Source organism: Callospermophilus lateralis, chromosome 9 (assembly GCF_048772815.1).
Source record: "Callospermophilus lateralis isolate mCalLat2 chromosome 9, mCalLat2.hap1, whole genome shotgun sequence".
Classification (NCBI taxonomy): Eukaryota; Metazoa; Chordata; class Mammalia; order Rodentia; family Sciuridae; genus Callospermophilus; species Callospermophilus lateralis.
Window position 1 is genome coordinate 133,394,091 of NC_135313.1, and position 72,089 is coordinate 133,466,179.

Here is a 72,089-nt window from a genome sequence, read left to right on the forward strand (position 1 = left end):
TTAGGAAACAAATAGGTATTTCAGGTGGATAAATATTTCTGATTATAATCTTGTGAAAAGTTGATTATAAATCCACATATATGAATATTATAGAATTTAGAGTGTGTATAATAAAACACATATATTTCATATTTTGAAAAATCTGAATAGTATCTCTCTCTCTCTCTCTCTCTCTCTCTCTCTCTCTATATATATATATATATATATATATATATATATACAAAAAACACAAAGACATTAAAAATTAGCAATATATATGCCAATTGAAATTCATAGTGAAATATATATCATCCAGGGATACAAAAATAATTATTTTACTGAACATGGATTTAGGTATAATTTTGTTCAACTAGGAAAATTAATCCAATGTGTATGCATAATTGTGATACACAAAAATCTTCCCGGTCTCATCCTATAAAATGCCTTGACATTACCCTCACCTTAAGTAATACACAATAATATGAGAAGAGTTAACAAATCTGTGAATACATATCTGGAATGGAATATGCTCAGGAGTTCACAACTTTGGATGTGGTAGAGGAGTTTCCAAAAGTAAGGGACAGGGTAAACACTTCACAAACATGGAGATCTGCTGAACTAAAGACTTCTTAGGAAACTGCCTCTGAGGTTGGGCACTTGAATCATATGTTTTTGTAAGGAGCTTTACCTTCCATTGTACTGAGACCATCAAAGCTGAGTCTGCATCAATATGACCTGGAGGACATGTTTTTTTATTTTCCAATGAACATGAGGCAGCAGTGCTGAATTCTCTCCTTGTAGGTAAACTGTGACCACTGCGGGCTAAGTGTCTCCCCATTTGGATTGTGAAGCCATTTGGTCATCCCTCATTTTCCATGGTGTTTTTTGCTAGTGCACTGGGAATTTGGTATATGCTTCACGAAAAAAAAAAAAAAGGAGTTCAACTGGAGCACACTCCTGGAAGAAGTTTTGTGACTTGTGGTGGGTCAGAGTCTGCTGGAGAATGCACCAACCTGGCTTCTATCCCACATAGCTTGCCCCCTTGCCCATATCAACCTGATTCTGAACATTGCCCTGAAACCTCTCCATATAACAAGATGCCTTTACATAGAAGGGTCTGTTGGCTGCACCATGTCAGTCGCAAGCCATTTGGAAGCAAATGGAAGATCCATATGGCCCCAACACAGATATTTTATAACACACCTGCATACCATTGCTCTAGGCCCACTACTCCGCAGGCTCCAAATTACTGGCATCTCTGTTCTACACCATTTGCATGAAACCCAGTAAATCAAGGCAGTGTCTGGAATACTCATGATAAGCAACAGGACACCCTAAAGTTTTCCAGTGCCACCTGGTAATGGGAATTTTAGAAATTTCATGGTATTTATCTCACCACTTCTCAAGGATGAAGTTGCAGGCACTGGGGGTTTCAATTTATTCAGGAACAAGTAAATAGTGAGGAAGCTTAATTCAATGAAACATCTGGAGAACTCTCACAGGCAAGCCTTTCCAAAGAGTGGCCAAAAGGTCACATGAAATCAGGCCCATTGAGGTCTACAATGTGAGGTCCATGTGTGTTTTGACTCTCAACTATGGCTGCCAAGTCTTTCAGAATACAATCATGTGATATCCTAGCTGAGATTCCTAGTGCACTGTGGAAAGCTACCCTGGGAGTAGATCTCAGTTTCTAAGGGTGACTCTCATGCATGGAATCTTAAAATCCCAACACAATTCATGGCAATACTTCTTTGAGGTCAGTTCCAGATCTCAGTCTCTAAAGGAATCACACAAGGGTTCAAGCCCAGTTTGACCCAGTCATCTCTTCAAACCGCCAAAAAAATGACCACAATTAAAACCAAATCACTCCCACATGGCCCTCATTTTCTTCCACATAAACACTCATCATAACTTCTGGCTGGAGGTGTTCATGAGGGTTGCAGCCAAAGAGAGTGTCCAAAATAAGCTCCCTTTCCACTCATTTGCATAAAGTCAGGGTGGCCTGGACACCCTTCCTGTGAAGCAGCACTGATCAAAGAGGCCTGCGGTTAACACTGCTCTGCTTCTCTAATTTTAGGCTTACTGACGGTGGGGTTTAGATTCTTTATGTGAACTGGAGTCATGAGAAAACCCAAGCACCTATGGGTTAGACTCTGTAGGGCTTTGAAGAACTCATTTTACTCAAAGGATCCCTATTCTTACTTGATGGAGGTCAGGAACCTTACAGAGGAAGGCGACAGACTTCATCCACAATGACTGCTCTTTTGGCAATTAGCTTTTGGATGCACACATGGGATCTTTCTTTAGATCCATCAGGTGCTGAGATCTAAGCCACAGCCTCACTCAGGGCGAAGAGGATGATTCAGAGACATCCCTTTCCAAAGCAAGTAAGCAAAAAGACACAGGTGATACCAATTCATTTCCATTTGAAAACTGTTTTCTTCAGGCTTCACAAAGGTTTCACCTGAAGCAGAGACCTTCCTGACATTCATGGCAACAGAACAATAGGTAAGCAAAAGGCCCAAAGCAGGCTTTCTCCACTGAGACTTTCCTGGTCACACTGATATCTGAGTTTTCTGAGATGATCCCATTCCCTTCAGCTATCCAGTACATGGCCATGTTACAGAGCTTGGAGGTGGTACATATCATGGACACAAAACCATGAGCCTTTTCTGGAGAGTGGCCAGACTTCAGGAAGAAAACAGGAAGTTAAAAAGATTGTAGGTGTTGCTCTTCAATAAGGCAAGCCACATTCCATTCATCAATTGGGCAGGATGGATGCTGGGAAGCTTTCTACAAGACAGGACACATCGATTGATGCTTTCTCTTTTCTAATGTCTACAACCACAGACACACTGGGATACACAGACATAGAAACACTTGCCTTGTCAAATGACTTACTAGAGAGAGTTCACTCCAAACCAAACAAACCGCCTTTCCTACCTTTTCTCAGAACATGAGACAAAACCACAAACACACAACTACAGCAACAAAGGCATCTCCTTCCCCCAAGTAGGTCTGTGACTATCCGGAGTGTACTCTCACTGGTGAGCCTTACTATGTTCCTCCAAAATGTCTTGTCCTGTCTCAGATCTGGTCTCCTTGGCCAACTCTGTGAAGTTGTCAGAAGCCCGTGGTGAGCCACTACTTGATTTCTCTGGAAAGGCCAGTCTTCAAAGCTTTCCTGGCATTTGGCCATCCTCACATCAGTAGATACCAAGAAAGACTGACTCTGTCTTTGGAATATCCAAACAAGTGAGCCCACTGGGACTGGGACTGGGACTGGCTCTGGGTGCCTGGCTTCCTGGATCGCAAGTTCAGAGAGTTCCATCACCAACAAATTGAGATGAGGTCACTACCTTCAGGAACTAAATGAGGTCACTGCCTATGCAACCACTTTACCCTAACAGTTGCTTCCGAGGGTCCCATGAGATGGATGCTGCTCCTATTTCTTGTGACACTTTCACAAGTTAGAATGGCATATCACCCATAGCCACTCGGGAACAGCTCTCCACACAGGCCTTGTTTGTTCCATCTTCTCTACATTAGAAACAGAGAGGCTGATTCAGACACAACCTCTCATCCAGACCAGGTTGTTTGCCATGGAAGATGACTTTTGCTCTCTCAGGTCCTTCATAGCTGCCTACATCTTCTCCAGGGATAATCTGCATGGACCTTTGAGGTTCTCAGCAGGTGGTAGATCCCCTACATTCCTATATTGTAAGAAGAACACTGTCCCTGCTCTTCTATAAAGTTAGAATGACGGAACAGTATATGGTTTGAGTTGATAACATGTTCAATTTGGGTTAGAGACCATTTTGCTGGATGAATAATGGAATTGGGAACCTGCGATATTTATAGGAATATAGAGATTAAATATATGTATAAAAACAGAAATCTAAGTAAGATTTGAAGCCCAGAAAGGGATTGGGACCTTGATTGGGAGACTTAACTTTGAATTATGTCCTGCACAGATATCTCAGATAAATCAATATACAATGGCATCAGACCTTTTACCTTGGATGATTGAATGTCGAAGAGAGCATCCATTCAAAAAAGGATAGTCAGTAGGATTTGGGAGATAGTCGGTAGATTCAGAAAGATGAGTGAGTATAGGATTTGGACCAAAAGTTATTTAGCAATTGGGTTTCAAGTAGAGAGTGAATGTAAATGTCAGCACAAATGAACAGTTAGTCAAAACGATGAACTGGGGAAATTATGTAGGAAAGGAGATATCAATAGAGACATTAGGATATCAGGCAAAATATAAAGTGAGTGATAGGATTAGACATTTTCAACAGGGTTGAGTTTGAATATATAATCTTAGAAAGAAACAAATATGTAGTCACCATTTTGATTGACATTTGAGAGCATTAAGCAACCTGGACATGGATGTTTTTAGAAATCCATGCTCACTTTAAATTTAGGCTTTGGTACAATCATAAATGTGATCTTTGCTTTATTTTCCCGAATATTACTGTCATAAAATGTATAATTAGATCAGGTGACATGAGTATTTCTTCCACCATTTCTTGGAGCAATATTTTGAAGACGTATATCTGAGTATTGGGGTTACAAGGAGGTGTACCATCTGTCTATGAATATAGAGATATTACAAGAATAGACCATTCTGTGAATAAATAATATAACTGGTTCCGCTTTAAATAACGGATTCAATTGATATCTGAAAATATACAGGAAATCTTATATTGATATACAATCATTCATTCAACCTGTTATACTTTCTAATGGTAATATTAGGGTAAAATATTATCATGAAGAGTGTGTGAGTTTTGCTTCAAGAGTGATTATGAAAATCGAAAATAATGTGTTTAGAAAGAAGTCTCTTGAAAAGACCAGTCAAGAAACATGGAGGAATACATGTGTTCTGAAGCAGAAAGTTAGTGAAAGTGAAACAAATGCCTTTAAATTTGTTAACTTGTGGATGAAATATATATCATATGATGGGAATAAAATGAAGAAATAGTAATGTACCAGTGTTGACAAAAAATGAACATCAAAATACACATCATGTTCCATTGGAATCAACTTGCATTGATGTTAAACTGGGGCAGTTACTGTAGAAATACTAGGATGCATATGCACCATTCACTGAAGTTAGTTTTCAGTTCTAGGAAACAAATATGTATTTCAGGTAGATGAATATTTCTGAGAATAATCTTTTGAAAATTTGATTATAAATCCACATACATGAATATAAATTAATTTAGGGAATGTACAATAAGACACATATATTTCATATTTTGAAAAATCTGGAGAGTATATATATGTATATATATATATATATATATATATATATATATATATATATATATATATATACACACACACACACACACACACACACACACAAACACAGACATTAAAAAGTAGCGATATATATGCCAATCAAAATACATCATGAAATGTATATCATCCACTGATCCAAAAGTATTCATGTTACTGAACATGGATTTATTTATCATGTTGTTCATCTACAAAGCTCACCCATATGATGAATTTTCAGTTCCAACTCTGTTTAGGAGGAGTGATCTCTTCTCCCAATTTGTATCTGCAAAGTCAGCCACCTCACAAGAATGTACATGTGATAACAGGTAAGATACTATATGTGGATATGAAAATACATGTGCTGAATTGGCTACAGAGAAAGGGAAAGAGAAATTCACATATTTGTTAATTTTAAAAACACATGGAGAACTATTTCAACAAAAAAATTGACTAGATTTATAACTCCTACCCTATCTAATGCAAAAGGCAAGTCCAAATATACACAATGCCTCTTCTGAACTGCTTGTATTTCTATTCTGTTTGGGTTATTTTTCTCCATCATGTTAGAATTAGTAGTCAGAGTCTAGTAGTGTATAGGTTAGTGTCAGGGATTCAGTATTTTGAACGGAAAATAGGAAAATGAATTCAATGTGTATGTAAATATGTGCTACACAAAAATCTTCCCACTCTCATCCAGAACAATGCCTTGACTTTACCTCCATTTCAAGTAAAACACAATTATAGTGGAAGAGTTAGAAAATCTGTGAATACATATCTGGAATGGAATATGCTCAAGAGTTCACAAACTTGAATGTGGTAGAGGAGTTTCCAAAATAAGGGACAGGGTAAAACTCCAATAACATGGAGCTCTTCTGGACTAAAGACTTTTTGAGAAACTGCCTATGAGTTTGGGCACTTGAAATATTTGTTGTTGTCAGGAGCTTTAGCTTCCTTTGTAGAGAGACCATCAAAGTTGGGTATGTATCTAAGTGACCTGGAGCACATGGTTTCTTATTTTCTAATGAACATGAAGCAGCAGTGCTGCATTCTCTCTTTGTAGGTAAACTGTGGCCACTGGGGCCTAAGTCTCTCTCCGTGTGGACTGTGAAGCCATTCAGTCATCCTTCACTTGCTGTGGTGTTTCTTGCTGCTGCACTGGGAGTTTGGTATTTGCTTCACGAAATACAAAGAGTCCAACTGGGACACAGTGCTGGAGGGAGTTCTGTCACGTGTGGTGTGTCAGGGTCTGCAGGATAATTCACCAACCAGGCTTCAATCCCACATAGCTTGCACCCTTGACCATAGCAAACTGATTCTAAACATTGCCCTGAAACCTCTCCAAATAACAAGATGCCTTTACATATAAGGGTCTGCTGCCTGCACCATGTCAGTCACAAGCCATTTGGAAGGCAATGGCAGATCCACATGGCCCCACCACAGATATTTTATCACACACCTGCAAACCACTTCTCTAGCCCCACTAATCATCCGGCTCCAAATTACTGGCATCTCTGTTCTACACCATTTTCATGAAACCAAGTCAAGCAAGGCACTGTCTGGTATACTCATGATTAGCAACAGGACATCCAAAGATTGTCCAGTGCCACCTGGACATGGGAATTTCAAAAATTTCATGGTATTTATCTAGCCATTTTTCAAGAATGAAGTTGGAGGCACTGTGGGTTTAAATTCATTCAGGAACAATTACATGGTGAGGAAGCTCATTTCAGTAAAAGCTCTGGAGAACTCTCAGAGGCACGGCTTCCCAAAGTGTGGCCACAAAGTCACATGAAGCCAGGTCCATTGAGGTCTACAATGTGTGGTCCATGTGTGTTTTGACTCTCAACTATGGCTGCCAAGTTTTTCAGAATAAAATCATGAGATTTTCTTGCAGAGATTCCCAGTGATCTGTGGAAAGCCACCCTGAGCCTAGACCTCAGTTTCCAAGGGCGACTCTCATAAATGGCCTCTTAAAATCCGAACACAATTCATGGGAATTCTTCTCTGAGGGCAGTTCTAGAACTCAGACTCTAAGGGGAATCACAAGAGAGTTCAAGCCCAGGTAGATCCAGTCTTCTCTACCAACCGCCATAAAAATGACCACAATTAAAACTAAAACACTCCCACATGGCCCTCATCTTCTTCCATATAGACACTCATCACAACCTCGGGCTGGAGGTTATCATGAGGTACGAAGCCCAAGACAGTGTCCGAAAGAAGCTCCATTGCCCCTCATTTGCCTAAAATCAGGGTGGCCTGGACATCCTTCCTGTGAACCAGGAGTGATCGAATAGGCCTGCCATTAATACTGCTCCACTTCTTCAATTTGAGGCCTACTGACTGTGGGGTTTAGATTCCTTATGTGAATTGGAGTCATGAGAAAACACAAGCACCTGTGGGCTAGCATCTTCAGGGCATTGCAGAACTCATTTGAGCCAAAGGATCCCTATTGCACTTTCTGGAGGTCAAAATCTTACAGAGAAAGGCGAGAGACTTCATTCACAATAATTCTTTTTTTTGCCATTTTGGATTTGGATACACTCATGGGATCTTTCTTTATATCCAACAGTTGTTTATGTATAATGTTGTTCAACTAGGAAGCTCACACATAAGTTGAATTTTCAATTCCAATAGCGTTTAGGAGTGATCTCTTCTCACAATTTGTATCTTCTAAGTCAGCCACCTCACAAAAATGTACTTGTGATTCCTGGTAGGATTCAATATTTGCATATAAAAATACATGTGCTGAATAGGATACAGAGAAAGGGAGACAGGAATTCACGTATTTTTTTACCTTTAAAAACACATGGAGAACTATTTCAATTAAAAATTGAATAGATTTATGACACCTCCCCTTTATCATGCAGAAGGCAATCCAACTATACAACATGCTTCCTCTTAACTGCTTGTATTTCTGTTCTGTTTGGGTTATTTTTCTCCATCATATTAGGATTAGTAGTCAGAGTCTAGAAATATGGGTTAGTGTCAGGGATTCAGTATTTCAAATGGAAAATAGAAAAATGAATCCAATGTGTATGCAAATATGTGCTACACAAAAATCTTCCCACTCTCAATCAGAACAATGCCTTGACATTACCTTTGCCCCAAGTAAGACAAAATTAGAGGAGACGAGTTAGAAAATCTGTAAATAAATACCTGCAATGAAATATGCTCAGGAGTTCACAACCTTGGAGGTGGCCGAGGAGTTTCCAAACACTACACAAACACAGAGCTCTGTGGGCCTAAAGACTTCTTGAGAAACTGCCTCTGAGTTTGGGCACTTGAAATATGTTGTCAGTAGCTTTTACTTCCTTTGTAGTGAGTCCATCAATTCTGGGTCTGAATCTATGTAACCTGAAGGATATGGTTTTTGATTTTCCAATGAACATGAGGCAACAGTGCTATATTCCCTCTTTGTAGGTAAACTGTGGCCACATGGGGCTAAGTGTCTCCCCATGTGCACTGTGTAGACATTTGGTCATCCTCCAACTTTCGTGGTGTTTCTTGCTGCTGCACTGGGAGTTTTAAATTTGCTTCACGAAATACAAAGATTTCAAATGGGACACAGTGCTGGAGAGAGTTCTGTCACGTCTTATGTGTCAGTGTCTGCAGGAGAATGCACCAACCAGGGTTCTATCCCACATAGCTTTCCCCCTTTTCCATAGTAACCTGAATCTGAACAGTGCCCTGGAACCTCTCCATATAACAAGATGCCTTTACATATAAGGGTCTGCTGGCTGCACCATGTCAGTCACAATCCATTTGGAAACCAATGGCAGATCCACATGGCCCCCCCACAGATATTTTATTACACACCTGCACACCACTGCTCTAGGCCCAATACTCAACAGTCTCCAACTTACTGGCATCTCTGTTTTACACCATTTTCGTGAAACCCAGTCAGTCAAGGCACTGTCTGGTACACTCATGATCAGCAACAAGACATCCAAATGTTCTCCAGTGCCAACTGGTCATGGTATTTATCTAGCCATTTTCAAGGATGTAGTTGGAGGCACTGAGGGTTTCAATTCATTCAGGAACCATAAAATGGTGAGGAAGCTCATTTCAATGAAAGATCTGGAGAAATATCACAGGCAAGTCTTCCCAAAGATTGGCCAAAAGGTCACATGAAGCCAGGCCCATTGAGGTCTACAGGTGTAGATAGGGCTATGCTTTCTTTAAATTTAGATTCTCACCCCATGCTAAAACTAAATATTGAATGACATGAATTTAATGGGCTACTGGATACAGGTGCAGTACTTAGCATCATCTTTCATCAAGATGGCCAAAACATTGGCCATTAAAACAAGCCACTCAAAAACTTCGAGGCCCAGAAGTGGCGACTAATCCCCATAGAAGAGCAATGGTAGTAGATTGAAAGGATCCTGAAGGATGTATAGGAACTATACAGCCATATGTATTGGATCATCTTCCCATAAATTTATGGGGATGAGATGTCCTAGATCAATTAGGTTTGACATTAACAAATAACATCAATCAAAATGCACCCAGTATTATGGCTAGACAAGGTTTTAGGAAAGGAAAAAGATTAGAAAAACAAGAACAAGGTATAGCAGTACCAATACAAATAGACCAAGGAACAGACGGACATGGGTTGGATTTTCAGAAAGGGCCACTGAGACAGTAAAAATTACTTGGAAATCAGGAAGACTAGTATGGGTTCCTCAGTGGCCCCTGACTAAAGAAAAGATACAAGCAGCCCATGACCTGGTCAAACAACAATTAGCGGAAGGACATACACAATCTCTCTATCTCACCATTATACTCCCACTTTTGTTATCAAAAAGAAATATGGTAAATGGAGATTATTGCAAGATTTAAGATCAATTAATAATGAGATTGTTATTATGGGACCTGCTCAATTGGGGATTCTTCAATGTTCTGCTTTGCCAAAAACCTTGTACGTTTTACTTATAGATATTAAAGATTGTTTTTTTTTTTTCAATTGCAATTCATCCTGAGGATAGTCCAGGTTTTGCATTTACTATCCCTGCACTGAATCATGAAGGTCCTGATCAGAGATACGAATGGAAAGTACTCTCTCAAGGGATGGCTAACAGCCCAACTATGTGTCAAATTTATGTTAGCAAAATAATCCAACCACTTAGAAATCAAAATCCTGAACTACAAATATTTCACTATATGGATGATGTATTATTAGCATAGAAAGCTAAAAATACATTGCTAGAATGTCATGCCACACTTAAAAACTTATTAAAAAATTATAAACTATTGATAGCAATAGATAAAGTACAATTAAATTTTACAATTAATTATTTAGGAGTTCTATTATCTTCAACCTTGATCAGTCCACCAAAAATTCAAATATGAGTAGATGAATTCCAATCAATTAATGACTTTCAAAAGTTGTTAGGAGACATTAAATGGATAAGGCCTTATCTAGGATTACCAACAGGAGAGTTGGGACCTTTATTTGATATCTTAAGAAGTCCATCAGATCCAAATTCACCCAGAATGTTAACGCTTGAAGCAGAAAAGGCATTAAAAATCATTGAAACATATAATGAAAATATTCATTTGGATATAATTGATATAAGTTTGCCTTTATTATTTATTGTACTACCAACAAAAACTATTCCTACTGGAGTATTTTGGCAAGAAGGTCCATTATTATGGATACATTTATCTTATTCTCTTAACACTATTCTTACTCGGTATGCTGAGGCTGTAGGACAATTAATACTCAAAGGAATAAAAGCAGCAAAGGGAGTGTTTGGAATTTCTCCCAATAAAATTATTACTCCATATACTCTGAATCAAATTGATGAGTTAGCTAATGAGTTAAATTCTTGGGCAATAATCATTTGAGAATCTAATGATTCATTTGATAACCACTTACCATCTAATCCTTTATTATCTTTTTGGTCATCGCATCCTGTAATTTTTCCAAAAATGACAAGAAATACACCTATCATAAATGCTCCAAATATATTCACTGATGAGTCAAATAATGGTACAGCAGCAATAGTTACACCTTATCAAACTTTTATATTTTTACTACCCAAACAGTTAGCTCAAAATGTAGAGTTTAATGCAGTATTACAAGCTTTTGTGATGCTTAAAGTATCTGTATTTAATTTACTTTCCCATAATCAGTATATAGTTAGTGCTATAGTATCACTTGAAGATGCTGGTAGTATTTCCCCTTCCTCTCCTGTTTTCTCTTTTCTTTCCACTATACAAAGTCTAATCTGGGACAGAAAAGATCCGTTCTTTATAGGGCATATCAGGACATATACAGGATTGCCTGGAGCCCTTAGTTTGGATAATGATTTGGCAGATAAAACTACACATGACATACATATTTTCTCTACAGTAGAAGAAGCTACAAATTTTCATTAAAAATTCCATGTCAATGCTAATACTATACATAAGCACTTTAAAATAACTACGGAACAAGCTAGACAAATAATAAAAAATGTCAAAATTGTGTGACCATTTTACCACAAGTTAATCTTGGAGTCAATCCTAGAGGATTGATACCTAACCATATTTGGCAGATGGACGTCACAAACTTGCCAGAATTTGGAAAATTAAAATATTTGCATGTTACAGTTGATACTTCTTCTGAATTTTTTATGGACTCCCTTCATGCCGGAGAAAAAAAACTAAAGATGTTATAGCTCATTGCTTACAAAATTTTGCCACTGTGGGCATTCCAAAACAGTTAAAAACAGATGTTGCCCCTGGTTATACTTTTACCTCTTTTAAAGAATTTTGCTCATCATTTTGCATTACTCATATAACAGGAATCCCATACAATCCGCAGGGACAAGGCATAGTTAAATGAGCTCATCAAACTATTAAAACGTACTAATTAAACCAAAAAAAAAAGGAATTGGGAAGGGGTATATATTCCCCAAAGATAAACTTAAAATAACCCTTTTTACTCTAAACTTTTGAAATTTTGATTCATCAGGGCTTAGTCCGGTGGAAAGGCATATGTGTCCAAAAAATGTACATAAGCCCAAGGTACTTTGGTAGGATATTCTAACAGGACAATGGAAATGTCCTGATCCAGTAATTGTCTGAAGTTGGAAGTCTGTTTGTGTGTTTCCACAGGGAGAACAGCAGCCGATTTAGATTCCAGAGAGACTAACTAAAGAGATTTCTACAGATTAAATGAATATGATTTGGCTCAAATACATAACAGCTGATATCCAGAACTCCAGTTTGGCTATTCTTACATCTGTGACAAAACCAGGATGCTTTTTTCAATATCTATTTTATTATTACCCTTTCCCATGTCATGAAGTTCTATTTTGTTTTTTGAGCTCATACAGACCTAGGTTAATGTTTTGCTGATCAGTTCTATTTTTGGTCTATAGAGTTTTTAGACATTGCAATGGAGATTTCACCTGTAAAATGTTATAAGGCCTTTACTCTTATGTTATGTGTTGTATGTATTATATTATTTGTGCACACTTGTTGTTTTTTGTTATATGTTTGAATGTACGTATGTCCATATATCATATATGATGAGCGCTCATGAAAAAATGGATCGAAATATTTTTTTTATACACTTGATGTAAATGTTTTAATTTAAATTGGGTAAACACCTGTTGAGGATTGTTTTAAAATGTGTACAAAAAAGGAGGTTAACAGATCTGTTTGTTTACTTTCACCTTTTGTTTTCATTATATTTAATAATTCTCTTCAAGACAATGTAAATTGTTAAGAAAATTGTTTTCTTTTAGTACCTTCTGGAATGTTACATAATTTTTCTTTGGCCATTATTGCCAAAATTCCTATCTTCATCCCAGTGCCTGTAAAGACAAAGATAAAACCAATCTACAGCTTCTGCAACAGCCATCACTGAACTGCTTACAGAACTTGCCTGGACTATGTATCACCTGTATGCATTGTGAACTCACCTGCATGCATTGTGAACAATATGTTGGTGCATCGACTTCTGGTAGTGTTGGGGTATTTTTGCTGATGATGTCATCGGTGGTACAATTTTTCCAAAAGGAGCCGTCAATTGGCTTGGTGTATCTTCCTCCCTTCTGCTGTCATGGTCGTTCAGCTAAAATTTGGGGGCCAACAGAGGTGAGACAAAGAACCTCACCCCCCGCTGGTACAAAGACCTCTCTACAGGTGTGACTGTATACTGGACCTGTACTTAGTGATGGGTAAGATCCAATTGCAATGGTACCAACCTAAGACTGGAGGCTGACACCTTGAGGTCAGCACATTCGAAAATGGGTAAGCACCATATGTACTATTGGACAACCTAAGGCAGGCATGGTCCCTAAGACACATGCTTCTTGTTTAAACAGAGAGGGGGAGGTGTTGAGAGCCACAGCCCAAGGGGCCAAACAAACTTTCACACTGCCAGCTGATGATTGGCTCACAGCGGCCCCAGAAACATCAAGCTAATTGGCTCCTCTGCGGTGATGCTCATTGGAGATGCTCATTGAGCAGTTTCCCCACCCTTTCAGACTGCAAGCTGATGATTGGCTCACAGCAGCCCCAGCAATATCTAGCTGATTGGCTCCTCTGTGGTAATGCCATTGGGCTGTTTCCCCACCCTTTCAGACAACGGAGCTGCTCATTGGGGGACTTTTTGGGCTCTGCGCACACGACCCAGACAATCGACCTCAAGAGCAGGAGTGTGGAGGTTGAGAGCTTGTGGGAAGCCAGTAGTGGCAGTTGGGCTCTGAGGGTTTTTCCCGAGGAGCTATTTTTTAGTCATGTGTGGTTCTAAAAGTAAGGTTAGTTTCTTTTGACAAGTGGCTCCTGAATTGTGCCCAGCCAGATTGCAGCAATCCTAAAGTGATGGAGAAAAATAAACCAAACAGAATAGAAATGCAAGCAGTTTAGAGAGGCATGGTTTATAGTTGGATTTGGTAGGTGTTATAAATCTAGTCAATTTTAAATTGAAATAGTTCTCCATGTGTTTTATAGTTAACAAATATGTGAATTCCCATCTTCCTTTATCTGTAGCATATTCAGCACATGTATTTTTGTATGTACATATAGAATCCTACCTGGTATCACATGTACATTTTTGTTAGGTGGCTGACATGGCAGATACAAATTTTTAGAAGAGGTCACTCCTCCAAAACGTTGTTGGAACTGAAAATTAAAACTATGGGTGAGCTTCCTAGTTGAACAAAATAATACATAAATCCATGTTCAGTATATATATATATATATATATATATATATATATATAGAGAGAGAGAGAGAGAGAGAGAGAGAGAGAGAGAGACATTAAAAGGTAGCAATATATATATACACACACACACTCTCCAGATTTTTCAGAATATAAAATATATGTGTCTTATTATACAATCCCTAAATGCATTCATATTCTTGAATGTGGATTTATAACCAAATATTCACAAAGTTATTTTCAGAAATATTCATCCACCTTAAATACATATTGTATCCTAGTACTGAAATCAAAATTCAGTGAATGGTGCATTGAAGTCCTAATTTTTCTACAGTAACTGACCCACTTTAACATCAATGCAAGTAGATTCCTATGGGACATGATGTGTATTTTGACGTTCATTTTTATTGAACACTGTTACATGACTATTTCTTCAGTTTATGCACATCATAGGATATATATTTCATTCACAATTTTGCAAATTGATAGGCTTTTGTTTCACTTTCAATCACTTCTTGCTTCAATACACAAGTATTTCTCTATGTTTTTTGACTGGTCTTTTCATGACACTTCTTTTTATTTTAGATTTCAATAATCACTTTTAAAGCAAAACTCACACACTCTTCATGATAAACCATAAACTTAATATTACCATTAGATGTATAAATGGTTGTAATGAATGTATGTATCTCAATATAAGATTTCCTGTATATTTGTAAATATCAATTCAATCCAATATTTAAAGTTGGAACCAGTAATATTATTTATTCACAGTATGGTCTATTCATTTATTTTATCTATATTCCTAGACACAGGGAACACCTATTTGTACACCCAGTACTAATTTATACACCTTAAAAATATTGCCCACAGAAATGGTGGAAGAAATACTCATGTCACCTGATCTACATATGCACTTTATCACAGTAATATTCTGGAAACAAAATGCAAAGTTCACACTTATGACTGTGCCAAAGCCTAAATGGAAAGTGTGCATGGATTACTAACAATATCCATGTCCAGATTGCCTAATGCTCAAATGTCAATCCTATTGGTGACTAAATATTTGTTTCTTTCTAAGATTTTATACTCAACCTCTACCCTGTTAAAAATGTCTAATCGTATCACTCAATTTATACTTTGCCTGAATTCTTAATATCTCCAGTGATATCTGCTTCCCTATATATTTTCCCCAGTTCATCATTGTGACTGACTCTTCACATGTGGTGACATTTACATTCACTCTCTACCGCAAACCCTATTGCTAAAGAACTTTTGGTCCAAATCCTATATTCACTTTTCTTCCTAAACCTACTGACTATCTTCCTAATCCTACCAACTATGCCTATATGAGTGGATGTTTTCTTCTACATTCAATCATCCAATTTTTAAGGTCCTATGCCATTGTATATCGATTTATCTGAGTCATGTGTTCAGAAGATATTTAAAAGCTAAGTATCCCAATCAAGGGCCCAATGCTCTTCTGGGCTTCAAATCTTAACTAGATTTCTGTTTTTATACTTATATTTCACCTATATATTCTTGTAAATATCACAGGTTCCCAATACCATTATTCATCCAGCAGAATGATTCCTAACCCAAATCAAACCTGTTAATACCCTAACCATACACTGTTCCCTCAATCTAACTTTACAGAATATCAGGGACAGAGTTGGTCTTACAATACAGGAATGTAGGGGATCTTCCACCTGCTGAGATCCTCAAAGGACCATGCAGAAATGATTTCTGGAGAAGTTGTAGGCAGCAATGAAGGACCTGAGGGAGGAAAACTCAACTTCCATGGTAAACAACCTGGTCAGGATGAAGGGATGTGTCTTTATCAGCCTCTTTCATCTTAATGTAGAGAAGATTGACCAAACCAGGCCTGTGTGGAGAGCTGTTCTCGGGTGCCTATGGTTGATATACCATTCTAACGTGTGAAAAAGTCACAGGAAGTAGGGGCACCCTCCATCTCATGGGACCCTTGGAAGCAACTCTTAGGACAAAGTGGTTGCCAAGGCAGTGACTTCATTCACTTTCTGATTGAGGTTACCTCACATAACGTCCTGGGTGATGGAACTCTCTAAACGCGGGATTCAGAAAGCCAGGCAAGCACAACCAGTCCCAGTCCCAGTCCCAGTGGTCTCACTTTTTTTGGATTTACCAAGGACAGAGTCTGTCTTTCTTGGTACCTACTGATGTGAGGATGGCCAAAAGACAGGAAAGCTAAGAAGAGGGGCCTTTCCTGAAAAAGCAGGTAGTAGTTCACCACTGGCTTCTGACAACTTCACAGATTTGGCCAAGGAGACCAGAACTGAGACAGCACAATCCATTTTAGGGAAACATAGTATGGCCCACCAGTCAGAGGACACTCCGGATAGTCACAGACCTACATTGGGGAAGGAGGCGCCTTTGTGGGTGTGGATGTGAATTTCTGGTTTTGTCTCATGTTCTGAGAATAGGTAGGAAAGGCGGTTTGTTTGGTTTGTAGTGGACTGTTTCTAGTATGTCCTTTGACAAGGTGAGTGTTTCTATTTCTGTGTATCCCACTCTGTCCGTGGTTGTAGTATTAGAAAAGAGAATGCATCAATGGATGTGTCCTGTCTAGTAGAAAGCTTCCCAACATTCATCCTGCCAATTTATGAATGGACTGTGGCTAGCCTTATCAATGGGCAAAACCTACTATCTTCTTAAGTTCCTGTTTTCTTCCTGAATTCTCCAGAATAGGCTCATGGTTTTATGTCCAAGATATGTACCACCTCCAAGCTCTGTCATATGGCCATGTACTGGATAGCTGAAGGGAATTGCAGCATCTCAGAAAACTCAGATATCAGTGTGACCAGGAAAGTCTCAGTGGAGAAACCCTGCTTTGGGCCATTTGCTTACCTATTGTTCTGTTACCCTGAAAGTAAGGAAGGTCTTTGGCTCAGGCCACCCCTTTGTGAAGCCTGAATAAAACAGTATTCAAATGGAAATGAATGGGCATCACCTGTGGCTCTTTGCTTAATTGCTTTGGAGAAGGATGAGTCTGTATAAGGCTCTTGTCCCTGTGTGAGGCTGTGGCTTAGATTGTCAGCACCTGATGGATGTAAAGAAAGATCCCATGTGTGCAACCATAACCAAAATTCAAAAAGATCAGTCATTGTGGATGAAGTCTCTCACCTTCCTCTGTTAGGTTCCTAACTTCCATCAAGTGTGAATAGGGACCCTTGGGTCAAATGAGTTCTTCAAAGCCCTGCAGATGTGCTAGTGCTTTCTCATGTCTACAAATCACAAAAGAATCTATACCTGACAGTCAGTAGGCCTCAAATAGTAGAAGCAGAGCAGTATTAATGGCAGGCTTATTTGATCAATCCTCGTTCACAGGAAGGGTGTCCAGGCGACCCTGACTTTAGGCAAATGAGGGGCAAGGGAGCTTATTTTGGACACTGTCTTGAGCTGCGCCACTCATGGAAACCTCCAGCCAGAGGTTATGATGAGTGTCTTTATAAAAGCAAATGAAGGCCATGTGGGAGTATTTTGGTTATAATATTGCTCATTTGTGTGGCACTTGGAAGAGATGACTGGGTCCACCAGGGATTGAAGTCTTTTGTGATTCCGATTATGGACTGTGTTCTGGACCTGACCTCAGTGAAGTATTGCGATGAATTGTGTTGGGATTTAAGAGGCCACACATGATAGTCAACCTTGGAATCTGAAATCTAGGCCGAGGTTGGTTTTCCACAGAGCACTGGGAATATCAGCCAGAATATCACATGATTTTATTCTGAAAAACTTGGCAGCCATAGTTGAGAGTCAAAACACACATGGACCTCACATTGTAGACCTCAATGGGCCTGGCTTCATGTGACGTTTTGGCCACTCTTTGGGGAGCCTTGCCTGTGAGAGTTCTCTGGAGATTTTATTGAAATGAGCTTCCTCACCATTTAATGGTTCCCGAATGAACTGAAACCAACAGTGCCTCCAACTTCATCCTTGAAAAATGGCTAGATAATTACCCTGAAATGTTTGAAATTCCCATGACCAGTTAGCACTGGTGAAACTTTGAATGTCCTGTTGCTGATCATGAGTATATCATACAGTGACTAGATTGACTGGGTTTGATGAAAATCGTGTAGAACTGTGATGCCAGTAAGTTGGAGACTGCTGAGTAGTAGGCCTAGAGCAGTGGTGTGCAGGTGTGTGATAAAACATCTGTGGTGGCCTCATGTGAATCTGCCATTGGATTCCAAATGCCAGTGACTGACATAGTGTAGCCAGCAGACCCTTATATGGAAATGCATCTTGTTATATGGAGAGTTTTTAGGGCAATGTTCAGAATCAGGTTGCTAAGTTCAAGGGGGCAAGCTATGTGGGATAGAGGCCTGATTGGTTCATTCTCCTGCAGACCCTGACCCACCACACCTGAAAGAACTCCCTCTAGCACTGTGTCCCAGTTGAACTCCTTGTGTTTCGTGAAGCAAATACCAAACTACCAGTGCAGCCGCAAGAAACACCACTAAAAGTCGAAAATGACCAAATGGTTTCACAGTCCCCACAGCGAGACACTTAGCACCCAGTGGCCACAGTTTGCCTACAAAGAGAGAATTCAGCACTGCTGCCTCATGTTCATTGGAAAATAAGAAACAATGTCCTTCAGGTCACATAGATGCAGAACCCGCTTCAATGGTCTCACTACAAAGGACGACAAAGCTCCTGAAAACAATATATATTTCAAGTGCCCAAGCACAGATGGAGTTTCTTAAGAATTTTTTAGGCCAGCAAAGCTCCATTTTTGTGGAGGGTTTACCCTGTTCTTTACTATTGTAAACTTCACCTCCACTTTTGTGAACAACAGAGCATATTCCATTCCATATATGTATTTACAGATTTTCGAACTCTACTCCTCTAATTGTGTCTTACTTGGGACGAAGGTAATGTCAAGGCATTGTTCTGGATGAGAGTGGGATGATTTTTCGTAGCACATATTTAAAAACACATTGGATACCTTTTCCAATTTTCCATTCGAAATATTGAATCCCTGACACTAACCCATAGCCCACAAGACTCTGACTACTTATCCTAATATGATGGAGAAAAATAATCCAAACAGAATATAAAACCAAGCAGTTCAGAGGAGGCATGGTTTATAGTTGGATTTGCCTCTTGCATTATATAGTGTAGGAGTTATAAATCTAGTCAATTTTTTTGTTGAAATTGTTCTCCATGTGATTTTATAGTTAACATATATGTGAATTCCTATCTCCCTTTCTCTGTAGCCAATTTGCACATGTATTTTTATATGCACATATAGAATCCTACAAGGTACGAAAAGTACATTCTTGTGAGGTGGCTGACTAGGCAGATACACATTGTGAGAAGAGATCACTTCTCCTAAACGCTGTTGGAAGAGAAAATTCGACCTCTTGGTGAGCTTCCTAGTTGAACAACACTATACATAAATCCATGTTCAGTAAAATGAATATTTTTGGATCCGTGGATGATATATATTTCATGGTGAATTTTGATTGGCATATATATTTCTACTTTTTAATGTCTGTGTGTGTGTGTGTGTGTGTGTGTGTGTATACAGAATCTCCAGATTTTTCAAAATATGAAATACATGTGTCTTATTATACATTCCCTAAAATCATTCATATTCATATATGTAGTTTCATAATCAACTTTTCACAAGATTATCCTCAGAAATATTCATCCACCTGAAATACATATTTGTTTCCTAGTACTGAAAACTATCTTCAGTGAATGGTGCTTACAAACCCTAATATTAATACAGTAACTGACCAAGGTTAACATCAATGCAAATTGATTCCTATGGGACATGATGTGTATTTTGAAGTTTATTTTTATTCAAAACTGGTACATTAGTATTTCTTCAATTTATGCACATGATAGGATTTATATTTCATCCACAAGTTCGCTAATTTAGAGGCATTTGTTTCACTTTCAATCACTTCCTGCTTCAGAACACATGTATTCTTCCATGTTTCTTGAGTGGTCTTTTCATGAGACTTCTTTCCAAACACATTATTTTCGATTTCAATAATCACTTTTGAAGCAAAACTCACACACCTTTCATGATAAACCATAACCTTAATTTGACCAATAGTTGTATAACTAGTTTGAATGAATGTACGTATATCAACATAAGATTTCTTATATATTTTAACATATGAATATAATGCATTATTTAAAGTGGAACCAGTTATATAATGTATTCACAGTGTGGTCTATTGATGCATTATCTCTATATTAATAGACACAGGGTACACCTCTTTGTACCCACAATACTAACTTATTCATCTTCAAAATATTGCTCCCAGAAACGGTGGAAGAATTACTCATGTCACCTGATCTACGTATACATTTTATCACAGTAGTATTCTGGAAACAAAATGCAAAGGTCACACTTATTATTGTACCAAAGCCTAAATTGAAAGTGAACATGGATTAATAAACACAGCCATGTCCAGGTTGCCTAATGCTCTCAAATATCAATCCAATTGGTGACTACATATTGTTTTCTTCCTAAGATCATATATTCAAATTCAACCCTGTTGAAAATGTCTAATCCTATCACCCACTTTATGCTTTGCCTGATTTTGTAATGTCTCTATTGATATCTGTTTTCCTACATATTTTCTCTGGTTCACCATTGTGACTGACTCTTCACATGGGCTGACATTTACATTCACACTCTTAAAGAAACCCTATTGCTAAAGAACATTTTTTTTTTCCAAAACCTATTCTCACTCTTCTTCATAAACCTAACGATGATCTTCCTAAACCTACTGACTATCCCTTTTGACTGGATGTTCTCTTCTACATTCAATCATCCAATTAAACTTTGTGTGAGCTTCGGAGGAAGAGACCACCAAAAGATTATCTCATGCAACAGCAAAGGGTTTATTGGGGGTCCAGCATGCAGGGGATCAGAGCCCACTTGAATAGAGCAGAGAGCCCTGAGAAGAGCTTAAGCAGAGCTTATATACTTTCCTTGGGGAGGGCAGGGAGCGAAGTTTATTGATGGGTCAGGGTGAGTGGGTGGTTTGCGTTCAACCGAGTGAGGGAGTACATTCTGCAGTTTGGCAGTTGGGGACATGACATTCTGTGAACAAGATTAGCAAACAGTTCTCAAGATTTCAACAGTGTTTTGTTAAGCATACAGAAAAACAGGAAGTGACAAGTACCTATTTTATTAATGTTTCATTCTCCATTTCTTTTTCTTGCTACTTTTAATCATAAAAGTGATCATTGGGGGGTGTCATATTCTATGTCTGCTAGTGAGGTATTACCATAATTTTAACTTGTCCAATTTGAGCTTGGAGAAAAGAAATTACATGGTTGAGCAAACAAGGTTTTATAGTTAGCAATAATATGGAGATTATTATTGGACAGGCCAGGGTTGATAAAAAACGTAGTCAAACAGAGGACTATGTGAACCAAGACTCAAACCACCCTTTTTGGGCCTCTCTCTCTCATTGATGATCTTCAAGGTGTCTTTTTAAATTATTCATAATTTTTTTTTACAACTCCAGTATGGTCGGAATAAACACAACATTCTTCCCTCAATGCAGCACAAAGGTCCCTCTCACTCATGAAGAGGAGGTCCAACCCTCAACTGTTCTGTAAAAGAACTTCAGAGAGAGAGGTTAAAGATTCCTGCAAAGCTGTTATGGAGGTTTCTAATATATTTAAGTTTTGGTCTATTTCTGCTTCTAATTGGGTCATTTGTTGTGTCCCATGAACCAGGGCAGTGGTTCCTGTGCCCACCCTTGTGGCAACTCCTATTCTTTATAGGATGGCTAAAGTGAGGGACATATGTTCCCAGTGAAACCGGGTTGTATGCCCCACCTATTTGATCTTCAAATGAACCTGCATCATGATAGAGCATTCTGGGTAACATCTGCACCATTACACAATTAATCACATCCGTTTTCCATTTCATGAAAACATCAACAATGTTTTAGTATATAGAATTATACTGTTGTAGGGACGGACAAGGCAAGGCACCTAAGATAGCACCAAAGACAGTGAAACAGTCCTATTTGGTTGCACCCAGATTCAGAGGGCATTGCTTCGGTTGTAATCAATTAATCTTCTGAATTCCAAGTTTAGGTAGTTTCAGAATTTTGTACCCAACATGTAAGAGAAGTGGCTCAGAAGATCACACTCTGCAGAAGTTCACAAAAAGCTGTTTTTGTTTCTGTTTTGTTTCTCTGTTCTGGGCAAGTTAACTTTTCAAGGACAACTGGGTGGGGGAGAGCTTTTACTTCCCTTTCTTTTTTTCCCCCTGCCAGCTGTTACCATGGAGCCCAGATGGTAACTTCTTTATCTTAGAAATGTTGCCTTCTCTGTGAAGCCCCAGCTCAAGGCCAGAGGAATTGTTCACATATTTTGTGAAAAACTAGTAAGGGGGTGTCTAGCTTAGGAGTGCTGATTTTTTTTAGCCAGTGGCCAAGTGGAACAGGGCAACATTAAAAGAGGAAGGTTATCTACACTGAAACCATTTATAGGGACTTTTTTGCTGAAAGTCCTAAAGTCAGTCATGGTGAAGACTCCTGGAGAAGGTCAGTGAAAACTTTTCCGTAGGCCTGGTACAGAGGGGGGAGACGGAGAAGTCGGGGATTAGAGCAGCTTCATGGATCTGAGAATGAGAAAGGAGAGATGTAAAAGAATAATGGGAAAGGGGTTTGGGATATTCCTATCAACAAAACTTGAGCAGTTTTGCAGGTAGAGCAGAGGGGAAGAAGGGAGTGAGTATTCACAAAGCCTGTGAGGGACTTTAAATTTTTAGTAACCTGTTTTCAGTGATGAAAAAGCAACCTTAAAAGGCATTTTAATTACATTTGGATAGGGGTCTGAGGGCTCTCCTCAGCTGGTTTGAGCTATGGGTTAGCTGGTAAGAGGACCTAGTGGGACCCAGTGTGGGCAGTGACAAGAGAAGAGAGGAGTGAGTCGGTGGAGGGGTACCTCAGTACCTGCTTCTCAGCCAGGGAGCAATGGTCTGAGAACGGGTGTTGGTTGGGGTTTTCGATCTAGTAATTGAAGGGAAGAAATCAGGTTACTGAGTTTGGAATGACAGCAGATAGTCTGGAGAAGAAGGCTGAGGGTGAGGATCTATTGGAGAAGCATAGTTCAGGATGTGAGCGAAGGAGGGAAAAGGCCTCCACATAGGGGAATCTGTTTTACCCTTTTGAGCACCTTCAGAAGTTAAAAAGGTCACACAGTATTTGAGGATCTAGAGACCCCTCTGGGGGCCATGGGTTTTGGTTATCTAATTGGTCATATGGCCAATGCTGTGTACAGAATTTGATGAGGAGTTCGGGTTCCATCAGGAAGCCCCTGTATGCTCACATCCCCATGACTTACAGAAAAAATTGGCTTTTCCCCCACACAGCTGTTGCTGTTTGTGGCTTTGATGGTCTGCCGGGCAAACATAGTAATCTAGGCTAGCCAACCTGCACCTGGCTTACCTGTCCCTACATCCATAATGTTTGTTTCCATTATCTATGGTACGCAAGGTATTTAATGGAATTTTAGTGGGATCCTCTTCATCAGGGATATTTTAATAGGAAAGACCTATAGCCAGCTAACAAATGTCTGGGTGGAGAAATGGCCACCAGGTCCCAAAGTGGGCTATATGTAGATAGATTATACTTCTTCTCCAGTAGGATTTGTGATCAGCCATCGCTGCTGAAAGGGCTGATGAGTGTTAGAACTACTGGTGGTCAAGGGGAGACTCTATAGCCTCATCCACCTGGCGAATACACAATTTGAAAGTGTTACCAGTTTTTTCCAGTTTCCAGGCAGAGTCTGGACAGGGTGCAGGCTTGAGATGAGAGGCCAGGATCCAGGAAGTGATTCTGTCTACCTTTACCACTGTAGGTGTCATAAGTAGCACCTGGTATGGTCCTTTCCAGTGGGGTTCCAGGGATGACACCTGATGTTGTCTTACATAGACAAAGTCTCTTACTTGATATTGATGTGGAGTCCCCTCATCTCCAGGTTGGTAGGCAGTGGCCAGCTGTTTTCACAGGTATCGCTGAGTTCTTTCAAGAGCTTTAAGTCTGTCAAGCAAGGTGGTGTGGAAGGGATCGTTAGGTCTTAGAGTTGGGGTTAGGTCCCTTACTGGAATAGGGGCCCCATAGGGAATTTCATAGTGGGTGAGGTTACACAAAGAAACAGAGGGAGAATTTCTTGCATGAAACATTGCATAAGGCAGAAGCATTATCCAATCTTTTATGTCGGTCTCTAAGCTTAATTTCATTAAGGTCTCTTTAATGGTTCTATTCATTCATTCTACCTGTCCTGAACTCTGTGGTCTATAAGCACAATGTAATCCCCAGGGTACTGGCTAACCCCTAACGTACCTGGGTCACGAATGCAGGTCCATTATCAGACTCTGTTACCTTAGGCAGGTCGTATCTTGGAAAAAAATCTTCCAGGATCTTCTTGACCACCATTTGTGCTGTTTCTTTCTTTCTTTCTTTTTTTTTTTTTTTTTTTTTTTGGTGAGGAAGGCTTCAATCCATCCTGAAAATGTAGCTACAAAGACTAGGAGATATTTAAGTCCATACCTTGCATGCTTAATTTCAGTAAAGTTCACTTCCCAGAATTGTCCTGGTATTTTTTCTCCTAGGTGCTTTCCTCCAGAAAGCTTGGAAGGGTAAGCATTAACCAATTGATGGACCCGACAGGCTTTTGTTACCCATTCAGTCCTTTTGCTGTGATTTGGTTAGTGGAAAACTCTGTTCTTGATCCTTCAGGAATGCTTGCAGTTTCTTTGAACAAAGTTGAGTGAGTTGATGTACATTTTCTACTAACATAGTTAGAGCCATGACTATAGGAGTTTTTTACTGAAGGATTTAGAAATCCCACTTGGTTGCCTTCAGGGTTAAAAGTTATTTTGGCTCAGAGCTTGTGAGCAGATCTCTCCCCATCAATGGGGCCTGGCATTCTGCGATTACTAGGAAGGATTGATGGATTTTCCTTTTCCCAGGTCCATGGTCCTCTTAGTTGTCCAAGCCCGATACTTACTGCCATTTGTCCATTGAACTAGAGACCTTTTATTTGATAGATGGCCCAATGGGGCCTTAAGGGCTGAGTATATTGCCCCTGTATCCACTTCAAAGTTTACTGGGGTCCCCTACACTTCAAAAGTTACCCTGAGCTCGGGGAGGGGATGTGAGCCCCGACTTTTGGAGTCATCCTCAAGAGTCAGAATGGCTGGCTGGAGTGGCTGTCTCTTTCTAGGGTACTCTTTGGCCCAGTGTCCTTTTTCTTTACAGTAGGCACAGTGATCTGAGGCAAGGAGTGGCCTCTGGCGTGGGCCCAGGTATCCCTTCCTGTCTCCCTGTTTCTTAATTTCTGGCCTATTTGTTGTTGTGACCAGGACCTTAGTCAGTGCCTTAGTCTGTCTTTTGTTTCTTTTATCCTCCCTTTGCTCCCTTGTCTTCCTCAGTTTCTCTCTTAAAGTATACTTTCTTGGCTTCTCTGACTAAATCTCTCAAAGTCATATCTTGTAATCCATCTAAGCATTTAAACTTTCTTTTAATATCTAGGGCAGCTTGCCCAATAAAGGCCATTGTGACAGATGCGTTTTGATCCTCTGCCTGAGGATTGAAAGTAGTATATCTTTCATATGCCTCCATAATTCTCTCTAGAAACATAGAGAGAGGTTCTTCAGGCCCTTGAATAATCTCTTTTACCTTGGCCTAATTAGTTGGTCGCCTAGCGGCCGCACGGAAACCCACTATTAGAGCCCGGCGATAAGTGAACAGATGCTCCCTACCTTCAAAGATTTTGGGGCCACAGTTGGGTTGGTTCAAAGGAAAGCTGGCTTTGATTATCTTGGGAAGTTGTGTCAGTCACACATCTGGTCAGAGGATATTTTATTCCAGCTTCCAGGAGTATTCTATTTTGATCCCCTGTCATGAAGACAGTGCCTATGAGTTGTTGGCAGTCATCTCAAGTACGCTAGTGTGAAAACATCAATGACTCAACCAGACCTGTGTGCCAGGTGGGGTCCTCAGAAAAAGGGGGATTGTTATATTTCCAGTTATGTACGTCTGAAGAGGAGAATGGCCAAAACTGGTAGGCTTGCATTTTTTCCCCCATGGCCGTCGTCAATCATTGGCCCATAGGGATGGAGGGGGAGCATCATGGGAGTTCCAGTGTTTTCAACCATTCGCTGCTGGCGAGTTCCTATAGCAGGGGCAGCTTCCTCAAGGGAAGTAAGGGCTGTGTGTGCCACTGGGGAACTATCTGGAGGGCGCTGTGCTCCTCCAATTGCAGAGAGGCTAAGTCAGCAGCAGGGGAATCACTTAGAGGGTGTTGGGGATATGGGGAAGAGGGCACGGGATAAAGAGGGGGAGGAGAATCCAGTAGAGTCAAATCTTGTGACTCAGGGAGAACAGAGGGTGGAGAAGGAAGAAGAGCAGAGGGTTTGAGAGATCATGGGGGAAGGAGTAGGAGCAGGGGCAGCGGTAAGGAAAGGCTTCACCCATGGAGGAGGAGATTTGCAGAGGTCCTGCAAAGTTAAGATATATGGCTGTTGATCCAGATGGCTATGTGGTCCTGGCTAAAAGACAATATCTCTGACTTTTTATATTAGTGGGAAGTAGAAAGATCCTTCTAGAGGGCATCCAACTCCAAAGGTGGGCCATTCTGAGGCACAGAGCGTCTTCCAGGTCCAGTGTTTTACTAAATAAAAAAGATTCTGAGCCCTTAAGTGGACTTTTGGCCAGTGATCAATGGTCAGGGACAGAGGCATTGAAGTGCTCTGTCCCATAATGAAAGATACACAAACAGTGAAAGCCAGGACACATGGGGTCTCACATTCGCCGCTGCTGGATTTCAGTGGAACCTCCATATGAAAAGGTCGGGCAAGCCTCGGAGGAAGAGACCACAAAGAGATTGTCACATGCAACAGCAAAGGGTTTATTGGGGGTTTAGCATGCTGGGGCTCAGAGCTCAATTGAAAATAGATGAGAGCCATGAGAACACCTTAAGCAGAGTTTATATAATTTTCTTGGAGAGGGCAGGGAGGAAAGTTTATTGATGGGTCCGGGTGAGTGGGCAGTTTGCGTGCACACGGGTGAGGGAGAACATTCTGCAGTTTGGCAGTTGGGGAGAGCACATTCTGGGAACAAGATTAGCAAAGAGTTCTCAAGATTTCAAAAGTGTTTTGTTAAGCATACAGAGAAACAGGAAGTAACAAGTACCTATTTTATTAACCTTTCACTACCGACTATCCCTTTTTGACTGGATGTTCTCTTCTACATTCAATCATCCAAGGTACAAGGTCCTAGGCCATTGAATATTGATTAATCTGACACATCTGTGCTGAACCTAATTCAAAGCTAAGTATACCAATCAAGGGCTCAATTCTCTTCTGGGCTTCAAAACTTACCTAGATTTCTGTTTTCATACATATATTTCACCTATATATTCTCATACATATCACAGGTTCCCAATACCATTATTCATCCAGCAGAATGATTCCTAACCCAAATCGAAAATGTTATTAAAACTAACCGTACACTTTTCCCTCAATCTAACATTACAGAGAGGAGGGACAGAGTTAGTCATACAATACAGGAATGTAGTGGATCTTCCACCTGCTGAGAACCTCAAAGGTCCATGCAGAAATGACCTCTGGAGAAGACGTAGGCAGCTATGAAGGACCTGGGAGAGTAAAAGTCATCTTACATGACAAACAACCTGGCCAGGATGAAGGGTTGTGTCCAAATCAGCCTCTCTCGTCCTAATGTAGAGAAGATGGACCAAACCAGACCACTGTGGAGAGCTGTTCCCGGGTTCCTATAGTTGATATACCAATCTAACTTGTGAAAGTGTCACAGGAAGTTGGGGCAGCCACCATCTCATGTGACCCTTGGAAGCAACTGTTATAACAAAGTGGTTGCCAAGCCAGTGAACTCATTCAGTTCCTGAAGGAAGTGACCTCACCTCACTTCCTTGGTGATGGAACTCTCTGAACATGGGATCCAGGAAGCCAGGCATCCAAGCCAGTCTCAGTCCCAGTCCCTGTGGGCTCACTTGTTTGGATTTACCAAAGACAGAGTAAGTCTTTCTTGGTACCTACTGATGTGAGAATGGCCAAATACCAGAAAAGCTCTGAAGAGGGGCCATTCCTGAGAAAGCAGGTAGTGGCTCACCGCTAGCTCCTGACAACTTCACAGAGTTGGCCAAGGAGACCAGATCTGATAAAGGACAGGCCATTTTGGGAGAACATAGTATGGTCCAGAAGTCAGAGGACACTCCGGATAGTCACAGACCTACTTGAGGGAAGCAGGTGCCTTTTTGGGTGTTGGTGTGGGTGTGTGGTTTTGTCTCATGTTCTGAGAATAGGTAGGAAAGACGGTTTTGTGGTTTGGAGTGAAATGTTTCGACTAAGTCGTTTCACAGGGCGTGTGTTTCTATGTCTGTGTATCTCATTGTGTCCGTGGTTGTAGACATTAGAAAAAAAGAATGCATTACGGATGTGTCCTGTCTATTAGAAAGCTTCTGAGCATTCATCCTGCCCAATTAATGAATGGACCAGGGCTTGCATAATCAATGGGTAACACCTGCTATCTTCCTAAGTTCCAGTTTTCTTCCTGAATTCTGGCCACTCTCCAGAATAGGCTCATGGTTTTGTGTCCAAGATATGTACCACCACCAAGCTCTGTCACATAGCCATATACTGGATAGCTGAAGGGAATGGCGAGCATCTCAGAAAACTCAGATATCAGTGTGACTACTAACATCTCAGTGGAGAAGCCGTGGTTGGGCCTTTTGCTTAACAATTGTTCTTTTCCCATGAGTCAGGAAGGACTTTTCCTCAGGCCAACCCATTTGTGAAGCCTGAAGAAAACCGTTTTCAAATGGAAATGAATGGGCATCACCTGTGTCTCTTTGCTTAATTGCTTTGGAGAGGGATGTGTCTGAGTCAGGCTCTTGGCCCAGTGTGAGGCTGTGGCTTAGTTTGTCAGCACCTGATGGATGTAAAGAAAGATCGGATGTATGCATCCAACACCAAAATGACCAAAAGAGCAGTCATTGTGGGTGAATTCTCTTGTCTTTCTCTCTAAGGTTCCTGACCTCCATCAAGTGAGAATAAGGATCCTTTGGGTCTAATGAGTTCTTTAAAGCCCTGCAGAGGCTAGCCCATTGGTGCTTGGGTTTTATCATGACTCCAATACACATAAATAATCTAAACCCCACAGTCAGTAGGCCTCAAATTGGAGAAGTGGAGCAGTATTAAATTCAGGCCTATTGGATCACTCCTGTTTCACAGGAAGGGTTTCCAGGCCACTCAAACGTTAGGCAAACGAGGGGCAAGGGAGCTTATTTTGGATACTGTCTTGTACTGTGCTCCTCATGGAAACCTCTAGCAAGAGGTTATGTTCAGTGTCTATATGGAAGAAAATGAGGGCCATGTGGGATTTTTTTGGTTTCAATTGTTTTCATTTGTGTGGCGGTTGGAAGAGGTGACTGGGTCCACCTGGGCTTGAACACTGGTGTGATTCCCCTTAGAGAGTGAGTTCTGAAACTGACCTCAGAGAAGTATTGCCATGACCTGTGTTGGGATTTTAGGAGGACACGCATGAGAGTCGCCCATGGAAACTGAGATATAGGCCCAGGGTCCCTTTCCACAGAGCACTGGGAATCTCAGCCAGGATATCACATGATTTTATTCTTAAAGGCATGTCAGCCATAGTTGAGAATCAAAACAAACATGGACATCACATTGTAGACCTCAATGAGCCTGGCTTCATGTGACCTTTTGGCCACTCTTTGGAAAGCCTTGCCTGTGAGAGTTCTCCGTAGTGTTCATTGAAATGAGCATCCTCACCATTTAATGGTTCCCGAATGAATTAAAACCCACAGTGCCTCCAACTTCATCCTTGAAAAATGCCTAGATAAATACCATGAAATTTTTGAATTTCCCATTACCTGGTCGCACTGGGAACCTTTGGATGTCCTACGTCATTCCTGAATGTATCAGGCAGTGCCTTGATTGACTGGGATTTATAAAAATGGTGTAGAACAGAGATACCAGTAAGTTGGAGCCTACTGAGTGGTGGGCCTAGAGCAGAGGTGGGAAGGTGTATGATAAAACATCTGTGTGGGGCCATGTCAATCTGCCATTAACTTCCAAATGGCTTGTGACTGACATGGTGCAGCCAGAAGAATGTTCTATGAAAAGGCATATTGTTATATGGAGAAGTTTCAGGGCAATGTTTAGAACCAGGTTGCTATGGACAAGGGGGCAAGCTATGAGGTATAGAAGCCTGCTTGGTGCATTCTCCTGAGAACCCTGACCCACTGCACAAGACAGAACTCCCTCCAGCACTGTGTCCCATCTGAACTCCTTGTATATCGTGAAGCAAATACCAAAGTCCCAGTGCAGCAGCAAGAAACACCATGAAAATTGTAGGATGACCAAATGGCTTCACAGTCCCCACAGGGAGACACTTAGCCCACAATGGCCACAGTTTACCTACAAAGAGAGAATTCAGCACTGCTGCCTCATGTACATTGGAAAATAAGAATCCATGTCCTCCAGGTCACATAGATGCAGACCCAGCTTTGATGGTCTCACTAAAAAAAAAGCAAAAGCTCCTGACAACAATATATATTTCAAGTGCCCAACCACATAGGCAGTTTCCCAAGAAGTCTTTAGGGCACCAGAGCTCCACATTTGTGGAATGTTTACCGTGTCCCTTACTTTGGGAAACTCCTCTAACACCTCCAAGGTTGTGAACTCCTGAGCATATTCACAGATTTTCTAACTCTTCGTCTCTAATTGTGTATTACATGGGGCGGAGTTAATTACAATAAATTTTTCTGGAAGAGTTTGGGAAGATTTTTGTGTAGCACATATTTGCATACACATTGTGTTCATTTTCCAATTTTCCATTCAAAATACTGATTCCCTGACACTAACCCATAGCCTACTAGACTCTGACTACTAATCCTAATGTGATGGAGAAAAATAAGTCAAACAGAATAGAAATACAAGCAGTTCAGAGGAGGGGTGGTGTATAGTTGGGCTTGCCTTTTGCAATATATAGGTTTGGAGTTATAAATCTAGTCAACTTTTAATTGAAGTAGTTCTCCATGTGTTTTTAAAGTTAATAAATATGTGAATTCCTGTCTCCCTTTCTCTGTAGCCAATTCAGCACATGTATTTGTATATGCACATATTGAATCCTACCTGGTATCACACGTACATACTTGTGATGTGGCTAACTTGACAGATACAAATTGTGGAACAGAAAATTCAACCTATGGGGGAGCTTCCTAGTTGAACAACATTATATATAAATCCATGTTTACTAAAAAAAATATTTTTGGGTATGTGGACCATATAAATTTCACGATGAATTTTGATTGGCATATATATTGCTACTTCTTAATTTCTCTGTGTGGGTTTTGTGTATATATATATATATATATATATATATATATATATATATATATATATATATATTCTCCAGATTTTTCAAAATGTTAAATATATGTGTCTTATTATACACTCCTAAATTTATTAATGTTCATATATTTGGATTTCTAATCAACTTTTCACAGGATTATTCTCAGAAATATTCATCCACCTGAACTACATGTCTGTTTCCTAGTACTGAAAACTAAATTCAGTGAATGGTATATACACATACTAATATTTCTACAGTAACTTACCCAGTTTAATATCAGTGCACGTAGATTCCTATGTTCCATGATGTCTATTTAGACGTTCATTTTTATTCAACACTGGTATATTAGTTTTCTTCATTTTATGCACATCATATGATATATATTTCTTCCACAATTTAGCAAATTTATAGGCATTTTTTTCACTTTCAATCACTTCCTGCTTCAGAACACATGTATTCCTCCAGCTTTCTTGACTGGTTTTTTCATGAGACTTCTTTCCGAACACATTGTTTTCGATTTCCATAATCACTTTTGCGGCAAACTCACACACACATCATTATAAACCATAACTCTATTATTACCATTAGATGTATAACTGTTTGGAATGAATGATTGTATATCAACATAAAATTTCTTATGTATTTTCAGATATCAATTCAATCCAATATTAAAAGTGGAACCTGTTATATTATTTATTCACAGTATGGTCTATTAAGGCATCATCTCTATATTCATAGACCCAGGGTCTATGTATTTGTATCCCCAATACTAATTTATAAGTCTTTAAAATATTGCTTTCAGAAATGGTGGAAAAAATACTCTAGTCACCTGATATACATATACATTTCATCACAGTAATATTCCTGACACAAAATGCAAGGATCACACTTATGACTGTACCAAAGCCTAAATTGAATGTGAGCATGTATTACTAACAACATCCATGTCCTGGTTCCCGAATGCTCTCAAATATTATTCCAATTGGTGACTACATATCTGTTTCTTCCTAAGATTATATATTCAAACTCAACCCTGTTAATAATGTCTTATCCTACCACTCACTTTGTACTTTGCCTGATTTCCTAATGTCTCCATTGATATCTGCTTTCAAATACCTTTTCTCCAGTTCATCATTGTGAATGACCCTTCAAATGTGCTGACATTTACATTTACTCTCTCACCAAAACCGTATTGCTAAAGAACTTTTGGTCCAACTCCTAGACTCACTCAAATGGGTTCTTCAAATTCCTGCAGAGGGAAGCCTAGAGATTCTTGGGTTTTCTCATGACTCCAATTCACATAAAGTATCTAAACCCCACAGTCAGTAGGCCTCAAATTCGAGAAGCAGAGCAGCATTAATGGCAGGCCTATTTGATCACTCCTGGTTCACAAGAAGGGTGCCCAGGCCACCCTGACTTTAGGCAAATGAGGGGGAAGGGAGCTTATTTTGGACACTGTCTTGGACTGTGTCCCTCATGGAAACCTCTAGCAAGAGGTTATGATGAGTGTCTACATGGAAGAAAATGAGGGCCATGTGGGAGTGTTTTGTATTTAATTGTGGTCATTTGTGTGGCGGTTGGAAGAGATGAATGGGTCCACCTGGGCTTGAACTCTGGTGTGATTCCCCTTAGAAATGGAGTTTTGGAAATGACCTTAGAGATGTATTGCTATGAATTGTGTTGGGATTTTTGGAGGCCAGGCATGAGAGTCGCCCACACATGACAATACGCCTCAAATTGGAGAAGCAGAACTTAATGTCCAAATCCTTTACTCACCCTTCTTTTTAATCCTACCGTCTATCTTCCTAATCTCAGATAAATACCATGATATATTTGAAATTCCTATGACCAGGTGGCACTGGAGAATCTTTGGATGTCCTGTTTCTGATCAAGAGTGTACCAGACAGTGGCTTAATTGACTTGGTTTTATGAAAATGGTGTAGAACAGAGATGCCAGTAAGTTGGAGCCTGCTGAGTAGTGGGCCTAGAGCATTGGTGTGCAGATGTGTGATAAAACATCTGTGGTGGGGTCATGTGGATCTTCCATTGGCTTCTAAATGGCTTGTGACTGAAATAGTGTAGCCAGCAGACCCTTATATGTAAAGGCATCTCGTTATATGGAGAGGTTTAACGTCAATTTTAAGAAACAGGTTGCTATGGTCAAGGGGACAAGCTATGTTGGATAGAAGATTTGTTGGTGCATTCTCCTGGAGAACCTGACCCACCACACGTGACAGAACTCCCTCTAGCATTTTGTCCCATTGGAACTCATTGTATTTCGTGAAGTAAATACCATACTTCCAGTGCAGCAGCAAGAAACACCACAAAAAGTGGAGGATGACCAAATGGCTTCACAGTCCACATGGGGAGACACTTAGCCCCGAGCGGCCACAGTTTACCTACAAAGAGAGAATTCAGCACTGCTCCCTTATGTTCATTAAAAAAAAAGAAACCGTGTTCTCCAGGTCACATAGATGCAGACCCATCTTTGATGGTCTCACTACAAATGAAGCCAAAGCTCCTGGCAACAACATATATTTCAAGTGCCCGAACTCAGAGACAGTTTCTCAAGAAGTTTTTAGGCCAGCAGAGCTCCATGTTTGTGGAGTGTTTACCCTGACCCTAACTTTTGGAAACTCCTCTACCACCTCCAAGGTTGTGAACTCCTGATTATGTTCCATTCCATGTATGTATTCACAGATTTTCTAACTCTTCTCCTCTAATTGTGTCTTATTTGGGGTGAAGGTAATGTCAATTCATTGTTCTGGATGAGAGTGGGAATATTTTTGTGTGGCACATATTTGCATACACATTGGATTCATTTTCTTATTTTCCAATCAAAATACTGAAACCATGACACTAACCCATACTCTACTAGACTCTGACTACTAATCCTAATATGATGGAGGAAAAATAACCAAAATAAAATAGAAATATATGCAGTTCAGTGGAGGCATGGTGTATATTTGGACTTGCCTTTTACATGATAAAGGGTAGGTGTTATAAATCTAGTCAATTTTTGGTTAAAATAATTCTCCATGTGTTTTTAAAATTAACTAATATGTGAATTCCTGTCTCCCTTTCTCTATAGACTATTCAGCACATGTATATTTATATGCAGATATAGAATCCTACCTGGTATCACAGGTTAATTTTTGTGTGTTGTCTGACTTGGAAGATACAAATTGTGAGAAGAGACCCCTCCTCCTAAACGCTGTTGAAACTGAAAATTCAACCTATGGTTGAGCTTCCTGATAGAAAAACATTATACAAAAATCCATGTTCAGTAAAATAATTATTTTTGCATATGTGAATTATATATATTTAATGATGAATTTCGATTAGCATATGTATTGCTACTTTTTATAGTCTTTGTGTATGTTTTGTGTGTGTGTATATATATATATATATATATATATATATATATATATATATATATATATATATACTCTCCAGATTTTTCAAAATATGAAATATATATGTCTTATATATAGGCCCTAAATTTATTCATGTTGATGTATTTAGATTTATAATCGATTTTTCACAAGATTATTCTCAGAATTATTCATCAACTTGAAATATATATTTGTTTCCTAGTACTGAAAACTGACTTCAGTGAAAGCTGCATATAAATCCTAATATTTCTAGAGTAACTGACCCAGTTTAATATCAATGCAAGTAGACTCCTATGGGACATGATATATAATTTGACGTTCATTTTTATTCAACACTGGTACATTACTATTTCTGCAGTTTATGCACATCATAGGATATATATTTTATCCACAAGTTCACAAATTTTTAGACATTTGTTTCAATGTCAATCACTTCCTGCTTCAGAACACAAGTATCCCTCCATGTTTCTTGACTGGTCTTTTCATGAGACTTCTTTCCAAAAATATTATATTTGATTTCCATAATCAGTTTGAAGCAAAACTCACACACACTTCAGGATAAACCACAACCCTAAAATTACTATTAGATGTATTACTGGTTGAAATGAATGTATGTATATCCATATAAGATTTCCTGAATATTTTTAGATATCAATTTAATCCATTATTTAAAGTTGGAACAAGTAATATTATTTATTCACACTACGGTCTATTCATGCATTATCTCTATATTCATAGACACAGGGTACATCTATTTTTACCCACAATACTAATTTATACATCTTCAAAATATGGCTCCAAGAAATGGTGGAAGAAATACTCATGTAACCTGATCCACATATACATTTTATCTCAGTAACATTCTGGTCAGAAAATGCAAACATCACACTTATGATTGTACCAAAGTCTAAATGGAAAATGAACATGGATTACTAAAAACATCCATGTCCAGGTTGCCTAATGCTCCCACTTGTCAATCTTGTTGGGGACTACATATTTGTTTTTTCCTAAGATTATATATTCAAACTCAATCATATTGAAAATGTCTAATTCAATCACTCACTTTACACTTTGCATGATTTCCTAATGTCTCTATGGATATCTGCTTTCCTACATAATTTCCCCAGTTCATCATTGTGACTGATTCTTCACACGTTCTGACATTCATATTCACTCTCTACCCGAAACCCTATTGCTAAAGAATTTTTGGTCCAAATCCTATACTCACTCTTCTTTTTAAACTTACCAACTGTCTTCCTAATACTACCAACTATCCCTTTTAGCCTGGATGTTCTCTTTGACATTCAATCATCCAAGGTACAAGGTCCTATAACATTGTATATCGATTTATCTGAGACATCTGTGCAGAACATAATTCAAAGCTAAGTATCCCAATGAAGGTCCCAATGTCCTTCTGGGCTTCAAATCATACCTAGATTTCTGTTTCCATACTTATATTTTACATTTATATTCTTGTATATATCGCAGGTTCCCAATACCATTATTCATCCAACAGAATGACTCCTCACCTAAATCGAACCTGTTATTAACCCTAACCATACACTGTTCCCTCAATCTACCTTTACAGAAGAGCAGGGACAGAGTTTGTCTTACGATACAGGAATGTAGGGGATCTTCCACCTGCTTAGAAACTCAATGGTCCAAGCAGAAATGATCCCTGGAGAAGTATTAGGCAGCTATGTAGGACCTGAGAGAGCAAAAGTCATCTTCCATGGCAAACAACCTTGTCAGGATGAAGGGTTGTGTCTGAATCAGCCTCTCTATTCTTAATGGAGAGAATATGGACCAAACCAGGACTATGTGGAGTGCTGTTCCTGGTTCCATATGGTTGATATACCATTCTAACTAGTGAAAGTGTCAGAGGAAGTAGGGTAGCCTTCATCTCATGGGACCCTTGGAAGCAACTGTTAGAACAAAGTGGTTGCCAAGGCAGTGAATTCATTAAATTCTTGAAATAAGTGACCTACCTCACTTCCTTGGTGATGGAACTCTCTGAATTTGGGATCCAGGAAGCCAGGCACACAGAGCCAGTCCCAGTCTCAGTCCCAGTGGGCTCACATGTTTGGATTTACCAAGGACAGAGTCTGTCTTTTTTGGTACCTACTGATGTGAGGATGGCCAAATGCGAGGAGAGTTCTGAAGACGGGCCTTCCCTGAGAAAGCATGTAGTGGTCAGAACAGGCTCCTGACAACTTCACAGTGTTTGACAAGGAGACCAGATCTAAGACAAGACAGGCGTTTTCGGGGGAACATAAAATGGCCCACCAGTCAAAGGACACTCTGGATAGTCACAGACTTACTTGGGGGAAGGAGGTGCCTTTTTGAGTGTGTGTGTGAGTTTGTGGTTTTGTCTCATGTTCTGAGAATAGGTAGGAAAGGCGGTGTGTTTGGTTTGGAGTGGACTATTTCTAGAAAGAACTTTGACAAGGCAAGTGTTTCTGTGTCTGTGTCTCCCACTGTGTCCATGGTTGTAGAAATTAGAAAAGAGAATGCATCAATGGATGTGTCCTGTCTAATAGAAAGCTTCCAGGCATTCATACTGTCCATTTTAGTAATGGACTGCAGGTTGCCTTATCGATGGGCAACACCTACTATCTTACTAAGTTCCTGTTTTCTTCCTGAATTTTGGCCACTCTCCAGAATAGGCTCATGGTTTTGTGTCCAAGATATGTACCACCTCCAAACTCTGTGATATGGTTATGTTCTGGATAGCTGAAGGGAATGGGAGCATCTCAGAAAACTCAGATATCAGTGTGACCAGAAAAGCCTCAGTGGAGAAACCCTGTTTTGGGCCTTTTGCTAACCTATTGATCTTTTGCCCTGAATGTCAGGAAGGTCTTTGCCTCAGGCCACCCCTTTGTGAAGCCTGAAGGAAACAGTTTTCAAATGGAAATGAATGGGCATCACCTGTGGCTCTTTGCTTAATTGCTTTGGAAAGCCATGTGTCTGAATCAGCCTCTTAGCCCTGTGTGAGGCTGTGGCTTAGATTTTCAGCGCCTGATGGATCTAAAGAAACATCCAATGTGTGCATCCAAAACCAAAATGGCAAAAACATCCGTCATTGTGGATGATGTCTCTTGCCTTCCTCTGTTACGTTCCTGACCTCCTTCAAGGGAGTATAGGGATTTTTTGGGTCAAATCAGTTCTTCCAAGCTCTGCAGAGGTGCTTGGGTTTTATCATGAATTCAAATCACATAAGGAATTTATACCTGGCAGTCAGTAGGCCTCTAATTGGAGAAGTAGAGCAGTATTAACGGCAGACCTATGTGATCAATCCTAGTTCACAGGAAGGGTGTCCAGGCCACCCTGAGATTAGGCAAATGAGGGGCAAGGGAGCTTATTTTGGACACTCTTGAGCTGCGCCATTCAAGGAATCCTCCAGCCAGAGGTTATGGAAGAAGATGAGGGCCATGTGGGATTGTTTTGGTTTTAATTGTGGTCATTTATTTGGTGGTTGGAAAAGATGACTGGGTGCACCTAGCCTTGAACATTGGTGTGATTCTCCTCAGAGACTGAGTTCTGTAACTGACCTCAGTGTAGTAATTGCTTTGAAAATGGTTGTGTCTTAATTAGCCTATTGGCCCTGTGTGAGGCTGTGACTTAGGTTATCAGCACCAGATGGATCGAAAGAAAGATCCCATGTGTGCATCCAAAACCAAAATGGCCAAAAAAGCAGTCATTGTGGATGAAGTCTCTCACCTTCCTCTGTAAGGTTCTGAAAGAATAAAAGAAATTGAAATTGAAATTGAAATGTAAAGAACCAGGTTTGTAAACTTTCCAAGCTGCACTTTCCTGTGGCAGTTTAGACAATTCCCGGATCTGCCCATTAGATGTGTGTTGAAATCTTCCCTGACCACCTAGTTACTTAACAATCCTTTCCCAGAATCCCTGCAGCTCAGCAAGTATACATCTCAGGGATTCAACCAATCAGTTTAAATGTATACCCCTTCTTAGGGCTGACCAATCACCCCCTGCCCGAATTGTTCCCACAAATGAATGTGCTAATCATGTTTTAGAGTTGTTATTTGATTTTCCCATGGTATATGATGAATTGCTAAAGGAGGCTATGATATATGTAAAGTCCCTGCCGTCTCTAAAGAATGTATATAAACTCTGCTCAAGTTGTTCTCAGGGCTCTTTGTTCTTTGCTCCTCTAAAGTGAGCTTTGAGCCCCACCATGCTGGACCCCCAATAAACCCTTTGCTGTTGCATGAGAAAGCCTCTTGGTGGTCTTTTCCTCTGACGTTCGCCCCACCTATTCATCTGGAGGCCCCAGGTGAGATATCCGGCAGCGGCGGACGAAAGACCCCAAAGGACTCCTCTCGGGGTAAGTAAGGCACCTCTTTCTGTTTTTGGGTTTCAGGTTATGGATTGGCAAAGTGGCTGTCAGTGAAGAGCATTAGATCTCTCTGATGGTGACTGACAGATGTGTCACAGAGCTACAGGCCACGTTCCTGGGGGACACTCCAGAGGACTAGAGAAATCAAGGAATACTAATTTCCTCAACTCGGTTATATTTTGCTTCAGGATTCGGTTTGCCAGCCCATCAGGTTTTGCCGGCTACTCAGTTTTGGTCATTGTTCTGAACTCATGTTGAGTTTACGGGCTGTCTTTATTGTCTAACCCATCAGGTTTTGCCAGTTACTCAGTTCTAATCTTTGTCTTGGACTCATGTTAAACGTTTACTGTTTGTCTTTGTCTGTGTTGGGCTGACTAATTTGGCCAAGGTAAGAGAGATTATCCAAGGGCCTAATGAGTCTCCCTCTATGTTTCTGGAGAGAATTATGGAAGCATATAGGAAATATACTCCTTTTAATCCTCAGGCAGAGGATGAACAAGCATCTGTTGCAATGGCCTTTATCGAGCAGGCTGCCCTAGATATTAAGAGAAAGTTACAACGTCTAGATGTATTACAAGATAAGACCTTGAGAGATTTAGTAAGAGAAGCTGAGAAAGTATATTATAAGAGAGAAACTGAGGAGGAAAGGCAACAGAGGAGAGAGACGGAAAGGGAACAAAAGGAGTTTGAAAGGAGCAAAAGGCAGATTAAAGCATTGACTAAGGTTCTGGTCAGAGCACCAAATATGCCAGAAGTTAAAAAGCAGGGAGACAGAAAGGGATACCTGGGCCCCCGCCAATGGCTGCCCCTGGCCTCAGATCAGTGTGTAAAGAAAAAAGGACACTAGGCCAAAGAGTGCCCCAAAAAGAAGCAGAGATGCCAGCCCGCCGTGCTGACTCTAAAAGAGGACTAGGAAAGTCGGGGCTCGGATCCCCTCTCCGAGCTCAGGGTAACATTTTAAGTGGAGGGGACGCCAGTGAACTTTGAAGTGGATACAGGAGCAGTATAATCAACCTTTAAGACCCCACTGGGACCCCTATCAAATAAATGGTCGCTTGTTAAAGGTACTAATGGCAGTAGATATTGGGCTTGGACAACTAAGAGGACTATGGACCTAGGAAATGGAAAAGTCCACCACGCTTTCCAAGTAATCCAAGAATGCCCAGCCCCATTGATGGGCAGGGATCTGCTTACCAAACTCTGGGCTAGAATAACCTTTAACCCTGATGGTCCCCAAGTGGAGTTTCTAAAGCCTTCAGTAAAAACTCCCATAGTCACGGCTTTGAAAACAACCGTAGAAGATGAACATCAGCACTTCGTGCCTCCTAGGACTGATCAAACAGGCAAACTACCCCAGAAATGGATAAAAGATTATCCTAATGCCTGGGCAGAAACTGCTGGGTTAGGTCTAGCCATAAAACAACCTCCAATAGTAGTAGAATTAAAATCCTCTACCTCTCCAATCAGTGTTAAACAATATCCTCTAATCAAAGAAGCTAAGGATGGGATAAGGGCCCATATTCAGAAATACCTTGCTCTTGGGGTCTTAAGGCCCTGTCATTTGTCCTAGAATATCCCCCTGCTACCAGTAATAAAGCCAGGAACTGGGGACTACTGGACGCTTCAATACCTAAGAGAGATCAACTACAGAGTGTAGGACATTCACCCCACAGTACCGAATCCATATAATGTGCTTAGCACTCTGAATCTGGAGTGGGAATGGTACACTGTGCTAGACTTAAAAGATGCTCACTTCTGCTTGCCCCTACATAAGGACAGTCAGTTGCTGTTTGCTTTTGAGTGGATAGACCCCGAAAAAGGAACATCTGTCCAACTAACCTGGACTAGACTCCCACAGGGGTTCCAAAACTCTCCCACTCTCTTTGATGAACCCCTCCACAAGGACTTCAATGACTTCAGAACTGCACACCCCGATGTCACCATACTCCAATATGTGAATGGTCTGCTACTGGCAGCCGACACCAAAGAGAACTATGAGTCTGGGACCCAAGCATTATTTTCCAAGCTTGCTCGGCTTGGATATAGGGCTTCTGCCAAAAAGGCCCAAATTTGTCAGCAAGAAGTAATCTTCCTGGGTTATTCTCTTAGGGGTGGCAAAGGATGGCTCACTGAGCCCACAAAACGAACCTTTGTGCAGATACTGCCCCCATCTAATAAGAGACAACTCAGAGAGTTTCTTGGGACTGCCGGCTTTTGCAGGTTATGGATTCCTGTGTTCGCGTCTCTGGCTGCCCCTTTATACCCGCTGATAAAGAGGGATGCCCACTTCCAATGGACCCCTGAGCACCAAAGAGCTTTTGATAATGTCAGAAAAAAGGTGCTGCTATCTGCTCCGGCCTTAGCCCTCCCAGATATAGAAAAACCCTTCACTCTCTACATCGAGGAAAAGAAAGGAATAGCACGGGTTGTGCTCACTGAGACTTTGGGAATTTGGAAAAGGCCGGTAGAATACTTATCAAATAAACTGGACCCAGTGGCTAGTTGGTCGCCCCATTGCTTAAGAGCTATAGCAGCGGCAGCCCTTCTAATAAAAGATGCTAATAAATAAACGTTGGGATAGAAGCTAACGATTATAGTCCCCCATGCCCTGGAGTGCATCATCTGTCAGCCTCCAGAGAGGTGGCTATCAAACTCTAGAATAACCCACTACCAGAGCCTCTTGCTTGACAAAGACAGATTCACGCTGAGACCCGCTGCTCCACTCAACCCGGCTACACTGCTGCCAGAAGAATCATCAGGACCCGTCGCTCATGAGTGTCAACACATACTGGCAGAGGAAACCAGTATATGACGAGACTTGAAGGATCAGCCCCTGCCTTGCCCTGAAGTCGTATGGTTTATGGATGGCAGCAGCTTCCTCCAAGATGGTAAGCGGTGGGCTGGAGCAGCAGTAGTTAGCAAAATTAATGTCATCTGTTCGTCTGGTCTCCCAGAAGGGACATCAGCCCAAAAAGCCGAACTGATTGCCCTTACGAAAGCATTGGAACTAGCAACAGGCAAAAGGGCCACCATATACACTGATGGCCGCTATGCATTTGCCACTGCAAATGTGCACGTGGCTATTTACCAGCAAAGGGGGTTATTAACCTCCACCTGGAAAGAAATAAAGAACAAAGATGAGATCCTCCACCTTCTCTCAGGAGTGCAGGGCCCTAAGGAACTAGCTATAGTGCACTGCCCAGGGCACCAGAAGGGAAACGACCCCGTGGCAGTTGGAAACAGAAGGGCAGATGAGGAAGCTTAATTGGCAGCCCTAAATGGAGTGACTTTGTTAACTTTTTCCACACCAGGGGGAACAACAATCAGGATACTTGGCTGCACCGGAACATTCATTTAGCTTATCATCTGAGGAGACATATACAGAACTCTGGGATACTACAAAGCCAAGTTTACAATTTCAAAAAGCCCACCTTTATGTCAAAGACGTACACCAGCTCACCAACTTAGACTCAGAGAAGATATAGGCACTCTTAAAGGACCGGAGAAAGGACTTATTATTGATTGACTCACAGAGGAAAGAAATAGCTGAGCAGGTGACTAGAGCTTTTCAAGTCTGCCAATTAGTTAATGCTTACCCATCCAAGCTTCCTGCAGGGAAGCACTTATGAGGAACCAGACCAGGACAATTCTGGGAATTGAACTTTACTGAAATTAAGCCAGCAAGGTATGGACTTAAATATCTCCTAGTCATTGTAGATATTTTTCAGGATGGGTCAAAGCCTTCGCCATGAAGAAAGAAACGGCTCAGATGGTAGTCAAAAAGATCCTAGAAGACATTTTTTCAAGGTTTGGCCTGCCTAAGGTAATAGGGTCCGATAACAGACCGGCATTCATGCCCCAGGAAAGTCAGGGATTTACCAGGACCCTGGGGATTAATTGGAAGTTACATTGTGCTTATAGACCCCAGAGCTCAGGACAGGTAGAAAGGATGAATAGAACCATCAAAGAGACCTTAACAAAATTAAGCTTGGAGACTGGCATAAAAAATTGGACTATGCTCCAACCTTATGCACTGTTTTGTGAAAGAAATACCCCCTCCGCCTCTTTGTGTAACCTCACCCCTTATGAAATTCTCAATATTGCCTTCCTCCAGTAGGGGACCAAACCCCAACTATGAGACTTAATGATTGCTTTCACACCCCCTTGCTTGACAGACTTAAAGCCCTTGAACAAACCCAGCACCCAGCAATACCTGTGGAAACATTTGGACTCTGCTTATCAGACTGGAGACGAGGGAACCCCACATTGATATCAAGTGGGAGGCTTCGTCTACATGAGATGGCGTCAGGTGTCATCCCTGGAACTCCACTGGAAAGGACCATACCAGATGCTGCTTATAACACCCACAGTGGTGAAAGTGGATGGGATCACTTCCTGGATCAATGCCTCCCATCTCATGCCTGAGCCCTGTACAGACTCTGGCTGGAAACTGCTACAGACTGGTATCCATCTCAAGTTGCGTGTTCGTCATGTGGGTAGGGCTATGGATTCTTCCCATGACCACCAGCAGTCCTAATCCCCATCAGCCTGTTCAGCAACAAGGGCAAGTAATGAATCCTAATGGGCAAGTAGTGTGATCTATTTCACAAACAGCCACCTTATGGACTTGGTGGCCATCTCTCCACCCGGACATTTGTCAGCTTGCCATAGGCTTCCCTGACTGGGATCTCCCTGACATAGAGGACCCCACACAGATCCCACTCAAACCCTAACCAGGGCAACATAGACCACCTTAACCCATGAATTATGAATGTCATCTTCTCCAGCTCAGGTGTAAACTAGCCAGTCTTGACTATTATGTGTGCCCACCTGATTTCCAAAGTCATAAAACAGGCCCAAACCTGTGGAGGACCCCGTGACTTTTATTGTAGATCTTGGGGTTGTGAACAAACGAAAGCTGCATGGTGGAACCCAAACTCCCCAGAAAGTATGATTCCGGTAGGATGAAATGACACCTGGATTGATCCCAAGAAATGTGCCGCTAGCCCAGTGGTGTCAAAAACTCGCTGTGGAAAGAATACTCTATGTTACCCCCTCAATATAACTTTCACTTCCAAAGGAAGGGGCTACCTCAGAAAAACAAGGCCTATGGGAAATACGTGGGGAATGCGATTCTATATTTATGGCCCAGGTGATGACTTTGGTCTCTGGTTCACCATCCGGCTTAAAAAGAAAGAAAATCCCACAGCAAAAGGACCCAATCCCCTCAAGCCAGGAATTAAGCCTCCTAAACCTTCCATGCCTAGATCTACCAGAACCCCTCTACCATCTCATACTTCCTGGATTCCGTCTATGCCTACTTCCCCAGTCCAGAGTACAGCTGACTCCTCCCCCTGGGAACTAATTGAAGGAACCTTTATGGTACTGAACTCCACACAGGCAGAACTTCTTGTATTTCAGCCCAGGTATTTGACAGCCCTGTAAATTATTGTGCAATGGTGCAGATACTCCCCAGGGTACTCTATCATAATGCAGAATCATTTGAAGGTCTACTAGGGGGACAAACAACCCGATATCAAGGGGAGCCATTGTCCCTTACTCTAGCCATCCTATTGGGGATAGGAGCTGCTACAGGAGTGGGTATGGGAACAGCTGCTATGATCCGTGGGTCACAACAAATGGCCCAATTAAAAACAGCAATAAATCAAGACTTAAACACGTTAGAGACCTCCACCACATCTTTGCAGGAATCCTTAACCTCTCTCTCTGAAGTTGTTTTACAGAACAGGTGAGGATTAGAACTCCTCTTCATGAGGGAGGGGGCCTCTCTGTTGCACTGAGAGAAGAATGTTGTTTTTATGCTGACCATACTGGAGTTGCAAAATAATCCATGAGTAAATTAAGAAAATACCTTGAAGAGCGCCAGAGAGAAAGGGAGATTCAACAAGGGTGCTTTGAGTCATGGTTAACCCAGTACCCCTGGTAACTACACTAATATCAGACTTAGCTGGACCCCTGATCATCCTTATGGTGTTGAAAACTGTGGGACCTTGTTTGCTTAACTGCATAGTTTCCTTTCTCCAGGCTCAGATTAGGCAGGTGAAACTCATGATAATCAGACAGGAATATGCTGCACTGGCAGAAATAGAATGTGAAACCCCACAATAATTATGATTCATTACTTTTAAGATTAAAAGTAGTCAGAAAAAGGAGTGGGAAATGAAAGAATAAAAGAAATTGAAATTGAAACGTAAAGAACCAGGTTTTGTACAGTTTCCAAGCTGCACTCAGAACCTGAAATTCCTGTGGCACTTAAGAAAATTCCCAGATCTTCCCATTAGATGTGTGTTGAAATCTTTCCTGACCACCTCGTTACTTAACAACCCCTTCCCAGAAACCATGCAGATCTGCACGTATACATTTCAGAGCTTCAACCAATCAGTTTAAATATATACCCCTTCTCACGGCTGACCAATCACCAGCTGCCCAACCTGTTCCCGCCAATGAATGTGCTAATCATGTTTTAGAGTTGTTATTTGATTTTCCCGTGGTATATGATGATTTTCTAAAGGAGGCTATGATGTATGTAAAGTCCCTGCCCTCTCTAAAGAATGTATATAAACTCTGCTCAAGTTGTTCTCGGGGCTCTTTGTTCTTTGCTCCTCTGAAGTGAGCTCTGAGCCTCAGCATGCTGGACCCCCAATAAACCCTTTGCTGTGGCATGAGACAGTCTCTTGGTGGTCTTTTCCTCCGAAGTTCGCCCGACCTTTTCAGTTCCTGACTTCCGTCAAGTGAGAATAGGGATCATTTGGGTCAAATGAGTTTTTCAAAGCCCTACAGTGGATAGCCCATAGGTGCTTGGGTTTTCTCATGACTCCAAATCACATAAAAAATCTACACCTGACAGTCATTAGGCCTCAAATTGGAGAAGCAGAGCAATATTAAAGGCAGGCTTATTTGATCACTCCTGGTTCAAAGGAAGGGTGTTTAGGCCACCCTGACTTTAGGCAAATGAGGGGCAATGGAGCTTATTTTGGACACTGTCTTGGGCTGCACCCCTCATGGAAACTTCCAGCTAGAGGTTATGATGCGTGTCTATGTAGAAGAAGATGAGGCCCATGTGGGAGTGTTTTCATTTAAATTGTGGTCATTTGTGTGGCGGCTGGAAGAGATTACTGGGTCCTCCTGTGCCTGAACTCTGGTGTGACTCCTTTTAGACACTGTGTCCTGGAACTGAGCTTAGTGAAGTATTGCCATAAGTTGTGTTGGGATTTGAGGAGGCCATGCATGAGAGTCGCCCTTGGAACCTGAGATGTAGGCCCAAGGTAGCTTTCCACAGAGCACTGGGAATCTCAGTCAGGATACCACAAGATTTTATTCTGAGAGACTTGGCAGCCATAGATGAGATCAAAACACTCATGGATCTCAATTGTAGACCTCAATGAGCCTGGCTTCAGGTGACCTTTTGGACACTCTTTGGGAAGCCTTGCCTGTGAGAGTTCTCCAGAGTTTTCATTGAAATGATCATACTCACCATTTAATGGTTCCTGCATGAATTGAAATCCACTGTGCCTCCAACTTCATCCTTGATAAATGGCTAGAAAAATAGTTTAAATTTTTGAAATTCCCATGAACAGGTGGCATACAGAACCTTTGGATGTCCTATTTCTGATCATGAATGTACCAGACAGTGCCTTGATTGATTGCATTTAATGAAAATGGTGTAGAACCAAGATGCCAGTAATTTGGAGCCTGATGAGTAGAGGGCCTAGAGCAGCGGTGGGCAGGTGTGTGATAAAACATCTGTGATGGGGCCATGTGGAGCTGCCTTTGGATTCCAAATGTCATGAGACGGACATGGTGCAGCCAGGAGACCATTATAAGTAAACACATCTTGTTATATGGAGAGGTTTTAGGGTAATTTACAGAATCAGGTTGCTATGGTCAAGGGAGCAAGCTATGTGGTATAGAGGCCGGTTTCATGAATGCTCATGTGTGACCCACCACACGTGATAGAACTCCCTCCAGCACTGTGTCCCAGTTGAACTCCTTGTATTTCATGAAGCAAATACAAAACTCGCAGTGCAGCAGCAAGAAACACGAGGAAAAGTGGAGGATTACTAAATGGCTTCACAGTCCACACGGGCAGACACTTAGACCACTGTGTCCCAGTTGAACTCCATGTATTTCGTGAAGCAAATACCAAAGTCGCAGTGCAGCAGCAAGAAACACAATGAAGAGTGGAAGAGGAACAAATGAATATACAGTCCACGCGGGGACACACTTAGCCCCAAGTGGCTATAGTATACCTACAAAGAGAGAATTCAGCACTGCTCCCTCATGTTCATTGGAATATTACAATTTATGTCCTCCAGGTCACATAGATGCTGGCCCAGCTTTGATCGTCTCACTAGAAGGAAGCAAAAGCTCCTGAAAACAACATATATTTCAAGTGCCCAAACTCAGAGGCAGTTTCTCAAGAAGTCTTTAGGCCAGCAGAGCTCCGTGATTGTGAAGTGCTTACCCTGTCCCTTACTTTTGAAAACTTCTCTACCACCTCCATGGTTGTGAACTCCTTATCAAATTCCATTTCAGATATGTATTCACATATTTTCTATCTCTTTTCCTCTAATTGTGTCTTACTTGGGGCGAAGGAAATGTCAAGGGATTGTTCTGGATGAGAGTGGGAAGATTTTTCTGAAGCACATATTTGCATACCCATTGGATTCATTTTCCTATTTTCCATTCAAAATACTGAATCCCTGACATTAACACATACCCTACTAGACTCTGACTACTAATCCTAATATGTTGGAGAAAAAAAACCCAAAAGAATAGAACTAAAAGCAGTTCAGAGGAGGCATGGTGTATAGTTGGCCTTGCCTTTTGAATTATATAGGGTATGAGTTTTAAATCTTGTCAATTTTTTTTGAAATAGTTCTCCATGTATTTTAAAAGTTAAGAAATATGTGAATTCCTGTCTCCCTTACTCTGAAGCCTATTCAGCACCTGTTTTTTTATATGCACATTTAGAATCCTACCTGTTACCACACGTACATTCTTGTGTGGTGGCTGAATTGGCAGATAAAAATTGTGACAAGGGATCACTCCTCCTAAACGCTGTTGGAACTGAAAATTCAACCTGTGGGTGAGCTTCCTAGTTGAACAACATTATACATAAATCGATGTTCAGTAAAATGAAATTATTTGGATCTGTGGATGATATATATTTCATGGTGATTTTAAATTGGCATATAGTGCTACTTTTTAATGGCTGTGAATGTTTGTGTGTGTGTGTGTGTGTGTGTGTGTGTATATATATATATATATATATATATATATATATATATATATATATATATATATATACAATCTCCAGATTTTTCAAAATATGAAATATATGTGTATTATTTTACACTTCCTAAATTTTTCATATTCATGAATGTGGATTTATAATCATCTTTTCACAAGATTATTCTCAGAAATATTCACATACCCTACTAGACTCTGACTACTAATCCTAATATGATGGAGAAAAGTAATGCAAACAGAATAGAAATACAAGCAGTTCAGAGGAGGCATGTTGTATAGTTGGACTTGCCTTTTGCATGATAAATGGTAGGTGTTATAAATCTAGTCAATTTTCAATTGAAATAGTTCTCCATGTGTTTTTAAAATTAACAAATATATGAATTCCGGTCTCCCTTTCTCTGTAGCCTATTCATCACATGTATTTTTATATGCATTTATAGAATCCTACCTGGTATCACATGTACATTTTTGTGAGTTGGCTGACTTGGTAGATACAAATTGTGAGAAGAGATCACTCCTCCAAATCGTTGTTGGAACTGAAAATTCCACCTATATGGGAGCTTCCTAGTAGAAAAACATTATACATAAACTCATGTCCAGTAAAATAAATATTTTTGCATCTTTGGATGATATATATTTATATATGGATTTTGATTGGCATATATATTGCTACTTTTTAATGTCTGTGTGTGTGTTTTGTGTAAATATGAAATATATGTGTCTTATTTACACTCGCTAAATTCATTCATGTTCATGGACTTGGATTTATAATCAACTTTTCACAAGATTATTCTCAGAAATATTCATCCACCTGAAAAACAGATTTAACTAATATTTCTACAGTAACTGACCAAATTTAACATCAATGCACCTCGATTCCGATATGACAAGCTGTGCATTTTGACGTTCATTTTTATTAAACCCTGGTACATTAATATTTATTTGTATAATGGACATCATAGGATATATATTTCATCCACAAATTCACAAATTTATGGGCATTTGTTTCACTTTCAATCAATTTCTGCTTCAGAACACATGTATTCCTCCAGGTGTCTTGACTGGTCTTTTCATGTGACTTCTATCCAAACACATTATTTTTGATTTCCATAATCAATTTTGAAGCAAAACTCACACCCTTTATGAAAAACCATAACCCTAATATTACAAATAGATGTATAATTGGTTTGAATGAATGTATGTATATCAATATAAAATTTTCTTTATATTTTCAGATATCACTTCAATCCATTTTTTATAGTTGAAACCAATTATATTCTTTATTCACACTATTGTCCATTCATACATTTTCTCTATATTCAGAGACACAGGGTGCACCCATTTGTACCCCCAATACTAATTAATATGTCTTCAACATATTGCTTCCAGAAATGGTGGAAGAAATACTCATGTCACCTGATCTACATATACATTTTTTCAGTGTAATATTCTGGACACAAAACGCAAATGTCACACTTATGATTGTACCAAATCCTAAATAGGAAGTGAGCATGGATTACTAAAAACATCCATGTCCAGGTTGCCTAATGCTCTCAAATGTCTATCCTGTCGGTGACTACATTTTTTGTTTCTTCCTAAGATTATATATTAAATCTCAACCTGTTGAAAATGTCTAATCCTATCACTCACCTTATACTTTGCCTGATTTCCTAATGTTTCTATTGATAAATGCTTTCCTACATATTTTTTCCAGTTCATCACTGTGACCAACTCTTCACATGTGCTGACATTTACATTCACTCTCTAACCAAAACTCTATTGCTAAAGTACTTTTGGTCCAAATCCTATTCTCACTCTTCTATCTAAACCTACACTATCTTCCTAATCCTACCGACTATCCCTTTTTGACTGGATGTTTTCTTACACATTCAATCAACCAAGGTACATGGTCCTTTGCCATTGTATATCAATTTATCTGAGATATCTGTGCAGAACATTGTCCAAAGCTAAGTTTCCCACTCCAGTGCCCAGTGCACTTCTGGGCTTCAAATCTTATCTAGAATTCCGTTGTCATACTTATATTTCACCTCTATATTCTTATAAATACCACAGGATCCCAATATTCTTATTCATCCAGCAGAATGATTCCTAACACAAATCGAACCTGTTATTAACCCTAATCATATACTGTTCCCTCAATCTATCTTTACAAAAGAGCAGGACTGAGTTGGTCTTACAATACAAAAATGTAGGGAGACTTTCACCTGCTGTGAAGCTCAAAGGTTCATGCAGATATGATCCCTGGAGAAGATATAGGGAACTATGAAGTACCTGAGAGAGAAAAAGTCATCTTTAATTGCAAACAACCTGGTTATGACAAAGGGATGTGTCTGAATCAGCCTCTATCTTCTTAATGTAGAGAAGATGGACCAAACCAGGCCTGTGTAGAGAGCTGTTCCCAGGTGCCAATGGTTGATATAACTTTCTATCTTGTGAAATTGTAACAGGAAATAGGGGCAGCCTCCATCTCATGAGACCCTTGGAAGCAACTGTTAGACAAAGTGGTTGCAAAGGCAGCAAATTCCATCAGTTCCAGAAAGAAGTGACCTCACCTAATTTCCTTGGTGAAGGAACACTCTAAACTTGGAATCCAGGAAGCCAGGCACCCAGAGGCAGTCCCAGTTCCAGTCCCAGTGGGCTCACTTGTTTAGATTTACCAAGGACAGAGTCCGTCTTTCTTGGTAAATACTGATGTGAGTATGGCCAAATGCCAGGTGAGCTCTGAAGAGGGGCCTTTCCTGAGAAAGCAGGTAGTGTCTCATTGCTTGTCCCGGACAATTTCACAGAGTTAGCCAAAGAGACCAGATCTGAGACAGGACAGGCCGTTTTGCGGGAACATAAAATGGTCCACCAGTCAGAGGACTCTCCAGATAGTCACATACCTACTTGGAGGAAGGAGGTGCCTTTGTGGTTGTGGGTGTGAGTTTGTGGTTTTGTCTCATGTTCTGAGAATAGGTAGGAAAAGCAGTTTGTTTGGTTTGGAATGGACTTTGTCTACTGAGTCCTTTGACAAGGCAAGTGTTTCTATGTCTGTGTATCCCACTGTGTCTGTGGTTGTAGACATTAGAAAAGAGAATGCATCAATGGATGTGTCATGTCTAGTAGAAAGCTTCTCAGCATTCATCCTGCCTAATTTATGAATGGACTGTGGCTTGCCTTATGGATGTGCAACACCTACTATCTTCCAAAGTTCCTGTTTTCTTCAGAGAATTATGGCCACTCTTCAGAATAGGCTTATGATTTTATGTCCACCATATGAACCACCTCCAAGCTCTGTGACATGGCTATGTACTGGATAGCTGAAGGGAATGAGAGCATGTCAGAAAACTCAGATATCATTGGGACCAGGAGAGTCTCAATGGAGCAACCCTGCTTTGGGTCTTTTGCTTACCTATTTCTCTGTTGCCCTGAATGTCAGGAAGTTCTTTGACTCAGGCCACCCCTTTTTGAAGCCTTAAGAAAACAGTTTTCAAATGAAAATGAATGGGCATCACCTTGGGCTCTTTGCTTAATTGCTTTGGAATGGGATGTGTCTGAATCAGCCTCTTGGCCCTGTGTGAGGCTGTGGCTTTGATTCTCAGCACCTGATGGGTCTAAAGAAAGATCCCATGTGTGCATCCAAACAAAAATGGCCAAAAGAGCGGTCATTGTGGATGGAGTCTCTCGTCTTCCTCTGTAATGTTCCTGCCTCCATCAAGTGAGAGTAGGGATCCTTTGGGTCAAATGAGTTCTTCAAAGCCCTGCAGAGTCTAGCCCATAGGTGCTTGGGTTTTCTCATGACTCCCATTCACATAAAGAATCTAAATCCCACAGTCACTAGGCCACAAATTGGAGAAGTGGAGCAGTATTAACGGCAGGCCTATTTGATCACTCCTGGTTCACAGGAAGGGAGTCCGGGCCTTTAGGCATATGAGGGGTAAAGAAGCTTCTTTTGGACTTTGTCTTGGGCTGTGCCCCTCATTGAAACCTCCAGCCAGAGGTAATGATGCGTGTCTATATGGAAGAAGTTGAGGTCCATGTGGGAGTGTTTTGGTTTTAATTGTGGTCACTTGTATGGCGGTTGGAAGAGATGAATTGGTCCACGTGGGCTGGAACTCTGGCGTAATTACCCTTAGAGACTGCATTCTGGAACTGATCTTAGAGAAGTATTTCAATGAATTGTGTTGGGATTTTAGGAGGCCACGCATGAGGGTAGTCCTTGGAAAATGAGTCTTGACCCAGGGTTGCTTTCCACAGAGCACTGGGAATCTCAGCCAGGATATCACATGATTTTATTCTGAAAGACTTGGCAGCAATTGTTGAGAGTCAAAACAAACATGGACCTCATATTGTAGACCTCAATGGGCCTGGCTTCATGTGAACTTTTGGCCACTCTTTTGGAAGCCTTGCCTGTGAGAGTTCTCGAGAGCTTTCATTAAAATGAGTTTCCTCGACATTTAATGATTCCTGAATGAATTGAAAGCCACAGTGCCTCCAATGTCATCCTTTAAAAATGGTTAGATAAATACCATGAAATGTTTAAAATTCTTATGAGCAGGTGGCACTGGAGAACCTTTGGATGTCCTGATTCTGATCATGAGTATACCAGAAGGTGCCTTGATTGACTGGTTTTCATGAAAATGGTATAGAAAAGAGATGCCAGTAAGTTGGAGCCTGCTTAATAGTGGACCTAGAGAAGTTGTGGGCAGGTGTGTGATAAAAAATCTGTGGTGTGGCCATGTGGATCTGCTTTTTCCCCCTGCCCCCTTCTAAATGATTAAGACTGATATTGAGCAGCCAGCAGACCCTTCTCTGAAAAGCATCCTGTTATATGTAGGAGTTTCAGGGCAATGTTCAGAATGAGTGGCTATCTCAAGGTTTCATTGCCACTGCTGATAGAAGCATGGTTGGTCATTTATCTAACCCTGACCCACCACATGACAGATCGCTCCGGCACTGTGTCCCAGTTGAACTCCTTGTTTCATGAAGCAAATGCCAAATTGCGAGTGCAGCAGCAAGAAACAGCACAAAAAGTGGAGGATGACCAAATGGGTTCACAGTGCACACGGGGAGACACTTAGCCCCCAGTGGCCACAGTTTACCTACAAAGAGAGAATTTAGCAATGCTGCCTCATGTTCATTGGAAAACAAGAAACCATGTGCTCACAAAGGTCACAAAGATGCAGACCCAGCTTTGATGGTCTCACTACAATGGAAGCTAAAGCTCCTGACAACAACATATATTTCATGTGCCCAACCTCAGAGGCAGTTTCTTAATAACTCTTTAGGCCAGCAGAGCTCCATGTTTGTGGAGGGTTTACATTGTCCCTTAATTTTGGAAACTCCTCTACCTTCTCCAAATTTGTGAAAATTGAGCAGTTTCCATTGCAGATATGTATTCACAGATTTTTCTAACTCTTCTCCTCTAATTGTGTCATACTTGGGGCGAAGGTAAAGTCAAGGCATTGCTCTGGATGAGAGTGGGAAAATATTTGTGTAGCACATATTTGCATACACATTGCATTCATTTTCAATTTTCTATTCGAAATACTGAATCCCTGACACTATCCCATACCCTGCTATCCTCTGACTACTAATCCTAATATGATGGGGAAAAATACCCAAACAGAATAGAAATACAAGCAGTTCAGAGGAGGCATGCTGCATACTTGGACTTACCTTTTGCATGATAAATGGTAGGTGTTATAAATCTAGTCAATTTTTAATTGAAATAGTTCACCATGTGTTTTTAAATTAAACAAATATATGAATTCCTGTCTCCCTTTCTCTGTAGCCTATTCATCACATGTATTTTCATATGCACTTATAGAATCCTACCTTGTATCACATGTACATTTTTGTGAGGTGGCTGACTTGGCAGATACAAATTGTGAGAAGAGATCACTCCTCCAAATTGCTGTTGGAACTGAAAATTCCACCTATAGGGGAACTTCCTAGTAGAACAGCATTATACATAAACTCATGTTCAGTAAAATAAATATTTTTGCATCCGTGGATGATATATATTTAAAGATGAATTTTGATTGGTATATATATTGCTACTTTTAAATGTCTGTGTGGTTTTTTTTTTGTGTGTGTGGGTGTGGGTGTGTGTGTATATATATACACTCTCCAGATTTTTCAAAATATGAAATATATGTGTCTTATATACACTCTCTAAATTCATTCATGTTCATGCATGTGGATTTATAATAAACTTTCCACAATATTATTCTCAAAAATATTCATCCACCTTAAATACATATTTGTTTCCTAGTACTGAAAACTAACTTCAGTGAATGGTGCATACAAATGTTAATAATTCTACAGGAACTCATCCAGTCTATCACTAGTGCAAGTAGATTCCAATGGGACATGATATATAATATGACGTTCATTTATATTCAACACTGGTACATTATTATTTCTTCAGTTTTTGCTCATCATAAGATATATATTTCATCCACAAGTTCACAAATTTGTAAGCATTTGTTTAAACTTTAATCACTTACTGCTTCACAACACATGTATTGTCATGGTTTCTTGACTGTTCTTTTCATGAGACTTCTTTCCAAACACATTATTTTTGATTTCCATAATCACTTTTGAAGTAAAATTCACACACTCTTCATTGTAAACCAAAACACTAATATTGACATTAGATGAATAACTGGTTGGAATGAATGATTGTATATACATATAAGATTTCCAGTAATTATTCAGATATCAGTTCATCCCATTATATTAAGTTGGAACAAGTTATATTACTTATTCACAGTATGGTCTATTCATGCTTTATCTCTATATTTATAGACATAGGGTACACCTCTTTGTACGCCCAATACTAATTTTATGTCTTTAGTATATTGCTACCAAAAATGGTGGAAGAAATACTTATGTCACCTGATCTACATATACATATTATCACAGTAATATTCTGGACAAAAAATGTAAATGTCACTCTTATGATTGAACCAAACAAAGCCTAAATGAAAAGTGAACATAGATTACTAAAAACATCCATGTCCAGGGTGCCTAATGCTCTCAAATGTCAATATTATTGGTGACTTCATATTTGTTTCTTTCTAAGATTCAACCTCAAGCCTGTTGAAAATGTCTAATCCTCTCACTCACTTTATACTTTCCCTGATTTCGTAATATCTTTATTGATATCTTCTTTTCTACATGTTTTCCTCACTTCATCATCGTGAATGGCTCTTCATATGTGCTGACATATACATTCACTCTCTAACTGAAATTCTATTGCTAAAGAACTTTTGTTCCAAATCATATACTCACTCTTCTTCCTAAAACGACCGACTATCTTTCTCATCCTACCGACTATCCCTTTTTGACGGGATGTTCTCTTCTACATTCAATCTTCCAAGGTACAAGGTCCTATGCCATTGTATATCAAATTATCTGAGACATCTGTGCAGAACATAATTCAAAGCTAAGTACCCCAATCAAGGGCCCAATGCCCTTATGGGTTTAAAATCATACCTGGATTTCTGTTTTCATACTTAGGTTTCACCTCTATATTCTTGTAAATATACCAGGTTCCCAATACCATTATTCATCCAGAAGAATGATTCCTAACACAAATCGAAATCAAACCTGTTATTAAACCTAAATATACACTGTTCCCTCAATCTAATTTTGCAGAAGAGGAGGGACAAAGTTGTTCTTACAATACAGAAAAGTAGGGGACCTTCCACCTGCTGAGATCCTCAAAGGTCCATGCAGAAATGATATCTGGAGAAGTTGTAGACAGGTATGAAGGACCTGAAAGAGCACAAGTCATCTTCAATGAAAAACCACCTGGTCAGGATGAAGGGATGTGTCTGAATCAGCCTCTCTCTTCCTATTGTGGAGAAGAAGGACCAAACCAGGCCTGTGTGTGTGCCTATGGTTGATATACCATTCTAACTTGTGAAAGTGTCACAGGAAGTAGGGGCAGCCTCCATCTCATGGGGCCCTTGGAAGCAACTGTTAGGACCAAGTGTTTGCCAAGGCAGTGACATCATTCAGTTTCAAAGAAAGTGTCATACCTCATTTCCTTGGTGATGGAACTCTCTGAACTTGGTATCCAAGAAGCCAGGCACCCAGATGCAGTTCCAGTCCCAGTCCCAGTGGGCTCACTTGTTTGGATTTACCAAGGACAGAGTCAGTCTTTCTTGGTACCTACTGATGTGAGGATGGCCAAATACCAGGAGAGCTCTGAAGAGGGACCTTTCCTGAGAAAGCAGGTAGTGGCTCACCACTTTTTCCTGAGAACTTTACATAGTTGGCCAAGGAAACCAGATCTCAGAGAATACAGGCCATTTCGGGGGAACATAGTATGGCCCACCAGTCAGAGGACACTCCGGATAGTCACAGACCTACTTAGGGGAAGGAGGTGCCTTTGTGAGTGTGGGTGTGTGGTTTTGTCTCTTGTTCTGAGAATAGGTAGGAAAGGCGGTTTGTTTGGTTTTCAGTGAACTGTTTCTAGTAAGTCGTTTGACAAGGTGAGTGTTTCTATGTCTGTGTATCCCACTGTGTCCGTGGTTGTAGACATGAGAAAAGACAATGCAACAATGGATGTGTCCGTGTAGTAGAAAGATTCCCAGCATTCATCCTGCCCAATTTATGAATGGACTGCAGCTTGCCTTATGGATTGGCCAAACCTACTACCTTCCTAAGTCCCTGTTTACTTCCTGAATTCTGGCAACTCTCCAGAATAGTCTCATTGTTTTGTGTCCAAGATATGTACCAACTCCAAGGTCTTTGACATGTCCATGTACTGAATAGCTGAGGGGAATGGCCAGTATCTCAGCAAACTCAGATATGAGTGTGACCAGAAAAGTCTCAGTGGAGATACCATGGTTTGGGCCTTTTGCTTACCTATTGTTCTGTTGCCCTGAATGTCAGGAAGATCTTGCGCTCAGGCTACCCCTTTGTGAAGCCTGAAGAAAACAGTTTTCAAATGGAAATGAATGGGCATCACCTGTGGCTCTTGCTAAATTGCTTCGGAAAGGGATGTGTCTGAATCAGGCTCTTGGCCTGTGTGAGGCTGTGGCTTAGATTCTCAGCACCTGATGGATCTAAAGAAAGATCCCATGTGTGAAACCAAAACCAAATTTGGAAAAAGTTCAGTCATTGTGAATGAATTCTATTGCCTTTCTCTGTTAGGTTCCTGAAATCCATCAAGTGAGAATAGCGATCCTTTTGGTCAAATGATTTCTTCAAATCTCTGCAGAGGTGCTTGTATTTTCTCATGACTCCAGTTCACATGAAGAATCTAAACCCCACAATCAGAAGGCCTCAAATTGGAGAAGCAGAGCAGTATTAATGGCTGGCCTATTTGATCACTCCTGGTTCACAGGAAGGGTGTCCTGCCCACCCTGACTTGAGCCAAATGAGGGGCAAGGGAGCTTATTTTGGACACTCTTTTGGAATGTGCCCCTCATGGAAAGCTCCAACCAGAGGTTATGATGAGTGTCTATAAGGAAGAAGATGGGGTCCATGTGGTAATGTTTTGTTTTTAATTGTGGTCATTTGATTGGCAGTGTGAAGAGATGACTGCGTCAACCTGGGCTTGAACTCTGGTTTGAGTCCCCTTAGAGACTGCGTTCTGGAATTGACTTCAGAGAAGTATTGCCATGAAAAGTGTTGGGATTTTAGGAGGCCACGCATGAGAGTCACCCTTGGAAACTGAGATCTAGGCCCAGGGTGGCTTTCCAAAGAGTACTGGGAATCTCAGCCAGTATATCACATGATTTTATTCTGAAAGACTTGGCAGGGATAGTTGAGAGTCAAAACACACATGGACCTCACATTGGAGACCTCAATGCGCCTGGCTTCATGTGACATTTTGGGCACTATTTGGAAGCCTTGCCTGTGAGAGTTCTCCAGAGCTTTCTTTGAAATGAACTTCCTAAACATTTAATGGTTCCTGAATGAATTGAAACCCACAGTGCCTCCAACTTCATCCTTGAAAAATGGCTAGATAAATACCATGAAATTTTTAAAATTCCCATGACCAGGTGGCACTGGAGAACCTTTGGATGTCCTGTTGCTGATCTTGAGTGTACCAGACCCTGCCTTAATTCACTGGGTTTCATGAAAATGGTGTAGAACAGAGATGCCATTGAGTTATAGCCTGCAGACTTGTGGGCCTAGAGAAATGGTGTGCAGTTTTGTGATAATACATCTGTGTTGTGACCATGTGGTTCTGCCATTGGCTTCCAAATTCCTTGTGACTGCCATGGTGCAGCCAGGAGACCCGTATATGTAAAAGCATGTTTTTATATTGAGAGATTTCAGGGCCATGTTCAGAATCAAGTTGCTATGGACAAGGGGGCAAGCAAGTTAGAGCCTGCAGAGTATTGGGCCTAGAGAAGTGGTGTGCAGTTGTGTGATAATACATCTGTGTTACGGCCATGTGGATTTCTCATTGGCTTCCAAATATTTTGTGACTGATATGGTGCAGCCAGGAGACCCGAATATGTAAAAGCATGTTTTTATATGGAGAGGATTCACGGCCATGTTCAGAATCAAGTTGCTATGGACAAGTTGGCAAGGTATGTGGGAAAGAAGCCTGGTTGTTGCATTCTCCTGCAGACCCTGACCCACAACACGTGACAGAACTCCCTCCAGCACTGTGTCCCTGTTGAACTTCTTGTATTTTGTGAAGCAAATACCAAACTCCCAGTGCAACAGCAGGAAACACCACGAAAAGTGGAGGATGACCAAATGGCTCCACAGTCCACAAGGGGAGACAATTAGACCCCAGTGGCCACTGTTTACCTAAATAGAGTAAATTCAGCACTGCTGCCTCATGTTCACTGGAAAATAAGAAACCATATCCACCAGGTCACATAGATGCAGACCCAGATTTTATTGTCTCACTACAAACGAAGCTAAAGCTCCTGAAAATAACGTATATTTTAAGTGCCCAACCTCAGAGGCAGTTTCTCAAGATGTCTTTACGCCAGGAGACCTCCATGTTAGAGGATTGTTTACCATGTCCCTTAGTTTTGGAAACTCCTCTACCACCTCCAAGGTTGTGAACTCTGAGCATTTTCCACTAATGATATTTATTCACAGATTTTCTAACTCTTCTATTCTAATTGTGTCTTACTTCAGGCGAAGGTAATGTCAAGGATTTGTTCTGGATGAGAGTGGGAAGATTTTTGTGTAGCATATATTTGCATACACCTTTGATTCATTATTCTATTTTCCATTTGAAATACTGATCCCTGACACTAACTCATAACCTACTGGACTCTGACTACTACTCCTATAATGATGGAGAAAAATAACCCAAACATAATAGAAATACAAGCAGTGCAGAGGAGGCATGGTGTATAGTTGGACTTGCCTTTTGCATAAAAAAGGGTAGGTGTTATAAATCTAGTCAATTTTCTGTTGAAATAGTCTCCGTGTGTTTTTAAAGTTAACAAATATGTGAATTCCTGTCTCCCTCTCTCTGTAGCCTATTCAGCACATGTATTTTTATATGCACATATAGAATCCTACCTGGTATCACACGTACATTCTTGTGAGGTGGCTGACTTGGCAGATACAAAATGTGAGAAGAGATTACTCCTCCTAAAAGCTGTTGGATCAAAAAATTCAACGTATGGGTAAACTTCCTAGTTAAACAACATTATACATAAATCTATCTTCAGTAACATGAATATTTTTGAATCTGTGGATGATGTATATTTCATGGTGAATTTCAATTGGCATATATATTGCTATTTTTATAGTCTCAGTTTGTGTGTGTGTGTGTGTATATATATATATATATACTCTCCAGATTTTTCAAAATATGAAATGTAGGAGTCTTATTATACACTCCCTGAATTCATTCATGTTCATGTATGTGGATTTATAATTAACTTTTCACAAGATTATTCTCAGAAATATTCATCTACCTGAAATACATGTTTGTTTCCTAGTACTGAAAACTAACTTCAGTGAATGGTGCATACAAATCCTAATATTTCTACATTAACGAACGCAGTTTAACATTAATTCAAGTAGTTTCGTATGGGACATGATGTGTATTTTAACGTTCATTTTTATTCAACACTGGTACATTACTATTTCTTCAATTTCTGCACATCATCATATATATTTATCATCCACAAGTTAGCAAATATATAGGCGTTTGTTTCACTTTAAATCACTTCCTGCTTCAGAACACATGTATACCTCCAGGTTTCTGGACTGGTCTTTTCATGAGACTTCTTTCCAAACACATTATTTTCAATTTCCATAATCACTTTTGAAGCAAAACTCAAACACTCTTCATGAAAATCCATAACCCTAATATTTCATTCAGATATAAAACGGGTAGGATTAAATGTATTCTATCAATATAAGGTTTCCTGTATATTTTCAGATATCAATTCAATCCATTATTTAAAGTTGGAACCAGTAATATTATTTATTCACAGTATTGTCTATTCATGCATTATCTCTATATTCATAGACAAATGGTACACCTATTTCTACCCAAAATACTAATTCATATATCTTCAAAATATTGCTCCCTGAAATGGTGGAAGAAAAACTCCTATTACCTGATCTACATTTATTTTTTATTATAGTAATATTCTGGACACACATAGGAAAGTTCACACTTATGATTGTACCAATGTAAAGGTCGGGCGAGCGTTGGAAAAGAGACCACGAAGAGACTGTCTCATGCAACAGCAAAGGGTTTATTGGGGGTCCAGCATGCTGGGGCTCAGAGCTCACTTGAATAGAGAAGAGAGCCCTAAGAACAGCTTAAGCAGAGCTTATGCAATTTAGGGGTGAGAGCAGGGAGGGAAATTTATTGATGGGTCAGGTCGAGTGAGTGGTTTGCATGCCAATGGGAGAGGGAGTACATTCAAAAGTTTGGCAATTGGGGACAGCACATTCTGGGAACAAGATTAGCAAACAGTTTTCAAGATTTCATAAGTATTTTGTTAAGCATACAGAAAAACAGGAAGTTAAAAGTACATATTTTTTTAACCTTTCATTCCCCACTTCTTATTCTGGTTAATTTTAATCATAAAAATGAGCATTGGGGGGTCTCACATTTTATGTCTTCTAGTGAGGTATATTGTTGTCTGATTACCATAAGTTTAACTTATCCAATTGAAGCTTGTAGAAAGGAAGCTAGATGGTTGAGCAAACAGGGTCCTACAATTAGCAATGAAATGAGTATTATTAATGGACTGGCCAGGGCTGATAAAAGCGTAGTTAACGAGGGGGACTGTGTGAACAAAGACTCAAACCACCCTTTTTGTGCCTCTCTCTCTTGTTGATGCTCTTCTAGGCGTCTTCTTAATTTACTCATAGATTTTTTTACAACTCCAGTATGGTCGGCATAAAAACAACTTTCTTCCCTCAATGCAGCACGAAAGCCCCCTTCTCTCATGAAGAGGAGGTCCAACCCTCGCATGTTCTGTAAAACAATTTCAGAGAGAGAGGTTAAAGATTCCTATAAAACTGTGATGGAGGTTTTTAATATCTTTAAATTTTGGTCTATTGCTACTTCTCATCGGGTCATTTGTTGTGTCACATGGACTAGGGCAGTGATTCCTGTGCCCACCCCTGCAGTAGCTCCTTTTCCTAATAGGATGGCTAAAGTGAGGGATACAGGTTCCCAGAGAAACAGGGTTGTATGCCCCCCTATTTGATATTTAAATTAACCTGCCTCATGATAGAGCACTCTGGGAAACATCTGAACATTACATAATTAATCACATCTGTTGACCATTTTATGAAAACATAAACAATGTTTAAGTATATAGAATTATACTGTTGTAAGGACGGACAAGTCAAGGCACCTAAGATAGCACCGAAGACAGCGAAACAAACCTATTTGGTTGCAACGGATTTAGAGGGCATTGCTTCTGTTGTAATCAATTAGTTACCTGATCTCCAAATTTAGGTAGTTTCAGAATTTTGTACCCAACATGTAAGGGAAGGGACTCAGAAGTTCACAGTCTGCAGAAGTTCACAAAAGAAGTTTCCGTTTCTATTTTTTTTCCTCTGTTCTGGGCAAGTTAACATTATAAGGACACCTGGAGGGGGAGAGCTTTTTTCTTCTCTTTTTTTTCTCACTGCCAGCTGTAACAATGGAGCTCATTTGGTAACTTATTTATCTTAGAAATGTAACCATCTCTGTGAAGCCCCAGCTCAAGGCCAGAGGCCTTGTTCACATGTTTTGTGAAAAACTAGTAAGGGGGAGTCTAGCTTAGGAGTGCTGATTTTTCCAGCCAGTGGCCAAATAGAACAGGGCAACACGAAAAGGGGAAGTTTATCTACATTGAACTCTTTTATAGGGACTCTTTTGCTGAAAGTCCTAAAGTCAGCCATGGTGAAGACTTCTGGAGAAAGTCAGTTAAGACTTTTCTGTGGGCCTGGTATAGACGGGGAAGATGGGGAAGGCAGGTCTGAGAGCAGCACCTTGGGTCTGAGCATGAGGAAAGAGAGATGTAAAAGAATAATGGGAAAGGGGTTTGGAATTTTCCAGGCAACAAAACTTGAGCAGTAGAACAGATAGAGCAGAGGGGAAGATGGGAGTGAGTATCCCAAAAAGCCTGTGAGGGACTTTAAATTTTTAGTAACCTGTTTTCAGTGATGACAGAGAAACTTTAAAGGCCATTTTCATTACATCTTGGATAGGGGTCTGAGGGCTCTCCTTAGCTGGTTTGAGCTTTGGGTTAGCTTGTAAGAGGACCTGGTGGGACCTGCTGCAGGCACTGACAGGATAAGAGAGTAGTGAGTGGGTGGATGGGTACCTCAGTATCTGCTACCTCAGCAAGGGGGCAATAGTCTGAGAACCGGTGGTTTGGGTTTTTGATCTAGTAATTGGAGGGAAGAAATCGGGTTGCTGAGGTGGGAGTGACAGCAGAGAGTCTGGAGCAGAAAGCTGAGGGTGGGGATCTATTGGATAAGCATAGTTCAGGATGTGAGCGAAGGAGGCAAAATGCCTCCACTTAGGGGAATTTCCTTCCACCCTTTTGAGCACTTGCCGAAGTTAAAAAGGTCACACAAAATTTGAGGATCTAGAGATCCCTCTGGGGGCCATCGGTATTGGTTGTGTAATTGGTAATATGGCCAATGCTGTGTATTGAATTTGATGAGGAGTTTGGGTTCCACTAGGCACCCCTGTATGCTCACATTCCCATGACTTACAGAAGAAGTCAGCATTTCCCCCACACAGCCATGTCTGTTTGTGGCTTTGATAGTCCGCTGGGCAAACATAGTAATCTAGGCTAGCCAACCTGCATCTGGCTCACGTGTCCCTACATCCATAATGTTTGTTTCTATTATCTATGGTACAGAAGGGATTTATTGGAATTTTAGTCAGATCCCCTTCATCAGGGATATCCCAATAGGAAAGACCTATAGCCAGCTGACAAATGTCTGGGTGGAGAAATGGCCACCATGTCCCTAAGGGGGCTGTATGCAAGATAGACCATACTTCTTGTACAGTAGGATTTGTGATCAGCCATTACTGCTGAACAGGCTGATGAGGGTTAGGACTACTCTTGGTCAAGGGGAGAGTCTGTAGCCTTATCCACATGGCAAATACACAATTTGAAAGTGTTACCAGTCTTTTCCAGTTTCCAGCCAGATTTTGGACAGGGCGCAGGCCAGAGATGAGAGGCATGGATCCAAGAAGTGATTCCGTCTACATTTACCACTGTAGGTGTTATATGTAGCACCTTTATGGTGCTTTCCAGTGGGGTTCCAGGGATGACACCTGATGTCATCTAATGTAGACAAAGTCTCCTACTTGGTATTGATATGGAGTCCCCTCCTCCCCAAGTTGGTAGGCAGTGGCCAGATGTTTCCACAGATATTGCTGATTTCTTTTAAGAGCTTTAAGTCTGTCAAGCAAGGGGGTGTGGAAGGGATCGTTAGGTCTTAGAGTTTCGGTTAGGTCCCTTACTGGAGGAGGGACCATAGAGAATTTCATAGGGGGTGAGGTTACACAAGGAAACAGAGGAGTATGAGTATTTCTTGCATGAAACAGTGCATAAAGCAGGAGCATAGACCGATCTTTTATGCCGATCTCTAAGCTTAATTTTGTTAAGTCTCTTTAATGGTTCTATTAATTTTTTTTTTCCCTTTCCTGAGCTCTGGGGTCTATAAGCACAATGTAATTTCCAATTAATCCCCAGGGTCCTGGCTAATCCCTGACTTACCAGGGCAATTAACGCCAGTCCATTATCAGACCCTATTGCCTTAGCCAGTCCGTATCTTAGAAAAATATCTTTCAGGATCTTCTTGACCACCATTTGTGCCATTTATTTATTTTTTTTTTGTCTGTGTGTGGGGAAGGCTTCAATTAATTCATCCTGAAAATGTATCTACAAAGACTTGGAGATATTTAAGTCAATAACTTCCTGGCTTAATTTCAGTAATGTCCACTTCCAAGAATTGTCCTGGTCTGGTTTCTTGTAGGTGCTTTCCTGCAGGAAAGTTGGAAGGGTAAGCATTAACCAATTGACAGACCCGGCAGGCTTTTGTTACCCGTTGAGTTATTTCTTTTGCTCTGAGTTGGTTAGTGGAAAACTCTGTTCTTGATCCTTCAGGAATGCCTGCAGTTTCTTTGAACCAAGGTGAGTGAGTTGATGTACATTTTTAACTTAGTTTAGGGCTTTCTGAAAATGCAAGCTGGGCTCAGTGAAGTTGAGGGTTTCATTGTCAGTGTCCTTAGAAGTTATCAAAAGATTCCTGGTGCTCAGGGGTCCATTAGAATTGGGCATCTCTCTTTAACAGAAGGTATAAAGGAGCAGCTAAGTACGCAAACCCAGGTATCCATAACCTGCATAAGCCAGCAGTCCCAAGAAACTCTCTGAGTTGTCAGCTGTTAGATGGGGGTGGTATCTGCTCAATGGATTGTTTTCTGGTCTCAGTGAGCCATCGTTTACTGCCCCTAAGGGAATAGTCCAGGAAGATTACTTCTTGCTGGCAAATTTGGGCTTTTTTGGCAGAAGCACTATACCTGAGTTGAGCAAGCTCATATAATAGTAATTGGGTTCCAGACTCACAGTTTTCCTTGGTGTTGGCTGCCAGTTGCAGGTCATCGACATATTGAAGCAGGGTGACTTCAGCGTGCATAGTTCTGAAGTTGTTGAGGTCTCTGTGGAGGGCTTCATCAAAGAGAGTGGGGGAGTTTTTGAACCACTGTGGGAGTCTAGTCCATGTTAGTTGACCAGACGTCCCGGTTTCTGGGTCTACCCACTCGAAAGCAAATAGCAACTGACTATCTTTATGCAGAGGCAAGCAAAAGAAAGCATCTTTTAAGTCCAGAACAGTATACCATTTCCACTCATGGTTCAGAGTGCTAAGCAGATTGTACAGATTATGTACTGTGGGGGGAAAATCCTGCACTCTGTTGTGGATCTCTCTTTGGTCTTGAACGGTGCGATAGTCCCCGGTTCCTGGATTTTTATACTGGTAACAGGGCAGTGTTCCAGTTCGAATGACAGGGCCTTAGAACCCTTAAGGCCAGATATTTCTGAATATGGGGCTTTATCCCATCTTTAGCTTTTTTGCTCAGAGGATATTTTTTGACATCGATGGGGGGGCTGAAGTTTTTAACTCAACTGTTATTGGAGGATGTTTCATGGCTAGGCGTAACCCAGCAGTTTTTTTCCTAGGCATCTGCGTAATCTGTTATCCATTTCCGGGGTAGCTTGCCTGTTTGATCAGTCTTGGGGGGTGTGACAAGTTAATGTTCATCTTCTACTGACATAGTAAAAGCCGTGACTATAGGAGTTTTTACTGAAGGATTTAGAAATTTTACTTGGGGGCCTTCAGGGTTAAAAGTTATTCTGGCCTGGAGCTTGTTGAGCAGATGTGTGCCCATCAATGGGGCTGGGCATTCTGGAATTACTAGGAACGAGTGATGGATTTTTCCTTTCCCCAGGTCCATGGTCCTCTTATTGTCTAATCCCCATATTTACTGCCATTAGCCCCTTGAACTAGAGTCCTTTTTGTTTGATAGATGGCCCAAAGGGGCCTTAAGGGCTGAGTATACTTACCCTGTATCCACTTCAAAGTTTAATCCCCACCGGCGAGTACTTTGTGTTCTTTTGGCCGGGCCAGATACCTCCAGGAATGAAGGGACTGTGTGTGCCGTGGGGTAGTCACCTGGAGGGCGCAGGGCTGGCCTGTATTCCTCCAATGGTGGAGAGTCTGAGTCAGCAGCAGGTGAATCACTTAGAGGGTGTTTGGGGTTGGAGGACAAGGGCAGGGCATAAGGAGGGGGAAGAGAGTCCAGTAGAGTCTTGAGACTCAGGGACAACAGAGGGTGGAGGAGGGGGAGCAGAGGGTTTGAGAGATAGAATCATGGGAGAACCAGAAGGAGCGGGGACAGGGACAAGGAAAGGCATCACCCATGGAAGAGGAGATTTGCAGAGGTCCTGCAAAGTAAAGATATATTGCTGTTGATCTGGATGGCTATGTGGCCCCAGCTGAAAGACAATATCTCTGAGTTTTTGAATTAGTGTGAAGTAGAAAGATCCTTCTGGGGGCCATCCGACTCCAAAGGTGGGTCATTCTGAGACACATTGAGTCTTCCAGATCTGACGTTTTACTGAAAAAAGGAAGATTCTGAGCCTTTAAGCAGACTTTGGTCCAGTGATCAAGGGTCAGGGACAGAGGCATTGAAGTGCTCTGTCCCATATGAAAGATACACAAATAGTGAAAGCAATGACACATGACACAGACAAGACAAGACAATAAAGACAGGCAATGGACGTCCAATACTGAGAACAGGACTGAGTAGCCAGGAAAACCTGATGGGCTGGCAATAACAAATCAAAAACAAAATATCACTGAGTTTAGGAGACTATTGTTACTCGGATTCCCGAGTTCTCTGGGGCGTCCCCCAGAGACGTGGCCTGTGGCTCTGTGACATTTCTGTCAGCCACCGTCAGAGAGAGCTCATGCTCATCACCAATAGCCATTTTGCCCATCCCTAACCTGAAACCTGAAACAAGAAAGTGGCGCCTTACTTACCCTGAGAGGAGCCCATTGGGGGTCTTTCGTCCAACGCTGCTGGAACTCGCTAGGGCCCTCAGATGTAATGGTCGGGTGACCATTGGAGGAAGAGACCACCAAGAGACTGTCTCATGCAAGAGCAAAGCGTCCAAAATTCTGGGGCTCAGAGCTCACTTGAATAGAGCAGAGAGCACTGAGAACAGCTTAAGCAGAGCTTATATACTTTTCTTGAAGAGGGCCGGGAGGGAAGTTTATTGATGGGTCAGGGCGAGTGGGTGGTTTGCGTGTAAACGGGTGAGGGTGTACATTCTGCAGTTTGGCAGTTGGGGACAGCACATTCTGGGAACAACATTAGCAAAAAGTTTTCAAAATTTCAAGAGTGTTTTCTTAAGCATACAGAAAAACAGGAAGAGACAAGTACCTATTTTATTTATTTTCAACAAAGCCTAAATGGAAAGTGAGCATGGATTACTAAAAACATTCATGTCCAGGTTGCCTAATGCTGTCAAATGTCAATTCTATTGGTGACTACATATTTCTTTCTTCCTAAGGTTATATATTCAACCTCAACCCTGTTGAAAATGCCTAATCCTATGACTCACTTAATAATTTGCCTGATTTCCTAATGTCTCTATTGATACCTCCTTTCCTACATATTTTCCCAAATTCATTATTGTGACTGACACTTAACATGGGCTGACATTAATATTCACTCTCTAACCGAAACCCTATTGGTAAAGAACTTTTTTCCAAATCTTATTCTCACCCTTCTTTCTAAACTTACTGACTATCTTCCTAATTCTACCGACTATCCCTTTTTGACTGGAGGTTCTCTTCGACACTCAATCATCCAAGGTACAACCTCCTATGCCATTGTGTATGGATTTATCTGAGACATTTGTGCAGAAAGTATGTCATTGCTAAGTATCCCAATCAAGATCTCAATGCCCTTCTGGGCTGCAAATCTTACCTAGATTTCTGTTTCCATACTTATAACTCACGTCTATATTCTTATAAATATCACAGATTCCCAATACCATTATTCATCCCGCAGAATGATTCCTAACCCAAATCGAAACTGTTATTAACCCTAACTACACAGTGTTCCCTCAATCTAACTTTAGAGAAGAGCAGGGACAGAGTTGGCCTTAAAATACAGGGATGTAGGGGATCTTCCACTTGCTTAGAACCTCAAAGGTCCATGTAGAAATGATCCCTGAAGAAGATGTAGAAAGCTATGTAGGACCTGAGAGAGCAAAAGTCATCTTCCATTGCCAAAAAACCTGGTCAGGATGAAGGGATGTGGCTGAACCAGCCTCTCTCTTAATGTACAGAAGACGGACCAAACCAGGCTTTTGTGGAGCACTGTTCCTTGGTGCCTTTGATTTATATATCATTCTAACTTGTGAAAGTGTCACAGGAAGTAGGGGCAGCCTCCATCTCATGGAACCCTTGGAAGCAACTGTTAGGACAAAGTGTTTGCCAAGGCAGTGACCTCATTAAGTTCCTGAAGGAAATAACCTACCTCACTTCCTTGGTGATGGAACACTTTAAACTTGGGATCCAGGAAGCCAGGCACTGAGAGCCAATCCAAGTTCCAGTCCCAGTGGGCTCACTTGTTTGGTGTTACTAAGGACAGAGTCAGTCTTTCTTGGTACCTACTGATGTGAGGATGGCCACATGCCAGAGAGCTTTCCTAAGAAAGTAGGTAGTGGCTCTCCACATGCTCCTGACAACGTCACAGAGTTAGCCAAGGAGACCAGATCTGAGAATAGATAGGCCATTTCAGGGGAACATAGTATGACCCACCAGTCAGAGGACACACCGGATAGTTACAAACCTCCTTGGGGGAAGGAGGTGCCATTGTGGGAGTGAGTGTGAGTTTGTGGTTTTGTCTCATGTTCTGAGAATAGGTAGGAAAGGTGGTTTGTTTGGATTGGAATGGACTTTTTCTAGTAAATTGTTTGACAAGGCGAGTGTTTCTATGTCTGTTTCTCCCACTGTGTCCGTGGTTGTAGACATTAGAAAAGAAAATGCATCAATGGATGTTTCCTGTCTTGTAGAAAGCTTCCCAGCATTCATCCTGCCCAATTAATGCAAGGACTGTGACTTGCCTTATGAATGGCAACACCTACTATCTTACTACGTTTTTGTTTTCTTCCTGAATTATGGCCACTCTCGAGAATTGGCTCATGGTTTTGTGTCCAAGATATGTACCACCTCCAAGCACTGTGACATGGCCATGTACATGATAACTGAAGGGAATGGGAGGATCTCAGAAAACTCAGATATCAATGTGACCAGTAAAGTCTCAGTAGAGAATCCTTGCTTTGGGCCATTTGCTTAGCTATTGCTTCATTGCCCTGAATGTCAGGAAGGTCTTTGTCTCAGACCACCCCTTTGTGAAGCCTTAAGAAAACAGTTTTCAAATGGAAATGAATGGGCATCACCTGTGGCTCTTTGCTTGATTTCTTTGGAAAGGGATGTGTCTGAATCAGCCTCGTGGACCTCTGTGAGGCTGTTGCTTAGATTCTCAGCACCTGATGGATCTAAGGAAAGATTCCATGTGTGCTACAAATACAAAATGTTCAAAATAGCAGTCACTATGTATGAAGTCTCTCGCCATCTTCTGTAAGGTTCCTGACCTCCATCATGTGAGAATAGGGATCCTTTGGGACAAATGAGTTCTTCAAAGGCCTGCAAAGGCTAGACCATAGATGCTTGGGTTTTTTCATGACTCCCATTTATATAAAGAATTTATACCTGGCAGTCAGTAGGCCTCAAATTGGAGAAGTGGAGCAGTAATAAGGTCAGGCCTATTTGATCACTCTTGGTTCACAGGAAAGGTGTTTTGGCCACACTGACCTTAGGCAAAATAGGGGCAGGGGAGCATATTTTGGACACTGTCTTGGACTTCACCCCTTATGGAAACGTCCAGCCAGAGGATTTGATGAGTGTCTACATGGAAGAAGACGAGGGCTATGTGAAAGTGTTTTGATTTTAATTGTGGTCATTTGTGTGGCGGTTGGAAGACATAACTGTGTCCACCATGGTTTGAACTCTGGTGTGATTCCCCTTAGAGACTGCGTTCTGGACCTGACCTCAGAGAAGAATTGCCATGAATTGTGTTGGGATTTCATGAGGCCACGCATGAGAGTCCCCATTGGAAACTGAGATATAGGCCCAGGGTGGCTCTCCACAGAACACTGGAAATCTCAGCTACAATATCACATGATTTTATTCTGAAAGACTGGGCAACCATAGTTGAGATTCAAAACACACATGGACTTAACATTGTAGACCTCAATGAGCCTGGCTTCATGTGACCTTTTGGTCACTCCATGGGAAGCCTTGCCTGTGAGAGTCTTCCAGAGCATTCATTGAAATGAAGTTCCTCACCATTTAATGTTTCCTGAATGAATTGAAACCCACAGTGTCTCCAACTTCATCCTTAAAAAATGGCTAGATAAATACCATGAAATTTTTGAAATTCTTATGACCAGGTGGCACTGAAGAACATTTGGATGTCCAGTTGCTGATCATGAGTGTACCAGAGAGTGCCTTGTTTGACTGGGTTTTATGAAAATGGTGTAGAAGAAAGAATCCTGTATGTTGGCGCCTGCTGAGTAGTGACCCAGAGCTGTGGTCTGCAGTTGTGTCATAAAATATCTCTGGTGGGGCCATGTGGATCTGCCATTGACTTCCAAATGGCTTGTGGCTGACATTGTGCAGCCAGTAATCCCTATCTGTCTGATCTCTTCATATAAAGGCATCTTGTTATATGGAGAGGTTTCAGGGCCGTGTTCAGAATCAGGTTGCAATGGTTGAGGGGGCAAGCTATGTGGGATATACGCCTCATTGGTGGATTCTCCTGGAGACCCTGACCCACCACACGTGTGAGAAATCCCTCCAGCACTGAGTCCCTGTTGATCTCTTTGTATTTCATGAAGCAAATACTAAACCCCCAGTGCAGCAGCAAGAAACACCATGAAATGTGGAAGATGCACAAATGGCTTCACATACCACATGGGGAGACACTTAGCCTTCAGTGACAACAGTTTCCCTACAAAGAGAGAATTCAGCACTCCTGCCTCATGTTCATTGGAAAATAAGAAACCATGTCCTCCAGGTCACATAGATGCACACCCAGCTTTGATGGTCTCACTACAAAGAAGCTAAAGCTC